Here is a 72089-nt window from a genome sequence, read left to right on the forward strand (position 1 = left end):
TTTACACTGGAACAGGCAATAAGAGATGCCACATAAAAGCTCACAACATCTTGATAAGCAAAGGAGAAAGAATCTGCTCAATTTTGCCTGCAATACTCTGTCTGACTGGTTGAAACAACCAGTGATTTTGTTCGCACAGGGAAAGTTACAGCCCTCAAATTAGAAGGGAAAAAACAGGTGTATGTTGCAACATTAGCAGAAGTAGTTCATACACAACACTGATCAGATGGACTGAAGAATACAATAACATCAATAAAATTATATATGACATGTTTCTTGCAAAGTATCAAGTACGTGCTGGCAATGTCTCGAGTACATGTAATGGTATGGACATGAGTCTAGCTGAAATTGTGACACATCGGCACATGTGACTGATGACTCTGATGATGACTATGAAGAAGTACTGTAGAGATGACCAATGTAATTGACACCGTATACGAAACAGACAGTGATTATGATGACTTAGGTGACTGAACCTAGCAACTTAGTTGTTTTTCAATCTTGATTTATGTGAATTTATCTGGTTAAACAGATAAGCGGTTGTAAGCGTGTATTTTTCAATTACTAAAATACACATTCAGTAACGTATCATAACGTAGGTTACAATGTCAAGGCTGTGCTATATGCATTTTTATATCGAACTTGATAAGATACTTGCATTATCTAAGTTTGAAATAATTATAAGGATTACATAAACAATCTATTGACTGAGAAAGGAAAATCTATATATCGTAAATTTTAGTAACGTATATAATAATGGTAACGTACTTATTCTTAAAACTGTTGAACAATAATTTTTTTAAATACTAATGTATTGTGAATCTGAAAATACTATACTTCTGACATATCTGATATTTTCTGACAATTAAACCTATTGAATTAATTGATACAAGTATTTTTTATAAATTATAATAGACTGACTGGACCAGTCCTCGCCCAGAAAAGGCATTAAAATTGCAATATTTTTATTGTAATACTATATATAAACTTCTTTGCCTCGTTAGTTCTACCCAGGCATTGCCCCATTAAGATGACTCAATTTATAGTAAACACTTACATCCGGGACTTTGAAAATCGGGCATAACACCACTATACTGTTTTCATCGTTTTTCCAGGTGGACAGGACCCATGCTCGCCCAGTGGTATATTTTTAAAAGAAAACCATTTATGTATTAAATGACATGATAAACATTTAGTCTAATCTATCAGTATTCTCAAAAACATATTCACTTCCACAAAAAGCATGATAGTTATACAATAGAAGTTATCAAAACGTATTTACTGTAAAAACTAATGATGCAGCATTCTTGCCTAGAATTTATAGGTAGGATGCAGACGAATCACAAAATTGCATCAACAACATATTTTTAATTACATTTAAATAAACTAGATGTGAAAGATGACGGTAAAATTGTCTGTAATTGTTTTTGCCATGGAAGCAGCATTTCGAAAACAATTTTGACAGCCCGGAGTCGACGAATATTTGCTGACATAAAATCATTATTTGGTCTGATAGTTTGAAAATAAACAGCATAAAAAGTTCATACTATGTGTAACCTTTAGTTTTGCGACAGCTTTTAACCAGTGTTTTTGAAAATATTTATTTTAAGTCATGTTTCTTTTTGGCCACTTTCACTTTTGGTTTCACTTTCACTTTTATTTTCGTCTGCTATCGACCTTGACCGGAACCGGAAACTCTTCAAAAGTGAGGACAGAAAGTGGGACACAATGGGTATAAAAAATAAACAACACATGTGATAAAAGTTTGCATCTTTATTACACAATCTGGCATCAAAATAAAAAGTGGGCGAGCATGTGCCTGGGCGAGCATAGGTCCAGTGACTCTAGTAACGTAAATTACAAAATGAATTGATCGATTTAGAGAACAAAACTAGGCAGGAACATTGACAACAGCATATTCTGCATATCACTGAACCCACTTGCTAATGATTCTGGTTGTTTCTACCATATAAATCACCACATTCCAGTTTTATCATTTATTAAATAACTGTTAAGGTAACGTAAATAACAGGCTGTAACTCATAGAGAACCCGCTTGCCAGATGGCAGAATTCAGAAATATGATCTACATACAATGGGCTTCAAAACAAATGGGGTCTACAAAAATCCCTAGAGGGGGGGAGGGTTTCACCTTTCAGCTCTAGGCCTATCTGATGAAGTATTAAGAAATGGCAAAGTTAAAGCCAACATTACGTATTCACGACAAACTCTCAGTACAAAAATGGGCATAACCATGTCACATGTGACTTCCATCTAAAGACTTTGGCAGCATCAAGACCCAGATGTCATAAGCAAAATAATTTGTAAGTTTGGTGAAGAAATGGCAACGTTATAGACAATTTTAAGCTTTTGTGATGGAAGGAGAACGCATAAGAATCTATGTATCATCTTTTCTTTGAAAGGGCAACACAAAAAGGACCTTCTACTTCCTAAGACAAATATTCTCAAGTTTTATGATTCTTGATTAAAATATTATTCAGGTGATAAGCCATTACTTACAACTCCTCCAGCTTGTCAGGCCTGGTCATTTAAAATGACATGCATTCTATGAACTGATTCAAAACAGTCAATATGCTGTGCATTACCTCCTAATTACTTATTGTCTGCATAACAGTTAATTTCATACAGCTCAGAGTTTTCAAGACTTAACTGAAGCCACTTCATGCTGAAGAAGTCAAACAGACAAACAAGAAACTCGGCAATGCCACGAAACCAGGTTTTCAACACTTTTCATAAGAATAACAAGAGTGCCAGAATGTCACAATATACGCCCGTCACAGCAAATTTCTTTACTCTAGCACCTGTATTTGCAAATGGAATTTTAATTTTGTGGTTGTTTAGTAATCACTGTAAGTCATTTGTTTTTCTAAGTCCACAAAAAAACTCCTTACCAGGTAGAGATACCTTAAAATACACCTAAAATTTGAAAGTAACATCCATGTTGTACCACAGAAAAGTGGTCTTGTTTTTTCCCTACGGTCAATTATAAAAAAGTTACAATATAAGTTATTTATAGTAACAACTAAGGGAAGATAATCTTAACAAAAAAAAAAATCCCAAAAAAAAAAAAAAAAAATCCCAAAAAAAATTGTAAGTCCACACAAAAATCTTTACCAGGTAGAGATTAGTCAAAATACACCTCATAATTGGATGTAGCATGCATGTTGTACTACAGAAAAGTGGTCTCGATTTTTCCCTACGACTAGTAATGAAAAAGTTACAATATAAGCTATTTATAGTAAAACAAAGGGAAGTAATTCTAAAGAAGGGAATTGCGCATGACACTTCGTCTCATGATGGTGTATAATTGTGCCAAGTTACATCAAAATCCCTCCATGCATGAAGAAGAAATGCTTCGGACAAAGTCATTATTGTATCTGACCTTTGGCCTCTAAGTGTGACCTTGACCTTTGACCTAGGGACCTGGTTCTTGCGCATGACACTCTGCCTTGTGGGGGTGAACATTTGTGCAAAGTTATATCAAAATCCCTCTATGCATGAAGAAGAAATGCTCCGGACAAGGTTTTCATTCTTGTATCCTTTGACCTCTAAGTGTGACCTTGACCTTAGACCTAGGGACCTGGTTCTTGCGCATGACACTCCGCCTCATGGTGATGAACATTTGTGCCAAGTTATATCAAAATCCCTCCATGCATGAAGAAGATATGCTCCGGACAAAGTTTTCTTTCTTGTATCCTTTGACCTCTAAGTGTGACCTTGACCTTAGAGCTAGGGACCTGGTTCTTGCGCATGACACTCCGTCTCATGATGATGAACAATTGTGCCAACTTTCATCAAAATCCCTCCATGCATGAAGAAGATATGCTCCGGACAAAGTCATTCTTGAATTTGACCTTTGACCTCTAAGTGTGACCTTGACCTTAGACCTAGGGACCTGGTTTTTGCGCATGACACTCCGTCTCATGATGGTGAACAACTGTGCCAAGTTTCATCAAAATCCCTTCATGCATGTAGAAGATATGCTCCGGACAAAGTCTGTGGACGCCGCCCGCCCGCCCGCCTGCCCGGGGCATTCCCATAATACGTCCCGTTTTTCAAACGGGCGTATAAAAAAGTATACTGAATTACAGTGCACCACTTTAAAGCACAACCCTAACCCTAACCCTAACCTAACCCTATTTTTAGTAACAATGACCTTGACCTTGATCCCAGAAACCCCAAAATCAATCCCAAGCTACAACTTTATATAAGTTTTCTATACACCAAGTTTCATCATGATAGCTCATTTCTAAGTTAAGTTATTGACCGGAAACCTTTTTCTATTTTAAGTAACAGTGACCTTGACCTTGACTCCAGAAACCCCAAAATCAATCCCAGCCTTTGTCTTGATATAAGCTACGTACATACCAAGTTTTATTCAAATATCTTTACCGAAACAAAAGTTATTGACCGAAAACACCAGTTTGACGCCGCCGCCCACCCGCCCGACCAACGACATACCCCAATCTAATAACTTCTTAGGTGAATTTAGCACGAATAAGTAAGAAGCAATGCTTGATTGGAGGAAATACATGTGCAAAAATCACAAGTTGGCATTTAGCAGTCCTAAATAGTAAACAAGAACTTATACAGATGTAATTATAATGTCTTACCATCTACAGCAAGTGCATCTAAACTGTGACCTCTATATCTTCCCACTTGTCCATCTTCTACTGCAAGTAGTAGCCTAGCCACTTTTGTTCGCTCCAAGACAGAGCTTTGAAGGCGATACACATCTGTGTGTATGTGTAACGAGTGGCCCATATGGTCTGCCAACATCTTTAATTCTTCAGGGTTCATGTCCATTATCTAATTTAAAAGAGCAATAAATAAGAAATCTTTCATATCACAAGAAATTTAATTGTTAACTGATTCAATCTGGTGACCTAGTTTTTGACCCATCATGATCTCAGTGTTGTCCCCAGAGCTTTTCAGCTGGGCAGTACGCCCGGCTATTTTTTGGAAATACCCAGTTCAAATTCTGTCAGAAATGTCTAAAAATCGTGTTTCAAAACCTAGTGCACTTCACTTTTAATTCACCAAAGATAAACTCCGCCCATGGGCAATGACGCGTGTCAATAATCGCCGCCAAAATGCATGATTAAAACTGATCGACTAACTTTATATAAACCCCGCCCACTGTTAAAGTTTCCATTGGCTATTTTTGTGACCGAAACAAAGTATCATTGTTAAATGACACCTTATTATTTTAATCCCCCTTCAAAGTTTATCCCCTCCCAATTAATTACACCCTGTCTGCACTCCATGGTAATTAATGAAACAGGTATCATTAATACCAGTTTGATGAATACTGTTAGTCATTAGATCTTACTAAATGATTGTTACAAAATGGTTTTTTACTTTAAAATAACCATTAAGTGTATCTTATTACATTAACCTCAGTAAGAATTTTAAGTCCGTCGGTCTTAGAAAAAACTTTGTAACTGCATCAAAAAGCAACATACTTGACCTAAAATCAGGTAAAAAAAAGTTTTGATTGTAAGAAAAACAATAACATTCTTTTATAATCAGTTATAAATTAAAGCTAAAAGATCGGGGTTTTTTTGCCAGTAAAAGAAATGTGAAAATACATGACAATCGGCGATGACGGAAGTAGTGTAGGGTTAAAATATCTGCAATAATAAATTATTTTTGCCTGAAATTATTCATTTTATGTCACTCTCATAATGTTCAATTTTTAAGTAATAAACAAGTACATAAACCAAAACCAACAGTTAGAAAATTCCCCACCCACATTCCATGGTTGATACAGAATATCAGAGACAAAATTAAAGTACTTTTCAAGGACTTTTTACAATTTTTCAAGCACTATTTTTTTTTCAAAACCACGATCTAATCTGAACAACTTTTATTATGTAATGCAAAAATAAAACAACCATCACTTGTCACACCTTTAAAAATGACGTAATTCGATTATTAGATTGATGTGATTCACTATTTTGCTGAGGTTTAATGCTTTTCTTGTGATTTTTTAGCGCACTCCTGCTAATGATATCTCAAAATTTTGTCACAAAACATACACATACACTTCTTTCTGTCTGCTCTATACCTCCTGGCTTCAGCCACTGTTTATATTCTTCTTTTGTTTCCCCGCTTACTTGAGTAAACATGTTTATTTTTCTTGCTCATTTTAATCCACTGGAAACACTCGCAAAGAGCTAAAAATTGCGACTTTATTCCCCGTATATTTTTAAACGGAAACAGAACAAGAGGGCCATGATGGCCCTGCGTCGCTCACCTGAGAACTATTGCACAAAATGATATGATCATTTCAAACCAATCTCATTACAAGCTGCTAAGGTGTATTCATTTAGATAAATAATAAAGGAGGTAATCTGTCATAAATTCAGTCAATATGTATCTTCACTGATTGTCCAAGTTCATCTGTCGACATAAATGAAATTTCAGATCAGTATCTTCATTAGTTACAGAGATATACACATTTTAATTTGAAATAAAGGGAGGTAATTTGACATAAAATCAGTCCATAGTTATCTACCCCGATTGTCTCAGTCCAACTAATGACAATAATGAAATTTCAAATAAGTTCTATAAGTACTTACTGATATAAATCCATTCTGATTACAATCAGGGGAGGTAATAAGCTATAAAATAACTCTGGAACCTATGATTGGATCTGACAGGTTCGTCATGGAATCCAAGATTTATTGTTGTTGAAGATATTTTGGAAGTTTGTATCAAATCAAACCATAAATGAAGTCTCTTTATGGCTGCAAAAGCCAAAATAGCCAATTTTGGACATTTAAGGGGCAATAACTCTGGAACCCATGATGGAATCTGGCTAGATGAAGAAAAAAGATATTCTGGTGATACAAGTTGTGTGCAAGTTTGGTTAAAATTCAATCATAAACTAGAAAATGCTTTTGTAAAAAAGCGCATGTCTCCCCCAATGCGAAGTCCTATAGGCAAGAAGTCAATAGGGTTCAGGAGCGAAAGTCAAAGAGACACTGATGGTTGGCTGCAATAGGGATCATCTACTTGGCATGTCCAGTCATCCCGCGTAATTTCAACACTCCTGGCCTAGTGGTTCTCAAGTTACTGTTCAGGCTTCTGTGACCTTGACCTCTGATCAAGTGACCTCAAAATAAATAGGGGTCATCTACCCTGCATGTCCAATCATCCTATTAAGTTTCAATATTGTAGGTCAAGTGGTTCTCAAGTTATTTCCGAAAAATGATTTTAAATGAACAGGCCACTGTGACCTTGACCTTTAATAGACTGACCCCAAAATCAATAGGGTCATCTACTTTGTATGTTCAATCATCCTATGAAGATTCAACATTCTGGGTCAAGTGGTTCTCAAGTTATTAATCGGAACTGGTTATCAATGTTCAGGCCACTGTGACCTTGACCTTTAACGGAGTGATCCCAAAAACAATAGGGGTTGCATGAACAATCATCCTATGAAGTTTCAACATTCTGGGTCGAGAGGTTCTCAAGTTATTGATTAGGAATGGTTTTCCATGTTAAGGCCCCTGTGACCTTGACCTTTAACAGAGTGACCCTAAAATCGTTAGGGGTAATCTACTCTGCATGACCAATCATCCTATGAAGTTACATCATTCTGGGTTAAGTGGTTCTCAAGTTACTGACCGGAAATGGTTTTTAATGTTCGGGCCCCTGTGTCCTTGATCTTTAACAAAGTGACCCTAAAAGCGTTAAGGGTCATCTACTCTGCATGACCAATCATCCTATGAAGTTTCAACATTCTGGGTCAAGAGGTTCTCAAGTTATTGATTAGGAATGGTTTTCCATGTTAAGGCCCCTGTGACCTTGACCTTTAACAGAGTGACCATAAAATCATCTAGGCTGCATGACCAATCATCCTATGAAGTTTCATCATTCTGGTTTAAGTGGTTCTCAAGTTACTGACCGGAAATGGTTTTTAATGTTCGGGCCCCTGTGACCTTGACCTTTAACAAAGTGACCCTAAAATCGTTAAGGGTCATCTACTCTGCATGGCCAATCATCCTATGAAGTTTCATCATTCTGGGTCAAGTGGTTCTCTAGTTATTGATTGGAAATGGTTTTCAATGTTCAGGCCCCTATGACCTTGACCTTTGAAGGAGTGACCCCAGAATCAATAGGGGTCATCTATTCTTCATGATCAATCATCCTATGAAGTTGTAACATTCTGGGTCAAGTGGTTCTCTAGTTATTGATCGGAAATGGTTTTCGGGACGCGGACGCGGACGCCGACGCATGGGTGAGTCCAATAGCTCTACTATTCTATGAATAGTCGAGCTAAAAAATGGTGTCAGAGTTATGCACCTTATGTCACATGGTATGGGTGATGAGGTGGAACATCTATTTTAAGTTTGAATCAAATCCATTTAGTAATAACTGAGATATAGTGAAAATACAACAAAATTAACCTTAAATTCTAAGTAAAAGGGGACATAATTCATGAAAACTTGGTGTCAAGAGTTATGCACCTTGTGTCACATGATGTGGGTGATAAGGCGGAACATGTATTTTAAGTTTGAATCAAATCCATTTGGTAATAACTGAGATAATAGATTTCAGGACGCGACAGGACGGGACGCGACAAAACTGACTCCTATATACCCCCCTCAAACATGTTTGTTGGGGGTATAAATACTAAACCAGATTCACTCAAATTGTATATAATGATAGATGACATCAAGAAGTGCACTGTTTAAGAGTCATAACTCTTTCTCTGTTTTTTTAATTATCTTCCTTTATTAAATTTTCTTGTCCGCACCAATACTCTACCAAATTCATTAAAATATTATACACTGATAGAAGACCTTAAGATGAACTGCACTGTCCAAGAACCATAACTACCTTGCCTGCTTTTGAATGGTCTACCTTTAGTGCCAATCTGACTAAAGTACATATCCTATTACGCTACGCATAGCATCTGACAACAAGCTATTGATAGCCTCATTCCGATGACCCTTCCACTAGCCAATCAAAAGCTAACTTACAAAATTCTGCAAGCTTTAAAAAGCCTTGGCTTTTGATATCTACAATTTTTATGTCGAGAGATGTCAGACAGCCAGTTAGCTCAGTCGGTAGGGCACTTGCTCTGTAAGCGTGAGGTCCCAGGTTCCAGCCCTGGATTTACTGCAAATTTTTCTTACTCTTTGACGTTCGAACAAGTTGTCTGATTGGTTAGAATAAAAATAGATTTGCGAAAATAAAAATAGCAATACTGGCAATCCAAAATACACAGAAGACGAATGAGAATGGGTCATTCTCAGATCTTCGTTTAGAAGATCAAGTACTTTAGTCAGATTGCCTTTAGTGTGGGCCATGTATCTCATTCATTCAAACTGCATACAATGGCTCTTGGTTCTCCTGTAAATGTTAAAGGTTTTGTTTTTAATGGCAAGCACTGAGCATAGTGGAGCACGTTTCCTCACGGACAGCTCTAATTAAGTTTAAGTGGGTCTCAAAACTGTTTGATCATCCCTTGTAGTTTCCAAACCTCAACATTATAATTATAGCTTTATATGGTGCACATACCTGACATGTTGTAGCCATATACTTTCGTAGTAACCTAGTTCTTATCAGCTCTGGTCTGACTAAACCTTCACAAGATTCAGTCACTTCTCTTAAGGCGGTACACCCATCCAACTTCGATGAATTGCTTCGTCCAAAAATAAACTTATTATCGGGCTTCACACCAGCATATATTCTTATGGAAAGTAAATGGTTGATAGCTCTCACCATATCCTCTGTTAGAAGGACAAATACCTTTCTCAGTGCACGAGTGCTCTTCCCTCTTACTTCGATTAAATCAATTCTGAAAAAAATACATGTTTATTGTAGACCAAGTGTCACTTTAATGAATTATTATAACAAATTTGTTAGTATATACATGTACAAAGGGTAGCATGCAGGACTCCTTGATTCAGACAAACAAGAGGGCCATGATGGCCCTAAATCGCTCACCTGTCTTAAGTTGGTTGCTTTGATAAAGGTTCAAAACAAAAAAAATATCATGTTTCTGATCATCATTCAAGATTAATGAAGATTAAGTCATAAATGTGGCCTCTAGAGTGTTAACAAGTTTTTCCTTTGATTCGACCTTGTGACTTAGTTTCTGACTGCACATGAACTAGATTTGAACACAAACTAAAATAATCAAGATATACATTGTGACCAAGTTTCATGGAGATACCATTATATATTTTTGACTGCATATAACCCAGATTCATATTTGATCTATAGATCATCAAGATAAATAATCTGACCAAGCTTCATAAAGATACGGTCATATATGACCTCTATAGTGTTAAGGCCACAATTTTTTTATTTTTTGGTTCTCGGGAGATTTTTGCCAGGAGCTTGGGTAGGAGGAGAAAATAAAAATAAAAGTGTTCAAATCCTCAAGTCGAGATGAAAAAGAAAATAAAAGCACCAAAATGGAATTTATTTTCTATTTTTTAAGTGCCCCAAATATCGGCACATTTCTTTAAGAAACATTCTTTTTTACAGTTTCTGCTCGCTTCTCTTCATATTTATTTTCTACAGTTTTATTTTTTCCTTTTTTGGATAAGTTTTAGAGCATTTCTAGTGATGACTTGGTTGGAGGTTTGTTACTCAATCTCCTGCTACTTCAAGAATATATTATGCACCTATGCACCCAAATACATGGGTATCGAGTTCAATTATCAAAATTATCCCTTGAAACCCGTCTGATTAGTACATGTTCATCTTCTAAAAAGATAAGGCCCTATCGAATAATGTAATGAAATCTTGCATATTTGGTTCTTTTCCAAACATTTTTAACAGACTTTACAGAGACTTTGAAGTATGCCGCTGAATCTATATTTGATCTCGATCATGCAGATGCACAACGAAAATTATCTACAGACTCTTTTAAACAGAAAGATTTGCATTTATAGGGATTTTTATAGATCTTTAAAAAGGGCAGGGTACTGCTAAAAAGGGGCAGGGTGCATTTTGCGCGTTGCACACCTTTGTCTACAAAAACCAAAAGGTAGATTTCCATGTTTTTTGGTTATAAATGTCTATTTTGTAAGTTACTACATTATATATTAGGGTGTGCAATATAATCTTATGCAGAACTTAACATTTTATGATATTTCTAATAAAAAAAACTTGCAAGACAAAAATAATGAATGCAATCATAAAACAAACAGTATGTATTTACTAAACAAACAGGAATAATGTTTCGTTGTTGTTGTTTGTTTTTTTTTTTCATTCGAATTCATTGCAAGTTTCATCATATTACTGAACATACCGTTGATACTCGTGTAAAATGTGCAGATTTATGACGCCCAGGACCATCCAAGAGTCGTGAGTGCATAGTATTCACGGGTATAGACGACTTTCCAACTTCAAAATAAGTTTATTTACGTACGATTTTCGCCATTTCGGTACAGGGAAACTACTCTCAGCGCTAACTGTCTACGCTAAAATCTAAGATTGCCGTTACATACCGTAAAAGATCAAGTGGTTTTTTTTTTTCTTAAACAATTTTAATTTCATATAAATTTAGTATTATTTTGATGAAAGAAATATAAAATATCATAGATATTATAATACTAATTAAAGAGCGAGTATTACCTCCAACCGAGATCAAACTGTGAACAACAAAACTGACACGAGGTGTCACGCTAATTACCGATAATTACTGGTCAGCAGACTGTGTTCTAAATTATGTTTTCCAGTTTGCTTTGATTGCAGACCTCTCTAATTGTTGTTTTTGTGCTTCAGTCAGTCATTGTCTCTTAATCGTTTTAATTACCGTTACTCTGCATACATGCCTCGGGCAAATACACAGCACCTGTGTGAAGTCGCCGAGTGTCATATCTGCATATCGAGTGACAGTTTTTTGGGACATCTCCTATTTTGACAAATGATTGGCGGGTAATTCAAAGGGGCGGTGCTGAAAGGGCAAAAGGGCGCTGAAGAAAGGCAAAAGGGCGACGATTCGGGCAGAAGGGCGGCGCTAAAACAGGGCAGGGCGCAGCGTTTTTAGCGAAACAAACGAAATGGCCGTTTCCAATTTTATTTTCGCTTGTATTCACTCCGGATTATCGACGGGGAAAATAAAAGTAAAACTAGAAAATGCTTTTGTAAAAAAGCGCATGTCTCCCCCAATGCAAAGTCCTATAGACAAGAAGTCAATAGGGGTCAGGAGCGAAAGTCAAAGAGACACTGATGGTTGGCTGCAATAGGGATCATCTACTTAGCATGTCCAGTCATCCCGCGTAATTTCAACACTCTTGGCCTAGTGGTTCTCAAGTCACTGTTCAGGCTCCTGTGACCTTGATCTTTGATCAAGTGACCTCAAAATAAATAGAGGTCATCTACTCTGCATGTCCAATCATCCTATTAAGTTTCAACATTGTAGGTCAAGTGGTTCTCAAGTTATTTCCAAAAAATGATTTTACATGAACAGGCCACTGTGACCTTGACCTTTAATAGACTGACCCCAAAATCAATAGGGGTCATCTACTCTGCATGTTCAATCATCCTATGAAGTTCCAACATTCTGGGTCAAGTGGTTCTTAAGTTATTGATCGGAATTGGTTATCAATGTTCAGGCCTCTGTGACCTTAACCTTTAAAGGAGTGACCCCAAAAACAATAGGGGTCATTTACTCTGCACGAACAATCATCCTATGAAGTTTCAACATTCTGGGTCGAGAGGTTCTCAAGTTATTAATTGGAAATGGTTTTCCATGTTCAGGCCCCTGTGGCCTTGACGTTTAACAGAGTGACCCTAAAATCGTTAGGGGTCATCTACTCTGCATGACCAATCATCCTATGAAGTTTCATCATTCTGGGTCAAGTGGTTCTCAAGTTACTGACCGGAAATGGTTTTCAATGTTCGGGCCCCTGTGACCTTGACCTTTCACAGAGTGACCCCAAAATAAATAGAGGTCATCTACTCTGCATGACCAATCATCCTATTAAGTTTCAACATTCTGGGTCAAGTGGTTCTCAAGTTATTGACCGTAAATGGTTTTCAATGTTCAGGCCCCTGTGACCTTGACCTTTAATGGAGTGACCCCAAAATCGATAGGGGTCATCAACTTTGCATGTACAATCATCCTATGAAGTTTCAACATTCTGGGTCAAGTGGTTCTCTAGTTATTGATCGGAAATGGTTTTCCATGTTCAGGCCCCTGTGACCTTGACCTTTGATGGAGTGACCCCAAAATCAATAGGGGTCAATTACTCTTTATGACCAATCATCCTATGAAGTTTCAACATTCTGGGTCAAGCGGTTCTCTAGTTATTGATTGGAAATGGTTTTCAATGTTCAGGCCCCTTTGACCTTGACCTTTGATGCAGTGACCCCAAAATCAATAGGGGTCATCTACTCTTCATGATCAATCATCCTATGAAGTTTCAACATTCGGGGTCAAGTGGTTCTCTAGTTATTGATCGGAAATGGTTTTCAATGTTCAGGCCCCTGTGACCTTGACCTTTGACAGAGTGACCCCAAAATCAATAGGGGTCATCTACTCTTCATGATCAATCATCCTATGAAGTTTCAACATTCTGGGTCAAGTGGTTCTCTAGTTATTGAACGGAAATGGTTTTCAATGTTCAGGCCCCTGTGACCTTGACCTTTGACGGAGTGACCCCAAAGTCAATAGGGGTCATCTACTCTTCATGACCAATCATCCTATGAAGTTTCAACATTCTGGGTCAAGTGGTTCTCTAGTTATTGATCGGAAATGGTTTTAAATGTTCAGGCCCCTGTGACCTTGACCTTTGACGGAGTGACCCCAAAAACAATAGGGGTCGTCTACTCCAGCAGCCCTACAACCCTATGAAGTTTGAAGGTTCTAGGTCAAATGGTTCTCCAGTTATTGCTCGGAAATGAAGTGTGACGTATGGACGGAAGGATGGACGGACGGACAGGGCAAAAACAATATGTCTCCTGGGGGAGACATAATTTGCGAAAATCACTTTTATTTTTATTTCAAAATCAAAAAAATCGGGTCGGCGTTCCCGAGAACCAGAAAAATAAAAAATTCTGGCCTTATTCTTTTGATTTAGCTGAAAAACTATTTTCAACCTAAAAGAACCATATATTTAATAAACCGGAATCATTTAAACAACTTTGGAAGAGTAATGTAAAACTTCATGAAAATTTATTCAATGGTTTTAGAAATGTTGTTTGACCTTTAGCCTGCTGCCGGCAAGTGATTCTGCCTTTGCGACCAGTTCAGACCATGATCAGCCTGAACATCCATGCAGTCTGATCATGGTCTGCACTGTTCGCTATTCAGTCAGTAAATTTTCTGTGAACTGCCCTTCGCAAACTGAATGATGGACCAGTCCATTTTAGAAACTTAGCAGTCTAAGGGTTAAAGAAATTGTTGCTGAAAAGTGACCACGCCCTCTGGCAGCCATGATTTTTGACAAATCACGAAAATTTGAACAATATTTGTAGAAGGTCTTGAAAACAAGGACCATTTTGTGTGAAATTATTTTAAAAAGGGCTAAACAGTATTATAAAAGATTTGATTAAGCTACCACTGTTTAAACATATAGGAAAAGATGACCATGCCCTCTAGCGGCCATGTGTTTGAATAATTTGAAGAGGGTCAAAAAAGGTCCATTTGTGTAAAAAAAATAATTTAAATCAGGCTGGCAGTTTCACATAAGTTTTTTTAAGTTTCCACTATATACATGTACATACAGGCAAAAGTGACCACGCCCTCTGGCATTCATGTTTTTTGACAAACTGGAATAATTTAAACAATCTTTGTAGGGTAGAGAGTTGCACAAGGACAATTTGCGTAAAATTGTTTTAAAGTCAGCCTGACCATTTCACACATTGTCAAGAAGATTTTTTTAAATTTCACAATGTATACGTATAGGAAAATTTGACCATGCCCTCTGGCTGCCATGTTTTTTGACAAATCAAAATTATTTGAATAATCTTGGTAGAAGACAACGTGACAAGTGAGCCAGGCCTCAATCTTGACGGTAGCCTGAGGCTACCAGTTTTTCAGACGGACTTCCGAATTTCCCAAGCTAGGTAGTCCGTCGGGCTACTAAGTTTTCAAACATGTTCATAATAAAAGCATGAAATTTCACTGATTTATCTGATGTTTCCTTTTAAATGACAACAATATTTTCGGTCCGCGTAACACCGGTCGGCCATTTTTCCGAAATTTATATCCCTTAATTTTCACAATAATTACAAAAAGAACTTCATGAATCTGAAATGAACATCCTAAATACTAGCCTCGTATTATGTAATAGTTATTGTTCGAGGAATAGGTCTGCATTGTGTTTATAAACCTGTGTGGGATTTGTGAACCGAGCGAGTGTAGCGAGCGAGGTTTTCAAATCTCCTCACAGGTCTATAAACACAATGCAGACCTATTCCGAGAATGGTAACTGGCTTACCTACATGCTTCCTTTGTTTTTCAAAGTCCAGATTTTTTCCGGATATGAAGATTGTTTGTAACGTGTATATATGATAAAAAGAAATAGTTACAAGAAAGAACAAGACAACATGTGTCCCAATTTATTTGATACTATTAATATAACAAAATGCCCAACTTGCTACGAACCTGTAAATTTTATGTCAGCAATTAGGACATTACATTTTGCATTACATGAAAGGTCTGTGCACATTTGGGAAATTGTCTCTCTCTGAAATCATCAATGTGTGTCTATTCAATTAGTCAGAATTTGACGCAAATGTTGTTTTTTTTTATAATTATTTAGAAAGGAATTAAGTTTATTTAGCTCTTTAAATTGACACTTAAATATACGTACATTGCCATATAAAAAGTATTGATATAGATTATCATTACATTATCACAAGAATGGCGTATCATAATATACCCTGATTTGACAAGAAGACACCCAAAATTATGTACTTGTACATAACAATATATGTGTACAGCATGCCAAATTTGTTACATGTATACTATATCTAACAAATAGTAAAAGTTATTTAGTAAAAACAACAATTAAAATTGTTTTACAGTATTCTTAACAATATGTCCTGGAATTACTTAAATTCCTAAAAATTTACTCAGTAGCAGAGTGCAATTCCACCAATTACTTACTTAGCGTGCTAAGAGTTAAAATATATCCTCCAACTTAAAGCTATTAAATATTTAAACAAAGAAATAAAGTCAATCTTCAAGAAAGTATTAGACTATAAAACTTCACCATGATGATAAAATATATGCAAATTTACCTTTTTCAAGTTAATTACAAAATGTACAAATTACATCAGATTAAGGCCTGTGCCTGAAATTTTTTATCCCAGTGACCGTTTTCCTGGCCTGTGTTTGGGACTTAGTAATATTCAGAATGCATAAATAAACTAAATATATAACATATCTGCAGCTTTGACTTGTGTTATAGGTACTTTTCTAACCTGAATACCCAAGTCCTGTGATGGATAATATGTTTCACATGTCAAACATTCACTTTGCAAGCCATGTTACTGCAAACATAAAATGGAAAGAATGAAATAAATATACAGATCAGGAGAAGAAAGCAATATAGTAGCAAGGAAATTTCATGAAAAGAAGGTTAACATGCTGCAGGGGGTGATTAGTAACCAAAGGGTACATAAAAAGCACCGGTATGTGCTGATACGCCATTGTTTCAAAAAAAAAAAAAAAAAAAAAATCCCTACCTACCTACCCTATTTCCCTATTTTTTTTTGGGCCATGTAACAGGAACCACATTTATTTTATTTTTTTGCCTAATTGTACAGACCAACAAGGAGGAAATTTATTCAGTTTGTATTTTTTCTTTGCAGTTATATCATTTTCATTATTTTTCTTTGTAAAATAAAATTTCCTGTTTCATAAAGCATTCTCGACTCTGACGGAAGAGTATGCCCGTATTAACTTTCAGACAAATATCAAGACCTGCTTAGAATCAAATGTTAAAGCTTTACAGTAAAGTAATGTTTAGATCAATTTTCAAGATATGTGAAACTGGTTGGAATTTTTTCACTTTCTTTTTTAAAACAATTGATACTATATTTACGAAGTCAATCACACGTTCACCTAAAATGCCATGCACAGACTTCTCATGATTCTACTGCATTGCTTCGGTCGCTTGCGCATAACTTTAAATTTAATCTCTGACAAGTGCGTAAGTGTGTCGACAATTTGGCTCAGTGGCTAGAGCATAGGACTAGCATCGGAGCAACTAGTTCGATTAAAGCAAGGTTCGATTCCCACTACAGGCTCTTGAGATTTTTGTGTAGACAGTAGAAATAGGACAAGTCTGAAATTCTTATATAGACCTCATAAGCGGTCTATAAGATGTTTATAGACCTCTTAGGAACAAACAAGCAGTTAGGTAATTATGCATGAATTGAAGACTTTAGATTTGCAATATATAAAGTAACTTTACAAAATTCAGAAACTACATCCATAAAAATTACCTGGATTGACTGGAATTTACCCGCGAATTGTAAAGATATCAAAACGTCATGCCAGGAATTTTCCATTCCACGAGCACGTGCGACCTATCGTATCATCGTTACTTAAATGTTTATCGACACGTACACAAAAAACGCTTGTAGTGCATTCATTTTTTAATATTATAATTGCTTCAAATTTTCAGCACCGCTTTAGAAGTTGAATTCTATAACGATTTTAATAAGATGTCGACAGAAATGTAGCAAAATTCTATAAAAACGATCAAAGTTCCATTACAATTATTTGTAAAATTTCAATTAGTGCGATCTTAATTATTTATTTATTTCTAAAAGTAAATAAATAATACATACTATAGTCTTAAAATTCAGACTTTTGACAAGTACAATAAACAGAATTAAAAAATCTTAAATAAATAAAAAGCGGCAGCAACTTAAATACATCGAGTAAAACGATTTTTGTCAAACAGATTTCTGCAAGTGCGGATGAATAGGTTACGGGACCTCGTGAACGAAAATAAAAACAATAATTGTTTTAAAATAAAGCAGTATGATGTCGCTGTGGTTTTTAATAAGTTTAATAAGTAGATGTATCTTTGTAGATGTCTTTTTTGACTCAACACTATGTCGAATACTCTTTTCAAACAATAACGTAAATTCATTGAGGGCAAATAGGTCACAGAGGTAGGATATCTACTATTATCGTTTGACACATTTACCTGTCAGTTTATACGGGATTTAAAAAAATAAATAAAGAAGATACTTTTTTAATGATTTCTTCTCAGCAATTAAAAGAACCAAGGCCATACAATCAGACAGTGATGTGTCACATAGTGTGAAAACATGACGTAATGCCATGACAATCCCGGGCAACTAAACCGCTTTGATGTCCACTTCAGATGCCATGATACCGACACACTTTTAGCTCCTTGAGGGGGTTTTAATTGATGATGAGAACAAGGCCAATTACTTGTTTATCAACAGAATAATTACCAATAATTGTAAATTTTTTATTTTTTTTTCGCTTTAAACATGGGTGGGTTGATGATGATTATTGTCTCCATGTCGTCCCGGACTGTGATAATAGGCTACATTTACTTGATAATAATGCTTAAAAAAAATACCGACCTACCAACCCTACTTTTTTTGGCCATGCCACCAGAAACACAACATTATTTGGGGGTTGAGGGGGCTAACCAGGCTGATACATTATTGCAGTTAAATTTGAACAGCTACATTATATTTTAAAGGCCCTGGCTAAAAAAGTAAGTTTTAGAAGGGTAGTGCAAATTTAAACCTCACGCCTGGCATATAACTAGATACTGATATAGGTCTTACTTTTTTTCTACATTTTTCTCCCATAATTTCTGTCTGCTAGTTACTTGAATATTGCAACATGGTTATCCACTTAGGTTGGCTTAGCCTGCCCAAAGATAGTGTGGGTAGGTTAGTTGCCTACCATTTAAATAACTGAATGTTGAATCAAGCATAAACTAAAATACATCATATTTATAAACAAAATGATTTCGGGCAATTAAACATGTTTTCGGGCAAGTGGTTTTCTTAACGTCTTACTTGCCCAAAAGGACAAGTGCTGAAAAAAAATTAAGGCGAAAACTGTAATATATTTTTCTCTTTTCCAAAGTGGGACTACCAGAAACCTGGTCGGGCTACTTGAATTTACAAGTTGGTAGCCTGCTGGCTACCAGAAAAAGTACGTTAAGATCGAGGCCTGTGAGCTAAAAATTAAGGCGCTACTGTGCACAAAAGTCCATTTGTAGACGACGGCCGTACAGACGGATACTAAAAGCTCACCCTGAGCATTTGCCAAAATGAGTTTAAAATCTAAGCTCTAAGCCTTACAGTTCTAGACAAGATCTTTAAAGGCTTTCGAAAAAAAAAAAAAAGTGACTCCTCTGGTAAGGTAAATGGGCATAATATGAACAATCCTAATACTAGTAAATATCAAAGCTTTAAGCTGAAGTTTTTGACAAGAAGATTGAAATATTTATTCCTTTTGGTTACAATGTGGGATGGCAAACACAGTTTAAAACAGAAATGAATTGTTTGAATAACTTTGACAGAGGACCATCCAAGGAACATTTCGTTTAACTTTGGTTGACACTGGCTTAGTAGATTCATCAGTGATAGTGTTTCTAACAAATGTTGCCAGATGAACAATGGACAAAAAGAGATCACAATAGATCTGAGCATTTTCTCAAGTGAGCTAAAAAATCTGTCCGCTAAACAGCTACTATTTAACACTTGTTTGTATACAAATGCATTTCTACTACTTAAGAAATACAACCGTCAGGGTTCGAATTAAAGCTCGCATACTCGCGAAATGTGAGTGCAAATGCGCGGTGAGATTTCAGACACCAGCATTTTTTTTAGAGAAAATTTTTGGCTGAATAATGTGCATTTCTAACGGTCGTCTTGTCTCTTACACTGTTCTTTCTTTAACAACTCGCGGTCATTGCAGTGCATTGTCATTTGCAGAACAAATTTCGGAGCACTCTTTCATCTTTCGTCGTAAACGAAGTTTACACTTGATACATGTCCCGTGCGCTTCAACTGCTGACAAGTATCTGCACCAATTTTGATGACGTTTACCACATCCGGTGGGTTTTTTGGTAATCTATAATAAGCTACTATTTATATAGCGCAAATACGATTGGCTGGACTCGTCACATGGATGTTTGTGTTAATGTTCTAATAATTTTTTTCATTTAGCAAATTCAAAAAATACCACTTGCGAAAAAATGCAAGTAGAAAATCTGGCTAAATTCGAACCATGTGCCATTTGAGAACATATGTGATCAAATCTCAGAAGAAATAAATGATCCTGTGAAGCTTCAACCCTTATGCTTATACAAATAAAATGTAGCCTGAATTGCAAAAGGCAAATTTTGTTTGCATGGATATCTAAGTAGCAATAGTGATTATAAAATTATGCACCAAGCCGGAATAAATACAGATATGTACAAATTCTTGAAACAAAGGACAATTTGGGATACAGAAAGTTTTGCAATTTTACTTTGTATTTTTTTAATTTTGAGGATTAAAATTTGTAACATAGTTATTATTTTCAAATGGGAATGGGTCCTTATACAGAATCAAAACACAGGAGGAAATAAATCTCCAAGATAGATCTTTTAAATGCATTCATTATTAAGAGGCCAATGGAGATTACTCTATATTTTTTAAATACCAACAGGAAAACAAATAAGATGAAGACGTTTCCCTCAAGACTATTTTTGTCCCCCCACCCCCATTGCCTATTATTTTTCCCCTTCAAAAACGCGACAGGCTACCTCCTTGATTCATAAAACAAGAGGGCCATGATTGCCCTGTATCGCTTACCTCAGTTTAGTTCTAACAAAATTCTTTGCTACAGCTTGAACTAGAGATCACCAAGATAAACATTCTGTTCAAGTTTCTATCAAATGGACGGACGACGGATAAAACACGATCAAAAAAGCTTTGTAGTGATAAGTGAGCTAAAAGGCCTGACGGTACATCATAAGCAGATATAACACAAAAGACTATACCTTTTGTAGAGCAATTTCTCGGAAATGTCAAGGGATTCAATTATCTCAGAGTTGCCATCTGTATCCTCCCCATGGATCCTGTTTTTAAAATCATCCACAGTAAGCTCATCCACCTCTGAAATCCTTCTTTTTGTGAACATAGCAATCCGAGCTATCAGCAGCCATGCAAACCTCACATACTCTTTGTAAGTCATTTTGTGATGATCAGAGCATTTACTTATTGCATCTTTCGTGTAATTCCGAAGCCTTACGTGGTCAGCTGTCAAAGGGATGTCCTGTTTCTTGTTTAAAGCTCTTAACTTCATGGTTCGGTTGGCTACACTGGCCACTCTGGAAGACCAGTGGGCATTGAAATGGTCTCTGAAATCAGTAGCTTCTTGCCTCTTTCTTGGATCCTCTTCATCAACAGCCAAACTTCCTTTTAAAATACTGATCTGCTTTATGTAATTGCCCAAATTCAAAGCCAACTTTGGTGAATCTACTTGCCTGGAAAGTTCTTTCACTGCTTTGACAACTTTTTGGAACTGCCTTGGGTGTATGAAAAAGGAGAGAGATTGATCAGTCATTTGTCCCTCATTAAGTGTTTGAAGCAGTCTTCCAACGCTTCTCAGTTTTGTGCGAATATTGTCATGGTCTTTGGTCCTTTGCTCTTCCGGAAGCCCAAGCCTTTCCAGTAAGGATAAACCAAATTCCCTGATTAACTGGTCTTCACTACATATGTTTTTAACACCTGGATTTCGAGCAGTTTCTTTCATTTTACTGAGTAACTTATCCAGTTCATTGTTCAGATCATCCATTTCTTTTACACTATGTGTTATAAACTTTTGAATCAACAGCTTTCCATTTCTTAGGTAATTTTTCTCCGACTCTATCTCACATGCTCTAAAGAGACAACTCCAAGCATGCTGCCACAAGAGGTTTTCGCTGACAAAGGCTAAACAGTATTCACAGGGAATGTATTTGCTCGCATCTGTTTCTGTTTTGGGTCTTCTGCTTACAACTAATCTCCCACTGCCTTTTTTAAGTACCTGTTTATAAAGAAATAAAGGTCAAGATGTACAGGTTAATTGTTTTTAAAATGATAGATCAAGATGTGTTTCACTGAGTGAGCAAAATCATAGAAAAGATTATTATTATTAAACATTATTTAATGTTAGTTCAGTTTTCACCCATTGCCTCCTTTTTCTATCCAGGCAGCTACATGAATAATTTACTGCACTTTTTAATGAGTGCCTAGTAATGATCGATAGTTAGCTATACAGCAAAAATTAATACATATGTGGATGAAAAACAAAGCAAGGCGTATCGTAGTTTCAAGTGGAATCTTTTATGAGTGATTCTTTAATAAAAGATAATACTTTATGGCCAAGGTGCATAACATCGGTGCATTTTTCTAATCAGGTTTAATTTATTTTCCAGATCTTGCATCTGATCTAATTTGGTTAACATTTCAAAAAAGGCACTAGAGAGAATACAGCAATAAAAAATCAGATACTTTTGAAATTCAATCAATTACCTGATCCTGCTGGTTTAAGAAAGGAACTGAAATCTTTCATCCATTTAAAGCGACTGAATTTAGATTTTGAGTAAACTTTTACCAGGCCCCCTAGCAGGCCTGAACAAAAATAAAGGTTTTTATAAAGGCTCCAATCTATGGAAAAAAAGGCCTTTTAGTGTAAAATATTAAAAAATAAAGAGTAAATAAAGGCTATTTTTGTCGGAGTTCTCGTTGAAAACACATAATATATATAGGTATTTACTAAAAAAAAGTTAATTCACATATTATGGAAACCCACACTCTAAAACCAGATATCAGAAATAGGCATGTTTGATATTACCTCATATTGTTTGAATTATACATTATGATTGATATACATACCTAACTTAATGGGTATACCTACTTACACTGCACATTTGTATCACCTTTTTTGTATATGGTTCCTGTTTTATACATTGTACAGGCTTTCAAGCACAATTTGACAAAAAATTAGGGCTATTTTTGCAAAAAAATAAGGGCTAAATTAGGACTAAATGCCCACAGGTCAACATGTCAAGCCCGTCCTTTTATATATTGTTGCTTTTTGCAGGGGCACCATTCTAGAACAAATGTGTCTCCAACATAAGTTTTTGATATACAGGTATGAAATGGTGGACACTGGTGCCTTTATTTGTTTACATACTGAGGTGTACTGGAGGGGTACTTCTCTCAACTGGGGGGAGGGGGTAATTTTCCCCTGGAAAATTTTAAAATACAGGTATGAAATAGTGGGTGCTTGTGTATTTTTTGTTCTAAATTTTGAGGAGGGTGTAGCCCCCTAATTTTAGGGAGGTAAGGATGCTGCCCCCCACTCTGAAAAAAATTAAAATACAGGTATAAAATGCTTGATTGTAGTGCATGTTTTTGTCTAAATATTGATGTGTGGTAGAGGGTATCCCTGTAGTTTTAGGAGGGTCAGGGGACTCTTCCTCTGGAAATGTTTTGAAATGTAGATATCAATGGTGGCCTCTGGGGAACTTATATAAATCTGAGGTACTGAAGAGGCAATCCCCTCATTGGAAGAGGGGTCAGGGGGTCCTCCCCCTGGACAATTTTGTAATAGAGAAATGGAATGGTGGCCTCTGGTGCGTTTTTGGGCCTAATTTTGAGAAAATATTTATTCTTTGCCAAAATAGTTGAGTGCAACTTTGATGAGCCAAATGGGGGCACAGGCCTCCTGGGCTCAGCCATGGATCTAGGCCTGATCACTCAATGAAGTAAATCTATGTTTCATGAAGATGTAGCCTAGGAACTCATGGAAACTGACAGAAGCAACCTCTGAAAATGAATCTTAAAGAAAATAAACTTCAAGAAATTATTTGGATGATTATATGCATGACTTTGTGCAAAAACAAATTTAAGTTCAGACAGATATTACAAAAAATTAGGGACAACTGAAAAAATAAGGGCTTTTTTAGGAATCTGTCCCTTTTTGAGCATTGTTTTTGGAATTCTAGGGAGACCTAAAAAAATTAGGAATTTTTAGGAATTTTAGGGCCACTTGAAAGCCTGAATTTGTAGTGTCTACATCAACTTTGCTCAGAATGCTGTATCTTCACCAGACCTTGTCCAGTGTTACCATAGTGTAAACATCATGTCACCAGACCATTTCAAGCATTCAGCTCCATGGTACCTTATGCTGAATACATGGAACACCTATGGTCTGGTGAACACTACTGCAAACATCTACATGTATGTGGTCTGGTGAACACAACAGCATTCTGAAAAACTCAAGATGAAAGATACACAAGAAGTATCCTAATAACAACACTTTAAAGGGAGGGAAATACAGCAGTATAACCATTACTTGCTTTAAACTGGCACGGCAAGCAGTCTGAACAAAAATATAGGTTTTGAGTGAAAATTACAGGCTATTTGGCCGTTTTAAAGGTTTTTTCAGAAGATTTAAAGGTTTTAAAGGTTTGCTCTGAAATTAAAGGTTTTTAAAGGTTTTAAAGGTTTCACTAGGAGGCCTGTTTTACTTTTGACAAAATCAATGATTAGACATTCTGTGAACATAAAAACATCACTTTTGTGTCTCAGCCAATTATAAGAAGAAGAAAAAAAAAGGCTTGTCCCTGACCGGGATTCAGACCTGGAACCTCGTGGTAACAAAATTTAGGCCGATTGCTCTACCTACTGCACTACGCTGGCAGGTACACATGACTTTGTATTAATAAAACTTTATACCAGTGTAGTTACTCCGCGACATACGGGGTAAAATTTTCGACAGAAAAAGCAGCAAAAACAATGATTTCTAGCCTTTCTCTTCTTCGGTATTCTGCATGCGATCATAATTCAATGCCCAAGACACAATCGTAACACTGAATTTCTAGGAATTGAAATTTTTTCCCCCCGTCATTTTGACAATCTGGAGTTCAGTTGCTTTAACATCTGACCCAGTAAGATGAACATCCAGAAATAAATAATGGCCTCAGAGTGCACAAAACTTAACAACAACTATTTTTGCTATTTCAAGAGTGCAGAACTTCATTGGCAATTGTACGATCTGGCAAGCTGAAGAAAGTAACAAGATATTTTGTCCATCTAACAAGTGACCCTGTAAGGTGTAAATCAAGTAATCAACTAACAGATAAGAGCTGCACAAACTTAAAATCAACTATTTTTGCTATTTCTAGGGTGTTTAAATCTGGCAAAAATTGTTTGAAACTTGCTGTTTTTCAGAAGAAACATGAAACTTTTGCCTATCTGACAGTATACAAAATTTGGTAAACTTCCAAAAATAAATGAAAACTACGGCTGCAGCGATACATTCGAATATTCAATATAAATTTGCGTACCAACCAAATTCCTTGCGTATTTAGATACTTTAACGCCGTAAACGCGAACACCCTTGAGAAATGTGAAAGTAGATAATAGGTAAAAATCAATGTCATATTTCAATTCAGAACACAAACATATGCACTCAGTCCAAATTTGAAGGCTGTGGCTTGAGAAATGTGAAAGTAGGTCACTAGGCCAAAAATCAAGGTCAAATTTTATTTCGGAACACAAAAATATGCAAGTGGTCAAAATTTGAAGCCTGTACCTTCAGAAATGTGAAAGTAGTTCACTAGGTCAATCTCAAGATCAAAGTTCATTTCAGTACATAAAACTATGCTTTTGGTTCAAATTTGAAGGCTGTAGCTTGAGAAATATGAAAGTAGATTACTAGGTCAAAATCAAGGTTAAATTTTATTTTGGAACAAAAAACTATGTCCGTGGTCCAAATTTGAAGCCTGTACCTTCAAAAATGTTGAAGTAGGTCACTAGGTCAATAACAAGGTCAAAGTTTTTTTCGGTACACAAACTTGTGCATGTGGTCCAAATTTGAAGGCTGTAGCTACAGAAATATGAAAGTAGGTCACTAGGTCAAGATCAAGGTCAACTCATGTCAAGGTTCATCTTGCCACTCAAAACTAAACATGTGGTCAAAATTTGAATGATGTTTATGGACATGAAGATTCTAGGTTTTTCCCTTTATAAGTCTATATGAACCAGATGACCCCTGGGGCCGTGCCATATTTGACCCTAGAGGGATAATTTGAACAAACTTGGTAGAGAACCACTAAATGATGCTACATTACAAAATATCAAAGCCATGGTCTTTGTGGTTTGGACAAGAAGATTTTCAAAGTTTTTCCCTATGTAAGTCTATGTAAACCATGTGACCCCCAGGGCGGAGTCATACTTGACCCTAGGGGAATAATTTGAACAATCTTAGTAGAGGACCACCAGATGATGTCATATACAAAATACCAAAGCCCTAGGCCCTGTGGTTTTGGACAAGAGGTGTTCAAAGTTTTTTTTATTATATATAAGTTTATATAAACCATGTGACCCCCAGAGTGGGGCCATATTTGACCCCAGGGAAATAATCTTAACAATCTTGATAGGGATCACTAGATTTTGCTACATACCAAATATCAAAGCCCTACACCCTATGGTTTTGGATAAGATCAGGAACAGTTTAACTGTTCCTAACCAATGCGACCTCGACCTTTGACCTAATGACATCAAAATCAATAGGGGTCATCTGCTGGTCATGGCCAACCTAACTATCAATTTCCTGACACTAGGCCCAAGTGTTCGTGAGTTATTGCCTGGATTTTCATGACCCTAGCCTTAAGCATTCTTGAGTTATCATCCGGAAATTGTTTCACTGTTCAGGGTCACTGTGACCTTGACCTCTAACATAATGACCTCAAAATCAATAGGGCTCATCTGCTGGTCATTACCAACCTGCCTATCAACTTTCATGATCCTAGGCCCAACTGATCTCGAGTTACCATCCGGAAACCATTTTACTATTCAGGGTCACTGTGACCTTGACCTTTGATATACAGACCTCAAAATCAATAGGGGTCATCACCAGCACTCCCTCTCAACTTTCATGATCCTAGGCCCAAGCGTTCTTGAGTTATCATCCGGAAACGGATTGGTCTACATTCCGACTGACCGACATCTGCAAAACAATATACCCCTCCTTCGAAGGGGGGCATAATAATTCTGTCATAAAGAAATATTTCATTTCATAGAACTTACCTCAATATTATGAACATAGTTTCCTTCATTCTGCAGTTTGGTGAGGGCTTTTCTCCTTTCTAATGACTTCAATGGCAGTGTCATTGCCTCTTTAACTAGTGGCTGATCAGAATGCATGGCAAAAAGATGATTTCGTATTTTAGATTCAATTTCTTTTTTGCAGAAAAGACAAAAATCTGATTTCGCATAATTTCTTTTTCCACCTTTACTTTCATACACTTGGACAGAAACTGAAATCAAAATAAGAGCTACAATGTTAGTGAAGAATGCCCTCAACAGGTAAATTTTCCGAAGTTGTATTCAAAGTATGATGGAAAGCACAATAGAGGCAGGGAAGCATTGAATGCGACACGCTGCCAATGTGATGTTTGACACCATTTTACAATTGTTATTGTTGCCCTGATGACTGAACATGAAAGAAACCAGTTGTCATTCAAACCAATTTTTGTTATTTTCTTCTTTAATGTTATTTACTTTTTTCGGCACTTATTGGACATACTTAAGAACTGTCACTAATATGTGACACATGTCCCCCAAGTGGTGTTAGCAATATATTTTACAAGTATGCTTTGAAAGATGAAAACACCGTATATTTTTATACCTTCTGAGCTTTATTTACTGTCAATATGATACATAAATTGGACCGTGTCCAATGAGTTCAACCTAGGAATAATGTCACCAAAGGCCACTACTAAATTTCGTTTGCAAAACTGCATAATATTATATGGTCTGAGCTGCATTAATTTAGGCCATATCAAATTGATTAATAGTTCTTCGGAAAATTATCTTTTTTGTCGTTTTATTTTGTTACCTCGTTATGGCGCCCCCCCCCCCCCCCCCCACCCCAAACGATATAATGAAGAATGCAACGCGGCAGAACGAAAGAACGACACTTATAAACGGCGCCCTAAAAAACGTCCTCTTGGCGTTCTTTCGTTCTGGCGGCCCCACCACACAACGACGGAACAAAACAACGCCAAATGTGAAAATATCGTTCTGGCGTGTTCTGGTAGAGCATGCGCAGTATTGTTATGTTTTGGCAGAGTAACTCGAAGTTACTTCCTAATAGTGGAGACCGCCTTTTGGGTTGTTCCTAATTTCCATATCGTACCCGTACCGAACATTCATATTTGGCAACTTTGGATTTGCACGGAGTGTGGTGGAAGCAAATGATGAAAGAAAATTCAAGGAGATGTACTGTAAAATCAAGCAATTTTCATGCAGTCTGCAAGGCAAAAAAAAAATTTAAGGAGCTTTAAGGAGGTTTTATGCAAATTCAAGCACTTTTCATCCAGCAGTAGATTCTGCAAGCTTCTGACATGGAATCTTAAAATATGTTTTAAAATGTTGTTTGTGATATTTATGCATTGTATTGTGTTCTTTTACATGTATGCTGTGTCCTAAATGTAAATAAACAATAAATTCCCCTTAAGATGAGTAGGTATTATTATTTTATTTTAATAATAAACAAGAGCTGTCTCCATAGGACGACACATGCCCCCGATGGCACTTTGAATGAATAGTTATGACTGATGTTTAGAGTTTAGGACCTTTGACCTACGGAGCTGGGTCTTGCGCGTGACATGTCATCTTACTGTGCCACATATTCATGCGTAGTTATTTTAAAATCCATGCATGAACGACAAAAGATATGGACCGGACACGCCCATCAATGCACTATCATGAAATATGACCTTTAACGTCTAAGTGTGACCTTGACCTTTGACCTACGGAGCTGGGTCTTGTGCACGACACGTGGTCTTACTGTGCTACACATTAATGCGTAGTTACTTGAAAATCCATCCATGGATGACAAAGATATAGACCGGACACGCCCATTAATGCACTATCCTTTAACGTCTAAGTGTGACCTTGACCTTTGAGCTACGGACCTGGGTCTTGCCGAGACATGTCGTCTTACTGTGGTGCACATTCATGCCGAGTTATTTGAAAATCCATCCATGGATGACAAAGATATGGACCGGACACGCTCATCAATGCACTATCCTTTAACGTCTAAGTGTGACCTTGACCTTTGAGCTACGGACCTGGGTCTTGCGTGCGACATGTTGTCTTATTGTGGTTCACATTCATGCCTAGTTATTTGAAAATCCATCCATGGATGACAAAGATATGGACCGGACACGCCCATAAATGCACTATCCTTTAACGTCTAAGTGTGACATTGACCTTTGAGCTACGGACCTGGGTCTTGCACGCGACACGTTGTCTTACTGTGGTACACATTCATGCCAAGTTATTTGAAAATCCATCCATGGATGACAAAGATATGGACACGACACGCCCATAAATGCACTATCCTTTAATGTCTAAGTGTGACCTTGACCTTTGAGCTACGGATCTGGGTCTTGCGTGCGACACATCATCTTACTGTTTTACACATTCATGCCAAGTTATTTGAAAATCCATCCATGGATGACAAAGATATGGACCGGACACGAAAATTGCAGACAGACCGACAGACGGTTCAGAAACTTAATATGCCTCCCTTTGGGGGCATAAAAAAATATTGTCTATTTCACCATTTTGTCTCTGGATAGTTCTGGTTCTGGAAATTATTTTATTTTTTGAAATATATTTAATTACATATATACACCGTAAGTAGTTTCCGGTAGAAATACTAGTAACTTGATACGCCCCTCATCTGAACTCTTCAGTGAGCAGCCTGGATCCATAGTTAGCAATAATTAAAATACTGTAGGAAAATGCAAGTATCCATGAAGAACTGCACATTTTGAGCTACCAACTTAATCTTAACTAGGGGTATATGATATAACAACTGAAGATTTATAACTTGGTCAATATGTACATGTAGTTTTGTGGCCTCTGTACATGATATGACTTTGGACTAGGTGCTTGATTAACTTTACTTCAGACATGTCCATGAAATTACATACTGGCATAGTCTGATCGTTTACTATAAGCCACAGCTTATTTTATATGCCTTGTAAAATGAAGACTGTTCTGCACCTATGAAATAAAAGTAGCTAAGCTTCTTCGTTCATTTTCAGGTACTGTATTTTGGGGTGTATTGGTCGCATTTTTTTTACTCATTTTGGTGCCAGAAAAAGTTCAGGCAACTTATACAACAGAACATTGCCAGCCAAATTTTTTTCAGGCCAATTTTCTGGCCATTGCAAAATTATGTGCATTTGTTACCAACAAACAATATGGTAAAAAAGATCAATTTCAGCAGCGTTTCAAGGAATAGTGGTTATTTTCAATAAAGAATACCCTAAATATCCCACACAGGCCATTAAAGTTACGAAGTGCCAAGCTTGCAGTTTGAATTACGTTTGTATCTACTTTTGTTTTACTGGACGCCACTGACTGGTATTTGCATGTACACCAGGTTGGATAAAATCCGGACAGGTCTGCCCTCAATTCCAAAACAAGTTAGCAGTTTTTTGTTTATAATAATTCTGTGCGTAATAAAAACTTGAAAAGATAAAATTTGTATTTTTTCTTCATAAAACCCCCCCCCCCCCCCACCCCACCGAAGAATAAGATAAATATTTTGCAGGAATGCGTTTAATTACTTAAGGCATCGCCACAGTCACAATTCGGTATCAGTTCATATTTTCAGGCTGAGTATTTTTCTCTTGAAAATTGCACTAAATCCTAAACAGCTGGTCAAATTATCATCAACATAAGAAGCATATGATGATTTATAGTACATATGATGCTTGTAAAATAAATATTTGAGTCTGGTTTAGACCGAAAATTTACCCCAAAATATTGAAATTTTATGTGCAGTAGAACTCCAATATAAAAAATATTACAAAGACAAAATTTAGTTAATTTCATAGTACAATATGTATACTGCAAACTCCTACGGATTTTTGTCGAAATTGTTCCTGGTTATTGCATTAGACATAAAAAGACAACCCCATGTAAATTTAATTTAAAATGTTGTTTGTACATGCATTACTGACCACAGGTAGCCAGGTAAACCTATACATAATCCTATAATATCACCTGTTTATATACATGTATATTATGTGTAAACAGATAACACAAATTGGATAAATTGATGGTGTTGGGATTTTTGTGTATAATTCAGTAATCAGGTAAAATTTCAAAATAATTTCTGAAGACTTTATTCTTCAAGGTCTAAAGCACAATTGGCTGTAATTATCTTTGAAATGTATTGAATACATATTGAGTTTGACTGCAGATAAAATTCCAAATTTTGTCATAGAAAAATATCGAATAAAGGCATAATACAGGTAGTGAAATGCACATCCTTCTACTTGCATATGTTCACATAGATATTTAAAACATAATTATAACAAATTTATTGACTTTATTGTTACCACTTAGTCATCTTTTATTTTTATGAAAATTTCCATGTAAAATTTTGAGTCAAATGGCTGCCACTGTAGGCGATGCCTTAATGCGACAAAATGTTACAACTGCTGTGCAAAAAATTCACACTTTAACTTGCATAATTACAGAATGTCAACACAAGCCAACTGCTGCTCAATTAATGTCAAAAAGCTGCTTTTTTTTCATTTGAGAAGTTTTGGTGTCAAATTTATAAGGCTGTATCCTTTCCACCAATCCGGTTCTGTTAAAAATTCAGTCCGAAGCATAAACTTGGCCACCACCATTACAGGAAAATCCAAAATTTAACAGTGACTTATACACTGGAACTTAAATTTTCTGACCATTTCCAGAGCAGAAATTGGGTGCGAACATTACCACAACCAATACACCTCAAAATACGGTAGGCAATAAAAAAGGCTATTTTGAACATTTTAACTTACTGTTTTTAAAGTAAAATTTCAAGTCGAAACTACCCTCTGCTGCACTACTGCCTGCTGAGGATACTGATGCTCTGTCCCTCTGTTCCACAGATGCTGTGTCAACCCTTCCAAAGCCCCCCTCTTCAGTATGAAGCTTAATATGAGAGCTAGCTTCACCTAAAAAAAAGGCATTTTGTTTAAGTCATTAGATATTGTTTCTCAAGAAAACAACAACATATATCTGCCACTGAACACTGCAAAATAGACATATTAGAAGTTGTTTATGAAATGAAGAGAAAAAACATAAGGGTTTTTCTTGTGGATTGTCTGGTACAAAGAAAGCATGATACCTTTCATAATGTGTAGCCTACAATTCATGTGAAAGTAGTTGCCAAAACATTATAAGTTTTGATGCATCAAGGGCCATAACTCTGCTCAGGTGAACTAAAACACTCTTATGTCACTGATGTAAACCTGCTATAAAAAAATAGTTCACAACTTTGTTGTTGAATTTTTATATGCCTGTCTTTAGACTGTCATATAAAGGGAACACACATGTTCAGGCTGTTGGTGTCCAGGGAGGTGTTGTTATAAAAATTGAAATACATGTTAATGAGCATAATGTCTCAACTGAATTCGATAACCTGCAAATTCTACCCAGGTACTTCAAATAAAATACTTGAAATAAATGTTAATGGGCACAGTATCTCAGCCAAGTTTGATAACCAGCAAAATCCATCCAGACACTTCAGATTTATGCTCCTTAAAGTATCAGTAAATGCGATATTCTGCCTTGTCCACTAACTCAAACAGTTCTCAAGCAATTGTTACCAAACTTTAAATAAACACTAATGACACAATATCTCAGCAAAGTTCCTTAACCAGCAAAGTCAGCCCAGATACTTCAGAGTAAGGCCCCTTGACTCATAAAAAATGGTAAAATCTGCCTTGAAAACTGCTAAATGTATTGACTTCAAATTTGAAATGCACATTTAAAATGAGGTGGACAGCATTGCAAAGAACTATAACTCAAGCTTGCCCCATTATTTCCCTTTATTTACTTTGATGAATGCTTGTCCAGTGTAATAACTCAAACACTATAGAATGGATTTGCTTCAATTCACATATAGGTAGCTGGCAATGTACACAAGTAAACTTGTATTTTATTGCCTCATTTTTTAATTACCACCTTTTTTTCCCTCCTACTTCTCACTGGCATATTTTGTGACATTTTGGTACTCTTATTTTTACATATCATTTTCGGCTATACTGCATGTTTATGTAAAAGTGAGGGTTTCCTGATTTTTGAGAGGGACATCTGCTTATTACAAAAGTAAAGTCAACATAACTGGCTAGTGCTAGATACCAGGCACAGGTCTGCTTGCTTTGTTTGCAGAATTTTCCCTTGGATGGGGATTTACTTACCTTTGTTAACAAAGGCCATTGATGATGAAACTGAGGTATGTTCCTGAGAAGGTGCTACTGACTGTGATTTGGATTCTCTTATATCTTTTTTGGAAGACTCTAAAACTGGCCTCTTTTTCTGATACGGAACAATATCACTTAATTCACCGTCAGATATATCTGATTCATACGAGTCACTTTCAGAGCTTGCACTGCAATCTGTGGGAAACAAATGTAAAGTAAATGCAAAACACAACAGTCTATTTTGCAGTGCTTTCACTCACTCAAATGAAATAGCAATACTTTAGTTAACTCTTCCCTGGGGAACCTTAACCACCTCAAGTAGTTCTTCAAAGTTGTGCCACTTCCTTTTGCTGAGATTTCAAGAGTATAAGAAGAAAAGAAATGTGGTGGCCACAGCAACCAGATTTCTGCATGGTATCCTTTTCATTTTTTTCTTTTTTGTTAAGGGCCAACCAAGAATCATTTCTGTACAGTTTCATCCAAATGGCACAGTGATTTAAGAGCAAATTTCTAAGATTGTCTTATTTTGTTACCACAGTAAAAAGCATCCTGCAAGTATCCATTTCATTAGCGTTTTTGTATACAACTTACAAGCAACGTTCGAAATAAAACTCATAAACTGGCACTCACTATCTGAGTTACTTTGTCTCAAACCTACGAAAACTTTCCTAGCCCAAAATTTTGTGTGCATATTCAATTTTAGATTATAAATTGGCAATGTAATCATGTTATGAACACTTATTTCTGTTCCTTCACAACATAACATGAACTAGTTTAGCTTATAAGCTTAATAACTACCGGTATTCAGTTTAAAACTTGAATCAGGTATGAACATTATCGAGGATTTATTTTCATGTGTGATTTTAGACAGTCTTCTCTAAAATGACACATGCACCTACCAAATACGTAGTAAACAGTTAACCTTTTAAAAAACATGTAATAACTATTGAACATATGGTTCAAATTTCATTGCTGTTGTATCAAAAACAGGAGAGTAGATCAGTAAGTCAAGATCAAGGTCAGTCAAGGTTGAAATCTGCATCCAAAACTTTACAAAAAGATTTTCAATTAAACAAAACATTCATACTTTACAAGAAAAAAGGACACCCCTTCTAGGGAGTCAAAAGTTCAAATTTTCCGACTGGCTTCTGAAGAAACAATTAAGGATCTCACAAGGCAGTCTGAAAGACAGCAATATCCCCTGCCTCTGTTATGCATAGTGAAAGGGTTGATGGTACCAAGTTGAAGCATAGACATTGCTAGTTATATTTTATAGTCAATGTATGACATCAATGAATTTGTTAACCGATCCCTGCATTTTGACCTTGATCTTGAGCCAGCATTTGACTGAAGATTTGTAAAGTTTACACTTTTTTCTGCCCCTGCATAGAATTTTGTAGAGAATTATACAAGGAACATTTTTATGTTAATGCAAACGCAAAATACTGTTAAGGTTTTTGCGTTTATAAGGCTGCTTGTCTAGTACAGATTTGTTTTGTAAGATCTGAAAAACTTATTCAATTGTAAATGTAGCAAGGTCTCACATTCAAAGTCTGCATCACCATCATCATCAAATTCATCAATGTCCTCTGAATCTTCATCTTCTTCAGTAGTTTTTACAAACTGCATTATCCTTGGTTCGACGACAGCTATTTTGGATTTTTCTGAAAAAAAATTTATAAAAATTAACAGGCTACTGATGCTTTTGTTTATGGTTGCCCAGCAGGCTAACATCAGGATTTTTTGGTACCCCAACCTAAATTTGTTTGACACTGACACAGGCAGTTTACCTCACCATCATTTCTAGGAAGTACCAGTACTAGACCCTAACCCTCGGTAAGAAACTGCCAACTTTCTCAAATAAAGGGACTTGATAGGTAGCAGGGCTCTAACCCCCAACCCTCAATGAGAGGTTACAGTGACTTAAAGTCAGTGGCTCTAACCACCTGACTAAGGAGGCGGTCTGTGGATCATAAACAGAGACAGACAGACAAAACATGATACTAAAAACTCACCCCGAGCTATATCACAAACTGGTTATATTGCGATTATGAACCCTCACCTCTAACGTTGTGATGTAATAAATCTACAGTGTGCCCAATTTCAAGGGTCAAATGAACCCCTTTTAGTTGAGAAAATGTAATACTTAAAATGTTTAAAAGAAAGAAATACCTTCTGTATCCTCAATGATGACTTTATAAGCTGCATCTGTTTCCTTTATTGCGGAAGCAACGTTGTCAAACGGGGCTGTATCATCAGAACATTTGTTGATGTTAAGACTGTCCAAAGGGTCCGCCGGAGTAGCGCTGTCTGTGTCCATAGAACATTCGTTGATGTTAGGACTATCCAAAGGGTCTGCAGGAGTAGCTCTGTACAGCTGAACTGTGTCCACAGAACATTCGTTGATGTTATGACTGTCCAAAGGGTCTGCAGGAGTAGCGCTGTACAGCTGGACTGTATCCACAGAATATTTGTTGAGGTTACGACTATCCAAAGGGTCTGCAGGAGTAGCGCTATCTGTGTCCATAGAACATTCGCTGATGTTAGGACTGTCCAAAGGGTCCGCAGGAGTAGCGCTGTCAAGCTGGACTGTGTCCACAGAACATTCGTTGATGTTACGACTATCCAAAGGGTCTGCAAGAGTAGTGCTGTCAAGCTGGACTGTGTCCACAGAACATTCATTGATGTTATGACTATCCAAAGGGTCTGCAGGAGAATTTCTGTCAAGATGAACTGTGTCCACAGAACATTTGTTGATGTTATGACTGTCCAAAGGGTCTGCAAGAGTAGAGCTCCCAAGCTGGACTGTGTCCACAGAACATTCGTTGATGTTATGACTGTCCAAAGGGTCTGCAGGAGTAGCGCTGTACAGCTGGACTGTATCCACAGAATATTTGTTGAGGTTACGACTATCCAAAGGGTCTGCAGGAGTAGCGCTATCTGTGTCCATAGAACATTCGCTGATGTTAGGACTGTCCAAAGGGTCCGCAGGAGTAGTGCTGTCAAGCTGGACTGTGTCCACAGAACATTCGTTGATGTTACGACTATCCAAAGGGTCTGCAGGAGTATTTCTGTCAAGATGAACTGTATCCACAGAACATTCTTTGATGTTATGACTGTCCAAAGGGTCTGCAAGAGTAGAGCTCCCAAGCTGGACTGTGTCCACAGAACATTCGTTGATGTTAAGACTGTCCAAAGGGTCTGCAGGAGTAGTGCTGTCAAGCTGGACTGTGTCCACAGAACATTCGTTGATGTTACGACTGTCCAAAGGGTCTGCAGGAGTAGCGCTGTACAGCTGGACTGTATCCACAGAACATTTGAGGTTACGACTATCCAAAGGGTCTGCAGGAGTAGCGCTGTCAAGCTGGACTGTGTCCACAGAACATTCGTTGATGTTACGACTGTCCAAAGGGTCCACAGGAGTAGTGCTGTACAGCTGGACTGTATCCACAGAACATTTGTTGAGGTTACGACTATCCAAAGGGTCTGCAGGAGTAGTTCTGTCAAGCTGGACTGTGTCCACAGAACATTTACAAATAATAGTTGTCTCTTTAGCCTGAAAAATACATACGTTTTGTGTATTATATTGTCAAATAAGCGCTACTATCAAGACCTTTGAAATAAAACTTAAAGGAAAGTGCAGTAAATCAAGTCAAGTTATAGCCGTAACTGTAATAGGTATTATTTAGAGGTTAGTTAATACATGACAGAGCCTGGCCGGGGGTGATAATCAGCCCAGAAAATGAATAATGGCCCGAGGGCTTTAGCCCCAGGGCCATTATGAATTTCGGGCCGATTATCAACTCCAGACCAGGTTCTTGCGTGTCTTAACGTCTTTAATACATATGATTTGTTGCACTACTCAAGTGTGTGGGGGGTGGGGTTGGGGAGGGGGTAGAATTACAACTCCTGTCGTTACATTTCAATAGCTAAATAGTTTTGAATACTTTTGTCGCAAAATTTGTGCTTAATCATAGCCGGAAGCAATTAAGCAATTTGGGGTCATAAGTGAGTGTACTACAGTAAACTTATTCTTGCACATTTAGAAAATATAGATCTAGATTTGCAGATTTTCTTGTAGGTCAGAAGCTAAGTAAATTCATAACGTATGATAGATCTACTATCTATCAAACCCGTCAATGGTTCTAAAAATGTGTAACAACACATAATTTGAGCCAGTTCATAAAAGAAAAACTGCAATTTTATTAACAATAGCTAGAGTCTAGATATCTAGCTCTATGTTTATGAAAAGCAGTCATAACATTTTCACTGAGAAGAAACTCGCAACTTGTCGAAATTGGTGTGAATCATGCTGTTTTACAACGCATACTCAAACACTGTTGAAATTCGGAACTCTGGCTCCAAAGCAAATATATGCATGTCCTGTTTTATTACTAATTTTAAGCAAAGCATAGTACTTAGATCTAACAGATCTGCAATAAATAACGGTTTAACGTGTAGACCTGTGACAGACCATTATGACGTCTATGATGACGTTTTATGTAGTTACTGGTTTCACGCGCACATGTTCACCGGGCGGATTATGATTATGAGTTTTTAGCCCGGGCCGATAAGTAATAATCAGTGCGTGAAAGCAATAACCTACTGAAAACGCATTAATTTTTGTTACTATATATAGTAACATATATATTAATTGTAAAAAATTGCGTTGATTGCACTCTTGTTAGATGACTCACATCATAATAGTATCAACTAAAGCTATGCAGGGACAGTTTACAATCAAAATATGAATGACTATCTATTTTTAATATCATTTTCACTTCATATAATTATAGAGATGCAATTGATTCATCTCCTTTTTTTCACTGCATACACAGGATTTATTTAGTTTCAGTAGCCTACCAAACTTGAATTATCATGTACCTAGTATTAAAAGGAAATCATCTGTATATGGTATTACCATATTGTCGCCAGAGAATCATAATGTTCTATGTGTATTTTTCTTGTTTTCGAGAAAATCAAGCTTGAAGTTTCAGGTGTTTATAACTTTTTTGTTTGTTGGGCCTTTTATTTTTGATCTTTCGGATTACGGAACCGCCGCTCAAAAAAACGTGTTTTCAGAAAAAAATAAAATTGAAAAAACGCGATTTTTTTATTTCCTCCGCTATGACATGAAAGCTTGCAGAAGAAAAAATGCATCGCGTATTCCAAAAAGAAAAAAAAGTCTCGTTCTTCGAATATCCGTCACGTCGAACGAGTCAAATCAACATTAGGAATTCCTATAATTCTATTTTTAAACTTCATATCTTATGCATGATGTAAACGTCCAATTAAAATTTCCGATATATACCGCGCCCAATCAACATGCTTGTTACACAATTTACGAAACGTTTAAAAATGGCTGCGCCCAGGCTGTATTATTTCCAAAGTTTTGAAGTAATTTTAATGAAAATGCAAGAACATTCAAAGTTGCGACGTAGTGCTTTCCTGAAAAAATGGCCAATTGTCGGTGATATGCAGTCTGTATTTAGTATACAACTACGTTTATGGTAACTGTCGTTCCAATAGCGCAATGCTTATTACGGTGATTATATGCACCGCTTATTACGCGAACTTGAAAGCATTTTTTCCCGAAAAATATCATTTAAATACACAATGAAGACAGTACTTTTGTTTGGTGATATAAACTGGTACAGGGGACATTAAAACTGCATAAGTCCCGGTAAGCAAACGTTTAGCCTGTACAGCTTTTTGGCGTCCAGTAACCTATTTTGTTTATAAGTTATGAATTACGTATTTTTAATGAAATTATTGTACGTTATATATTAACATCAGATTAATGTTGATTATAGATGTAATTACTGTCTTTTCCAATGTAGCTGTGCAGTAGATGTGGCAAGACAAATATTGACTGACTAACAGAATTTTCAAAGATCATTGCAAAGATGAACTGTTGTGTTACATTAGGCCTATTCATAAAATAAATTAACAAATACCAAGAAAACCATATGAGGAAAGGCAAGGCTTCCAGTTAACAGACATAGGCTAGGTGTCTGTTTACCAGATGGCTAGACACTTCCTATTCCTAACACTTAAAAAAAAAATTGCTTGTTAGGCACAGTGCAGTGTATGCTGTACCCCTAAGTTTCAGACTGGGTCCATAAACAGGCAAGATGCTTGAAAGCTGCTGAGTGTAAAATCAGTTATCCATGGTGACAGTGTTGTTCTAAATGTGGGGAATATTAGATTCTTCCATTCTGTTGTTTTAACAGAAGGTATTAATTTCAGTCAGTGTTTAACATATGACTTCTATGTCTCTAATCATTTAGTTTGTGAGAATATAAGCAGTTTTTATGTATAGTACAGTCCTTTCAAGAAAAATGTTACAGCTACCTGCCCAGCTGTATATTAATGTAATTTCACAGAAATACCAAGACAAAATATTTTCTCAAGCTGCTATGACAAGCCCCAAGGCTCATTTTTAATCAAATATAACCAAGGTCACAGGTATATTTGCAGGAAAAAGCATCAAAAGTGGGAAAGAAGATTATAACATGCAGCCTGTGTGATGTTATGTAGAATTTACCCATATTCCTTTCAAAGGTTCGTTTCCTACGGAAAAAAAAAATTCTGATTCTGTTTTTTAATTTTATTTTTTTTCCCTCCTCCTACGACCATGTGTCATCCTGGCGGTTCGTAAACCAAAAAATAAAAAAATAATGGCCTTGGTAAAGTTTAACAGAAATTGGCATGTGTTTTATTTATGCAGTTCTAAGACAGCTGTGAAATATTATAAAAAATCGTTGATTCAAATACTGCACTAGAAATCTGTCTAGTGCAGATAGAACATTTTGTTAAATGTAATCACCATTCCACTCAGAACAAAATGTTCTGGCGCTACTGAGTATGGACATTTTCCGTTCCTCCTATGAGCAAATTCAATGAAACCGAGGTTGCAGTTCACTGTCCGACTGGTCTCTCCAAGAGCTTTTGAAACACTGAAGTTTTACATCAAAAGGAATTATTTTTGTCCAAACACGTTCTCATCCAAATTATTACAGCACTCACTCAAACATGCCATTCCTAGAGCAGAACAATTGGACAAGTATGTACGAGCCTGGAATTAACAAGAGCTGTCACAGGAGACAGCACGCTTGACTATTTCAATGCTGGATAGTGAAACTGGGAACATTTAAGGAAGCTGGAGCTGTCACTGGAGTGTTTATCTAAAGACTCCAATTTGGATGAAGCTGGAGTCTGTGTCAAAAGCATTAATGAGAGATTAAGTGCATCAAACCTTGAATAAATAAAAAGGGGGATAATTCATGAAATACTTGTGCATGAGTTATGGTCCCTGTGTCATAATTTGTAAGTGATGATGTTTTACAACTATTTTAAGTGTGAATAAAATCCTCTCAGTAATAACAGAGATATAGTGAAAATGCATCAAAATTGAACTTAAATTCTAATTAAAAAGGGGCTTAATTCATGAAATGTTGCCAGAGTTATGGACCTTGTGTCATATGATGTGGGTAATAATACGGAACAAGGTCCATTCAGTAACAAGTGAGATAGAGTAAAAGTGCACCAAAACTTTAACCTGAAATTCTAAGTTAAAAGTGGGGATGATACACAAAATATTGAAACAAAAGTTATGGCCCTTGTGTAATATGATGTGAGTGATGATGTGGAACAATTACTTTAAGGTATTAGGCCCCTAATAGTAATGTTTAAAAAATGGCAGTTGCTTGGTATATTCTTACAGTTGACCATACTTCGCACTTTGTTGCACACTTTTACCGTGCCGTTTTTTATAAATTTTGTGTAACTTATGGTATTTCCTCAAGCTCAAGTAGAGACATATTTCAAGGACTTGAAGGTGGCAGCCTGTATCCAAAATGTTTGCAGAGATTTCATTATACAGTTATTTTTTATGAAAGAATCATTAAAGGTCCATTACTAAGGGAAAGTGAGTTGGCAATTTTTTTCATAGCCAGTGCATAGACTTCTGCAAGACACTAAATAATGAAGATTGGCAGGTCAAAATTTGCAGAAGGTCTTTGGAACTCAAAGAAATGTATGTGTATTATGTTGAAATTTCAATGAATCGACAGAATGACCCCCCAGGTCTTTTTAACTTTCTTCATACTTCATAGAAAAATAATTGTACATATACTGCGATTTATTTCGAATTTCTACATACCAACTTTCATTTTCCAATAAAATGAAATAGTTTCTGTGCTTTTTAAAAGAAATTAAAATGTTCACTTTCCTTCGTATTGGACCTTTAAACTATTGGTAAACAATTATAAAACTAAAAAATAAGTGTCAGTAACATTTTTTCTAGGGTGCCTCAAGTAAACGGATTTAATGAGACAGAACTCTATCTCCAACATTGAAAAATTAAGGTCGAATCCTACGGGTCTGTTTTCAATTTTGCTCACTTCATTTAAAAATAACCTTGGGGCAGAAGTAAAACTTAACTAAATTTCTTCCACAATATGTAATCTAAAGAATGAAGGCAAAATAGAGAACTTTTACCACACGTAACTCAGTATTTTTAAAGATGTCTAACTCTATATAGACCCTTCTATTTCAGAAGTCAGGGCCCTCTCTACATTTTGGGGGATTGGGGCCGGGGCCCTTGGAGGGGGGAATTTCGCGTCATTTTCAAGGGAGGGGGGAATTCATTCTGGAGATATGACATCTGATCATAACCCCTTAAATTAAGGTCAATTGAGTATTACAGATATCAAACTAATGTGAATATATAAGAAGTATTGTACAGAACATATTAATCTATTGAAAACAGGCAACTTTTATTTTCTTTTATTAAATCAGTTAGGTGACATCCAATCGAGGTTCACATGTCGTCATTAACGGAAGCACAAGCAGTATCCACGGACATTGTCTCAGCAGCAGCCAGAGCAGGGCTTCCCTTCATCGTATCTACCTGATTGTGCTTGTCTGGCCCTGATGAAACAGCGGTGTCCGTGACAGTAGTTTGTTTTTTGAGAGCATGCTGCTTAAAAAGCAAATCTGTTTTTGCGCATTTCGCCCCAGTTGCATCCGTGATCATTTTACTGTATGATGTGGATTATGCAACATTTTTTTTCAAAGGGAAGTAACTTTGCATACACGCATCCGGGGAACTGAAAAACGAGCGTATTATACGGATCAGTAAAACCAGGTGTTCCACTAGACCTGAAAACCCAGGAGTCCCGGGACCCTTGGGTCCAAATTTTGAAGGGTCCTTTTTCAAAATACAGGAGTCCTGCCCCAACACATCGATACAATTGACTATATTTTCTTATAAAGTAATACTAGGTAATTAATAGCTACTACAACCAAGAACATGTTACAGCATAATAACAATTTCTGTTTCAGGTCATATAATCTCATATTGTATATAAATTTTTATCAAAATTCATTTTAATTTGATGAGGTTTTTCTTCAATATTTTTGTTTGTTAGCAGAAAAGTGCTAAAACACTGTAAAAATGTATCCAAAAACGTACTATCCGGATACTGGTACACTTTTGGAATGTCGTCTGAAATGTTGTTTTTTGCCAGTTACTTGGTCCACTAAGGTAAACCAGAGATAGTTCCTCAAATAATGATGCTACTTTTCATTAAAAATTGCATTGAAAGTCAAGTTTTTTTTTTAGTGAATTTTGGAAAAATTGCATATGTCATCGGGTGTAATTAGAATCGTGAATGGACATTCTAAACTTATTTTTACTTTCCAAATTCATTTAAATTTGTGGATTTTCTCGTTGAAGTTAAGGTACAATCATTAAACAATGATCTAATTTAAAGTTTGCATGAAGAAATCTTGCAGGACACTTTTCACATGCTCGGTATTCAGCTGGTCGCTTAATTACGATAATTTAATAATTGGCGCCTTTTTGACAGTATGCAGGCTCAATACGTGTAACGCTTTATCAATTAATGTTAACACTTCATTGATTCTCATTACCTATGTGCACTTGCCGTGACGTAACTTGCTGATAAAGAAAAATCAGCGTGGCATGTCCACAGGATAAAGGGCGGGAATTTAGCAGAAGATCAAATGCAGGAGAGCATGACCGCGAGTGTTTATTTTGAATACACGTGTTTATCGTGGACATAGTTTTACTTTAGGAAATGACTGATAAGAGGAAGGATTATCAAAGGAAAATGTCTCCGGGTCCCGAGTGACGCACAGGCAATTATCATGCCGGGTCCTTTGAGCGTCTTTTGAAAATCTCCCGGACCCGGGCTCCTAAGACTATGGGGTATCGATTTTTTTCTTGATTTTTTTTTTTTTCGAGTGGGAATTTTTCTGTACTTGGGGGGAAAAAAACATACTATTTCGAGGGGGGAATGGGGCCGAATTTCGGCCCCAAAAATTGGCAAACGAGGGCCCTGGAAGTAAATTCACTTTGAACAGCAAGACATTGCTTATCAAATAAATATTTTCCATTTTTGTAGAATAAATCAGTAACAAGTCGTGAAAGAAGTAAAAACTTAATAGAAAAAAAAGAAAAATAAGGGAAAAAAAAAGTAGGTTTATGGCAGAAATTGAATACTCTTCGCAGAGTAGATACTCTAATATGGGCCTAATACCTTAAGTTTGAACCAAATCCTCTCTGTAATAATAGAGATATAGTGAAAATGCATCACAATTAACCTTAAATTCTAAGTAAAAGGGGGCATAATTCATGAAAAGATGGTGAAAGAGTTATAAACCTTGTGTCATATTATGTGACTGATGATGTGAAACAACTATTATTAGTCTTAATCAAATCAACTTAGTAATAATTAAAGTAGAGTGAAAGTGCATCAAAACTTGAACCAGAAATTCTAAGTAAAAAGGGGGCATAGTTAATGAAATATTGGTGCAAGCATTATGAAACTTGTGCCATATGATGTGGGTGATGTTGAGGAATACTATTTAAAGTTTAAGACATATCTATCAAGACGGGAAAGTGCATCAAAACTTTAACCAACCTGTGGATGCATCGGACACCAATGCCGGGTTGAGGAAAGCTCTCCATACTTTGTATAGTCTAGCTAAAAGTGATTACTTTTATCTAGACTTCTGTTATGTGGACACTTGAGCATTTATTTGCAAATTTACTTGTTGACTGCTAAATCCTCATCCATTTCATATAATGTCATGTGACCTGACAGGAGCAATCCATTAGTTTTAGCAATCCATTGGTTTTATATAATATCACGTGACTTGATAGGAGCAATCCATTGGTTATATAATATCATGTGACTTGATAGGAGCAATCCATTGGTTATATATTATCACGTGACTTGATAGGAGCAATCCATTGGTTATATAAAATCACGTGACTTGATAGGAGCAATCCATTGGTTATATAATATCACGTGACTTGATGGCAGCAATCCATTGGTTATATAATATCACGTGACTTGATAGGAGCAATCCATTGGTTATATAATATCACGTGACTTGATAGCAGCAATTCATTGGTTATATATCATGTGACTTGATAGCAGCAATCTATTTGTTACCATGCAGATAGAACATTTTGTTTCACAGGAAAACATGAAAATTGCAGTTAGAACAAAAAGGCTCTGTTGATACTTAAAAAATAGAAATGCTCCCGAAAAAGGACATGGTCACTGTAACCTAGATCTCACCGAGATCTTTCCAATGGTATATAATATTTATTTTGGCCAAAATGAGAGATAGAACATTAGGGTTCTTGGGCGACATTAACTTATTTCTAATGATGAAATAAATTATTACTTTTACGAAAGGCAACATTTAGTGAAAGTATAAACCACATGTCTCTCTTTGTAATTATAAACACTCTCTAAGAATTAATCACTTTATTTAGTCATGCTGTCTGCATGCAATTCCTTTGAACTGGAATAATTTAATTCTGTGTAATTTTTAAAGCTTTTTAGACCATGGACTGAACAGTTGTGCCAAGTTGTTTTAAAATCCTTCAATGCATTAGAGAACTACAGTCCAGATACAAATGGGTGCATATATATATATATATATATATTTATTTATATATACAGGGCTGATTCTTTTAAACTATTTGACCTTGACCTTTGAGATAGAGACGGGGTTCTTTCACGCAGCATGCTGTCTTCATATGCCACAAAAAATATGAATTTAGTCTTATTGTCCGGAAACAAGATTTGAAGGTTACTTGAGCTAAAGCATCAACATGCAAATTACCTTTTCCCATGGGAGATTCTTTATGCCATAATTGTACAAAATCTCTTCTCCTTCATCAATGTCTCTGTAATGGAAAAGATAACAAGATAAATACTGGCTGTCAACAGATTATTACTACCAAATCCATTTGCTCAATCTGAGGACAATAACGGTTCTGTGCATAAAAATAACAATGATCACAACTTTAAAGCAACTACATGCATGCTTCTGGACTTCACAAGAGATATAACAAAACCAAAACTATGTCAATGACTAATAATAAACTTTAAAATAATTTCCAGACCTTTGCGATATAGATAATGCCAGTAAAAATAACAGCTATGTACAAGTTGAATGTTTGAAGGAAGCAGCGTGATAGGTCTTGCATTTTTGGTACAGGTCACTGTTACTAATTTAGATTTCCTTCAAAGCATGACTTCAATAAAACAGAAACCTTTTGTGTCATGTGAAAACTTGCATGATTTTTACTTTGCTTACACTCTGTCAGCCTCATTGTATTTCAAATTTTGTTGCTGAGGTCAATCCATAATAAACAAGGTGTCACTGTCACAAGTGAAAGCCTGCCAGAATTTGGTGGAGAGAGAGGTAATATTTAGATGATTGAAGTCTAGTTACACTGGGGTTTCAGACAAATGAAACACACCCCGTCCACCTGCCATGGGTGTTCCCATAAACAGTCTAAACACGGGCATGTTCAAAAAGCAAAGTAGGTCAGGAAGTCATGATCAAGGTCATTCAAGGCCAAGTTCATTTATTCAGGGCTTTTTTCCCCTATAAATCTACCTCCCGTAAAAGGAGGTAATCCAAATGCAAAAAAGTATGGTTTTTTCCCAAAGTTGAATTTAAAATTCCCAAATGATTATACCTTTTAGGGTTTTTGCTGTTTGAAGATAGTTTTGCTAATTTATATGTATATTTAGGTAAATTATAATACTGCTGAACAATTACTGAAATGCAATTCATTAATTTTTTACACAAAAACACATTCATGCAGATTTTGGTAATTTGAATATTGTCCCAATTAAGACAATTTCCGAGAGCATTTTCCCAATTCCACTGGTGTCGGTGGCATTCCCAAATTGATGAAAAAACAAGAGGACCATGATGGTCCTGAATTGCTCAACTCTTCCCACATGACCCAGTTTTGAGTATGACGTCGTTTTTTCTATTATTTGACATAGTGACCTAGTTTTTGAGCTCATGTGACCCAGTTTTGAACTTGACCTAGATATTATAAAGATAAAAATTCTGACCAATTTTCATGAAGATCCATTGAAAAATATGGTCTCTAGAGAGGTCACAAGGTTTTTCTATTATTTGACCTATTGACCTAGTTTTCGAAGGTACATGACCCTGTTTTGAAATTTACCTAGATATCATCAAGGTGAACATTCTCACTAATTTTCATGAAGATCTCATGAAAAATATGGCCTCTAGAGAGGTCACAAGGTATTTCTATTTTTATACCTACTGGCCTAGTTTTTGATGGCACATGACCCTGTTTCCAACTTGACCTAGATATCACCAAGATGAACATTCAGACCAACTTTCATACAGATCCCATGAAAAATATGACCTTTAGAGAGGTCACAAGGTTTTTCTATTATTTGACATACTGACCTAGTTTTTGAAGGCACGTGACCCATATTCAAACCTGATCTAGATATCATCAAGATGAACATTAAGACCAACTTTCATACAGATCCCATGAAAAATATGGCCTCTAGAGAGGTCACAAGGTTTTTCTATTATTTGACCTACTGACCTAGTTTTTGAAGGCACGTGATCCACTTTCGAACTTGACCTAGATATCATCAAGGTGAACATTCTGACCAATTTTCATGAAGATCTCATGAAATATATGGCCTCTAGAGAGGTCACAAGGTTTTCCTATTTTTAGACCTACTGACCTAGTTTTTGACCGCACGTAACCCAGTTTCGAACTTGACCTAGATATCATCAAGATGAACATTCAGACCAACTTTCATACAGATCCCATGAAAAATATGGCCTTTAGAGAGGTCACAAGGTTTTTCTATTATTTGACCTACTGACCTAGTTTTTGAAGGCATGTGACCCAGTTTCAAACTTGACCTAGATATCATCAAGATGAATGTTCTGGCCAATTTTCATGAAGATCTTGTGAAATATATGGCCTCTAGAGAGGTCACAAGGTTTTTCTATTTTTAGGCCTACTGACCTAGTTTTTTATGGCACTTAACCCAGTTTCGAATTTGACGTAGATATCATCAAGGTGAACATTCTGACCAATTTTCATGAAGATCCATTGAAAAATATGGCCTCTAGAGAGGTCACAAGGTTTTTCTATTTTTAGACCTACTGACCTAGTTTTTGATGGCACGTGACCCAGTTTCGAACTTGAACTAGATATCATCAAGATGAACATTCTGACCAACTTTCATGAAGATCCCACAAAAAATGTGACCTCTAGAGTGGTCACAAGCAAAAGTTTACGGACGCACGCAGGCACGGACGACGGACACCGCGCAATCACAAAAGCTCACCTTGTCACTTTGTGACAGGTGAGCTAAAAAGGCCTGTTATTTATCTCCAAAAACAAGTTTCATTAAGGTATCTTTACAAATTAGAAAGTAGGTCAAAAGGTCATGACAAAGGTCATCCAAGGTCACCACTGAATTTGATTTGCAAAACTACACACATGGTCCAAGTTTCAATAATTTATCTTCAAAAATAGAAAGTAGTTCAAAAGGTTATAACCTTGACCTACTGAACCCAAAATCAATAGAGGTCATGTCTTCATAGAGACCAATAACCTTGTGAAATATGAAGCCTCTGAGCTGAATGGTTCTCAACATACTGAGCCAAAGATTTTCCCTATTTATGCCTATGTGAGGAAAGAAACCCCTTAGGGTGTGGCCAATACTGACCCTGGGGGCATTTTATGAACAAACTCCTCCTGGAATGTACATTTTAAACCTGCAGCCATAACATTTAGTAATTTTCAATATTAGACAGAGGACAGGGAAAAATTTTGATGAAGGGGCTGGGTGGAATTTGCCGGTTATCGAACTTGGCCGAGATATTGTGCCCATTAATAATTATTTTAAGTTTGGTAACAATTGCTTGAGAACTATTTGAGTTAGAGAAAAGTAAAAATATAAGAACAAGAGGGCCATGATGACCCAATATTGCTTAAAAATTTCTTCTTAATAAATACAGGCTCTGCAAATTTTCTTTTTTCTTTTTTTTTTTCATTTTGTTTCCGTAATGTCCTCAAGTTTTGTTTCTCAAGGAAACTATGAATCATTTACTTGTCTAGCATGTTGTGAAGAATTAATCAACTCCTTCATAATAACTACACCTCTGGTGCCACCTACATTACTTATATAATCTTTGATACACTTCCAGGAATTAAATTATTTTCAGTCAAATTGATGTTTGATCACTGAATTTAAGCGTGTCACTAATCACGATTTTCACATTTGTTCTCGAAAAATAATCAGAATTTCACAGGGCTTCTTAAAAATTGACACAAAAATGACCGAAAGCCTAAAATTACTGTTTAAAAATTCAAGCATAGCTACCTATATAGGCCCATCAACAACAAAAACATCGGTATTTTCAAAAAAGGAAATTGAAATGACATCCATGTCCGCCATTTTGAATCATGAATTACTTCCCTTAGCAAAATTGGGTAATTCCTGGTATTTTCCCATACCTTTACCGTTTTCTCGCCAAATTCCCGGTATTTTCACGGCCGGGTGTCAATTTTTGAAATTCACAGACTTTTCCCATTTTCCCGGTAGCGTGGCAACCCTGATTTGAGTTAGAGAGCGTACACTGCCCTGGCCACTGCCCGCCACAGTGGTGTTCACATAATATGTCCCGTCTAAAGACGAGCGTATAAAAACTGATTCCAAACAATTTCATAGTATCTGAAGAAAGAACTGGTGCCTTATCAATCCCAAGATAAAATAACTGGTTGACAAAGGCAATCATTTTGAACAAAAACAAAGCTTATTACCTTAAAGCATACAAAACTAGATGTCTTTCAGCACTCCTCATAACACTATTGATTTCCTTTTTCGTCCCATGGTTGACCAATCTCCCGAGACGATTGCTTTCCTCTGTTGCATCAACACTGGAAAATATTATGAATGAGTTAAGTTTGTATGGATGCCAAACTTTCACAAATGTGTGACAATTAATTCATGCTAATAGTTTCCAACGAATCTGGAACCAACAACAATGGGACTCTAGTTTCGTTGAATCTAGAAAGTGGTTGCTGAGAAATATTGCATATAGAAATTGTACAACAATATGCTATATATGAGCACTGTTGTTTTTTTTTCACAGATTTTGGAACCGCGGCCCCAGTCCCAATTAAACTGAATGTTTTTTCCAATTGAGAAGAAAAATTCTCAAACTCCATGCTGAAAAAAAAATCATCAAAAATGGTTGAAAAATGATAATGGCAATTTTTGTGCTCCAATGCTGGTGTACAAACCTGGCTTTTAGGCATCAATAATGGTTACCAGTGGGCTTGTTCTGAATTGAATATTGTTATTTTAAGTGATAGATTATTCCCAATTGGATACAAAATAATACGATTTTCCCAACTGGAAGTCCAAAAGCCACGAAAAAAAAACACTGGAGCATTATCAAAGTTCTTTAACTGCAAGAACAAGCTGATTAAATTATTGAAGATTCGCATAAAGTTTTATTGAATGACAACTGGAGCTTGCCTAGAAAAGGTACTACTGTATGCTACAATATGTGCATCTACTCTTGTTAGTGAAGCTTCCCATAATTTCAATTGAATACAAGCCAACAGTTCCTGAGAAATAGCTAAGACATAAATAGTCCTATATCACACTATACAGTAATTTGAAGGGTCATAACTCTGTGAAAAATTATCAAACCAGAATATGCCTATAACATGCACATCTCTTGTTAGTGAAGCTTCAATTAGAGTGTCAATACATTCTAATTGGTGGTTGCTGAGAAAAAAAGCCTGGACATGTCACAAGGTAAAAATGTGCACTTTTTAGTATTTCAGGGGCAATAACTTTGGAAACAAGGTTCAGAGGTCGCGAAAGCCGTTGGACATTTCCAGTAAATTTTGATCCAGTCCGGCCTGATATATCAAGTTCACAAGACCGAGTGTCCGATAAAAATTGCAGCTCAATATGATAAAATAAGAAGAAAGTCCTGGACAATTTTGTGAAAGTTTTACTTTCATTATTAAATTGTAACATGGAATCCCGAGAAAATGACGTCACAACAATTCTAAGAACACGCGTTAACACTGGATGCTTACTAATCGTGGATGATTCTCGATTTTAATATGTACGCCGGAACCAGATGGGAATTTTCAGAAAATTCTGAGGTCATCTTTCTCTTTATATGTCAACAGCAACATGACTCGATGCAAACAACATATTGTCCGTAAGTATTGACCTGGCACTCATTAATCTTCGCCAATATTTTCGGGCGTTTTCGTTATTTCACGTGATATTCGTGTCCTGAAAAATCTAGATTTATCAAAATAATCAATTTAGAGAACCAACGGCACAGTGGTGTAGTGGTAGGCTCTCCGACTTGAAAACACGTTACCATGGGTTCGAATTCTTTTCTAACCATTTTTAAAATATAATTCCTTGTGTTTGTATTTGTATCTATGATTATATATTTTTTATGAAACATTGCATTTTGTATCGCTAACAATAGTTCTTTGAATTGTCCGTTGAATGAATGAATGCTTGTCCGGTCCTGAAGATTTTAAACGACATTTTGTAGAACGGTTTTATGTACGTAGAAGAATGGTAATCGATAGTAGAGCATTTCGTTGATAAAACATAAGTGTGACAAGTTTCCGTCTTTTACAGATAAAATCATAAAAAAACAAACAATTTGGTCAGACAGAGGACTCAAACACTCAACCCTGAGATTAGTGGCAAAACGCTTTGTTCGCACAGCTATATCTGCACATGATACGTGATGGTATATAATTGGCTTTTCAATAGCTATATCATTGTTTGGGTTCGTACACCGAAAATTAATTTACGGAAACATACGGAATATTCATGAGTGCCAGGTCAATACTTACGGACAATACTTGTGGGGGAAAAGACAGCGATGATATAGCAAAAGAATATAAGTAAAATCTGTAAAATGATCCTTTGGAAGCAAAGAATGCAACCAAGAAGAATAACAGCAGACTCGTTTTGATAGAGTCTGTTTGCGAGAGGTAATGGAATGTGCAACATCTCTCATGCCCCCTAGCAACGGCTTAAGCGGGACTCTAAATCTATTACACATATATATGTTGAATGGACTCCATGGTACAAAAGGACCAGAAAATATAACAACACTGAATCAAGTACAGGGAGACTTTTTACAGCCTGAAAACTTAATGTCTGAAATCTGTTTCAATCTAACACATGTATACATGTGGAAATAAACTAAAAGGATGTAGATTCTAATTTGTGAAATGCTATATAGACTACATATAAATACCAGTTTTAAAGATCAGACATCAAATTTATTTAAAAGAATTTGGTCTGGTAAAATATTATCTGGTCCTGTAAAAAAATCATGTTTACCAGACTGATTGTACTGTCAATATTCAGGGTCTTTCGTGAACACTGAAGGCTTGAAGCCAGATTCAAAATAAAAGATGTACAAGTTCATATCATGATAAAGACTAATGCAAGGTTCCATCGGTTTATATCAAATATCTTTTGAGCTAGGAGCATGACAAGGTAAAACAAAATGTGCATTGTTGTCTATTTCAGGAGCCATAGCTCTAAAAATAAGGGGGGGGGGGGGGGGGGGGGAACCACCAGAACTAGAATGTGTAGCACAGGGTGTCAGGGCTAGACACTAACTTTTTTCCAGTTTCCAGCTTTTGAAAACTGATGGTCCGACAGAATTTCAGGTGGTCCTACCTAGATGTGGATGTTTTTTTTTTAAGTTAACGCAACCAGTAACATATGAGACCCCCTCTTCTTTCATGGAGTACTTGTTACAAACACTGCAAAACATGTGATTTTTATATTATTATTTTGATAAACATCTGCCATTTAATTATTAAAAATAATTTTGAAAATCAAATTTAAAATAAAGATGTCAATAAAGATGATTTTTTCAGCAATTCATATTTTAAGTGGGTGGGGTTTGGTGCCTCTTCTCGAAAAATGCTTCAAAATAAGAGCTTTTTTTGCAACAGTTGTCATTTTTTCTTAAATACAGACTTTTTATTGACTTTTCATTAAGATTGCACTAGAAAATCTCGTTAAAAATGTCCGAAAATCACGGCCGTGAAAACGGGTGACAAATATGAAAAACAAAAGTAACATTAAATTCTTGATAAAATACGTGTTATAAATTTCTTTTTTTTTTCTTTATACCTATTGAATACTTATAATTTCTGCTTATTAAAAGCATTTTTATTTGTTTTTGCCCAAACAAAGCCTCGGTAATGATAATAAATTAAATAAAATGCTATAGATCGTAACGGCCGATCGGCTTATATAAACGTGTCAAGCACATAAAATAAATGAAATTCGTTATCCAATTTGTTGTTCAGTAATAATCGGCAAGACAACAATACAGCAGAAGCTGTATACTGCTAATTAACAAGTTGTACAAACACGATAATAGGCTGCTTTTTGCATTGTTTATCAATTAACTTTTAACTTTTTGATCAATAAACACTTTTGATAATGACGGGCACTAAATACAAACCGGGAGATGGCAACGTGTCAGTCGGCGCGTGGCGTAATTGACATATGTCAGTAGCTAATTAATATACGACGCTCCGCCTACTGCCATACTTCCGCTTATGGCGGCAAACAATATTTAAATTCACCGGGATTTTGATTGGTACAGGGGCAGAACTTTCGAACTCGAGACGAATCAAAGAAAATTTCCGCGGGTCACGCCGACGCATGGGGCATTTTCTGTGCAAGTCAGATACGAGTTTTTCTCGATTTTCGCGGGTCAAAATCTGGAACCTCGGCTCTACCGAACGCTGGATACTGTACTGATACCTCAATAGTTCGTAAATGATACTTCAAGCAGATAGATAAGTTATCGTGTTCCGTTCCCGGGTTTTAGTACCAGCGTTACATCCGGGCATTCCAAATTTCAAGAAAATATACACGGGGAAAACCAAATTCTATTTTTAAACTGCAGTACCGTGAACAATTCAATGTTTATTAATTTATTTTAAAAATGACTTGCTTGTAATTTTCGGTGGTCCGTCGGAACACACAGGTTCGAGAAGTTAGTCGTCCTCCCTGAAAATCACTGGTCTCGGACCAGCGGACCAGCGTTAGTGTCGAGCCCTGGGTGTGCCCCCAATGGTAAATTTATCACACATAAGGGGCAGTAATTCAAATGTTTGCGGTCTTAAGGGGGTATAGACTCAACAAACATTTTATATAAAGGATTAATTTAGGCAATATACTTTTTGAGCTATGAGCATCTCAAACAAAAAATTCACTGTTCTATTTCAACAGCCTCTGTAATTAGTGACTAAATCTGCCAAGTTTGCGAGGTCACACCATAATAAAGACTCATGCAAGGTTTCATGAATTGACATCAAATTCTTTTGCGCTAGGTAAGTCATTAAGTTTAAATGTGCATTTGCGACTATTTCAGGGGCTACAATTTTGGATATGGGGGCAGACTAAAAATAGAAGGTGTGCAAGTTCATATCATGATGAATACTAAGGCATGGTTTCATCAATCCATATCCAATTTTTTTTAGGTAGACTCATCACAAGGTGAAAATATTCATTTTTCACTATTTCAGGGGTCATAACTCTAGAAAGAGGGAACAGAGCCCGACGATAAATAGGAGGTGCACAAGTTCACATCATGATAAAGATTAGTTAAAGGTTTCATCAATTTATATCAAAACCTTTTTGAGCAAGGGGTGTCACAAGGTGAAAATCAATCTGACGTAAAGTACTTATCTTCTAAACGAAGATCTGAGAACGACCTATTCACATTCGTCTTCTGTATATTTTGGATTTCCATTATTGCTATTTTTATGTTATCCAATCAGACGACTTGTTCGGTTGTCAAAGGATAAGAAAAATATGCGGTTATTCCAGGACTTGAACCCGGAACCCCTCGCTTACAAAGCAAGTGGCCTACCGACTGAGCTAACCGGCTATCTGATACATTACGACATAAGAACTGTAAATATCAAAAGTCAATGCTACATGTAGATTTGCAAGATGTTGTAAGCTGGGCTCTGATTGGCTAGCGAAAGAGCCATCAGAACGAGGCAATGAATAGGTCGTTTTCAGATCCTATGCGTAGCGTAATATAGGAGATGTACTTTAGTCAGATTGGGTGGAAATGTGCATTTTCACTATTTCAGGGATCATAACTCTTTAAATAGGAGGCACAGCCAAACAAAAAACAGGTGGTGCACAAGTTCATTTCATGATTAAGACTTATGCAAGGTTTCATCAATTTATATCAAACACTTTTTAGTTAGGGGCGTCACAAGGTGAAAATGCACATTTTTTACTATTTCTGGGGCCATTACTCTGCAAATAAGGTGCAGAGTCAGACGAAAATTAGGAGGTGCGCAACTTCACATCATGATAAAGACTCATGCAAGGTTTTATCATTTTATATCAAATACTGTTTGAGCTAAGAGTGTCAAAAGGTGAAAATGTGCATTCTTTACTATTTCAAGGGACCATTACTCTGAAAATAGGGGATAAAGCCAGACCAAAAATAGGAGGTGTGCAAGTTCTCATCATGATAAAGACTCATACTTGGTTTCAACAATTTATAAATATCAAATACTTTTTTAGCTAGGGGCGTCGTAAACTTTGGAGGGGCAGGCTGACAAGAGTAAATTATCTATATTATGACTTTCACAAATTGATCCTTTGAAAATGCTGATTTTTTTGTTCTTATCAAATTCAGTCCACTGGTTTAAAGGGAAATGCATTAAGAGACTATGGGGGTCAGGTCGTAGTAACAGCAGAACTACAAATTTATCAAATTTACCATAATTCTTTCCCCTTCCAAGAGTAGAAAAATCTAAATCCACTGCTTCCTCTTTCTTCTCTGACTTCTCCTTCTTCTCCACTTATCTGCTCACCACAATAATGGAGCAGAAAGTCTCCTTTTGATCTACTGATGGTTGTTATAATGCCTCTGCCTATGAAATAAGTTGAGTGTTTTATTGCTTGGTTATGCAGTCAAATTAAAAATATATATACAAAATTAACCTGGGCTGTTTTTGCTGGAGTGCATTTTCATTGAGGAAAATTGTTTTCATGAAAAATCATGATATATTTCACAGAGTGAGCACCAGAAGTGGTATTTTAATGAGGTATACTGCCATGTTAGAGAGGGTCAGGCTCTATTAACCCATTATTCCATGGATACCCATTTAATCACATGTGCGACCAATGAATTTAAAAGTGGACAGTGCAGATCCTGATCAGACTGCACATGTGATTAACATGTATCCATGGAGTAATGGGTTAAGATACATTATATTATTAAAATTAATCATTCATTTTCATTGTTTTGGGTTTAATAGCCATTATCCTCAAATATATCCTAGATTAGAAAATTTGTATTGATCAGGGCAATAGTTTACACAGACAATAAACACATTCATATTTATACAAGCATGTAGGCAGCATTACTACCTTTGTTCTGGAACTGTTTTACTCTGAAGCCTGGTGGGTCTTTATCCATCCCTATCCAGTCCAATGCCTCTTCCTGGGGCTTCTTTCTTGCGTAACTACTTCTTGTCCTCCGCATCCTAAATAAAGAAGTATACTTTGTAATAGGATTTGACGGTAATGGCACAGTAAAATCTGCCCTTTAAAATAAATACAAGGAATTAGTGATATAGAGTACAGCTGTAAAGAAATTTTCAAAAGCATTATCTCCTGATTACTCTCTTAGGTGGCCTGATGGTCTAGTGGTAATGTGCTTGATTGTCAATCCAGAGGTACGGGGTTCGAATCCCAGTCAAGGCACTGTAAATTTCTGCGATGCTCTCGAGAGTCTCCCACCTAACTAGAAGCCTGCAATTATGGTTCTTCCAAGGAAAGACGGCTTCGCGTGTATCGGTGTTATCCACCGGGCACATTAAAGAACCAGATTGTCTATTTGAAAAGAGCTAGGCTAAGTTAGCCGGACAAGCCTGTATCTAAAAAGAGATTTCTCTCTCTCTGTTCTGGGAGCTTTGTCTCACTCTGTCCCTCAGTTCAGATCGCTCAGTGTCTACTCTAGTAGAGGATAAATTTGGCGCCCAGAGTGGCTGCATTTGTGCTATGTAAAGCGCCTTCCAACTTGTTTAAATGAAAAGAGTGAGCACTATAAATCTGGTATAATATAGTATGAAATAAGGCAATGGGCATTTGACGTCATAATGACGTTGATAAGACGTCGGATACGGATGTCGATTCGACATTGTGTTTTGGTTGAAAATGTTTTTTAGACATCGTAACCCAGACATTAAAACGTCGACACCTGACGTCGATTCAACGTCCGGTTTCCAAAGTGTAAACAACCTATTTTTCATAATGGTTTTCTTCTAGAAGCTATAATTAAAAGTCAATATCGAAGTTTTCTAAATCAAGACTTTTATGTGAAACTTCCTTTGATTCCAATTTCTCTAGTGAAAACTTTGTTGGATTTAGGAAGTATATTTGTTGACTCGTTTCTCATTGTTTACAACTGGAAATGAATATAGCACGTCGGTTTTTGGCGCTTTAAGTAAAAAAAAAATTTTTTTATATAAGTTTCTGTGAATCATTTAAGTTTAATTCATGATAAAAAGGAGTTTAAAAAATATCTAATTTAAAAAAGATGAAAAAAGTACAATGTTTACTTCAGAAAAATACTTTATCAAGGGAGGTAAACTAGTGAATGCAGTTCTTGGAGAAATCGCGATGCATCTTTTATCCATTTCCGATTAATTTATTAATTTAGAAAATGACTGAACTTTGTTGCAAAACGTTGACCAGGTCCACTTGCAACAATTACAATTTTGACCAAAATTCAACGTCGATACAATGTCGAAACCTGACGTCGTACCGATATTGAACTTTCGACGTCTAGAAGACGTTGTATTTTGGTTGTCGACGTCGCGACCTAATAACAACTCAGAACCGACGTCTTTCAACGTCGCATGCCCTCTGGGCTTCATTGGGAAGTGATCTGACTTCAACTCATCCTGTGAGATATTTAATGACAGCACAGAAGGAGGCATCACCGCGATTTTAAATCAGGGTGTCCGCCCGAAATTGATCACCGCGGAGAGAGTTCAGTCACCAATCACCGTGACCAACCGCAGAGTAGCGTGTCTGTTTAGAGTGTCCAGGAACACCACAAATCACCTCGATTCACGGTGTCCATTTCCCATTTCATGTCACTATTATTTTTAATGTATATACAATGTACATGCAGATATACTACTCTGTCTTCTACGAACGTACGTGTATTTTCTGTAGACAGTATCGTCTATTTCAAGATCTATAATATATTTAACACTTATGCCAAAACATCCAGACTTATCCGTTCCAGTATCATAAAACAAATATTTTAGTGCAACATGATAAGGCCTAAAAAAAAAAATTCTTTGTTTCCGGTAACATGCTAAAAAAAATTAGGGTAGGTAGGTCGGAATTTTTTTTTATTAAGGGAGACTTTTCGGAAATTATTTTTTTGTCAAAAAATGATTACAAATAAAGGGAGTTATGCCTTTAGAGCATCAGTAAGTTGATTTCTAACATCACTGGCCATGTTTAAAGCATAAAAAGTGCAGTTCTGCATCTTTTTGTTAAAAAGTTGAAAAAAATATTCTCCAAGATCATAAAAACATTTAGGGTCGGGTAGGGCTGTCATCGATAGAAACGATATCGATGTATCAACGATATTTTTTGGTCGATCGATTATCGATTCCCATTTTCAAAAATCGATATTTTACAGAGAGAAAAAACAACTGTCTAGATAAACACTCAGACCCTCTAAAACAACTTTTTCTGCCTGCAAAAATGTGCCGAAAGTAACGGAAGTTGTCAAAAAAGGTCATGTCTAAACTTGTACCGTAGCAGTCTTTTCCCACTAGCCGGCACTACCTATATGGGTAGAAGTAAAAAGGGCTCAACTTCAGAATCTATTTGCAAAAAGTTACGTTGTCCTGTCTTGAAAGGTCGCTTCGTTGTTTGTGCATGTAAAAACATAGAGTATATATACTGTTTCTACGTCAATCTCGGCTTTTTACTTGTTCGCGTATAGCTGATCACTCGGTAAAAGGTACAGAATTTAGCTAGTGCCCGTAACAATAACAGTCAAAGATGGCCGAAGAGGAAGCCGTCGCCGGCTTAAATAGTGGAAAAACAGTCAAAAGACGGAAGGAAAAGCTTTGTTTGGGTTCGTAGAAACACAGGGTGTTGCTTAAACATGCCTTTCAGTACAACAAACAAACAGTCAAACACTACAAATTTGAGACCCATTGAAAACTTGGGCAGAAGTTAAAAAAGAAAACAAAAAAAACAAAAAACAACAAAAAAAAAAAAAAAACAAAACACACGGTGCCAGTACCTAATCCGAATGTAAACTTGTGCAAGGTAAAAATTAAGACAGGGTATGAAACAGGCTAAAAATAAATAAAAACATTGTAAATAAATAAATTAATTAATTTAATAAATAAATAGATATCTGTGGAAGAGAAATGCAGAATTTTAGCTGTTTGAGCCCCAACTCCAGTGCCTGGTATTATAGTTTACTAGGTTGTAAAGTAGGATAAATGCAAAAGAGGAGTGAAGGCACAATGAAGATCTATAAAAGATTTCATTAATTTTCATTTATTTTATTCATTTCATAGATACAAATACAACACAATCAAACAGTAATATAAAAAGTAGGCAAAAAAAAAGAAGACATAACATTAACAAGAAGGTATATAGCATGCCCATAAACAAAGATATTGTTAATCTAACTTAATAATCTATATATCGATGTATCGTCGATATTTGTCTTCTGATATATCGGTATCGTCGATATGCAAAAGACCCAATCAATGACAGCCCTAGGGTCGGGCCAAAAATTTAGGGTAGGTCGGGATACCGGAAACAAACAATTTTTTTTGCTACGCCTAATAACACCTAATTTCTATTTTTCAGCCGGTGTAAAACAGTAAATTTGTTTGCTATTCGAAGTTTTTGTAACATGGTGACACTGAGCTGACCGAGTAATAAACATGTGGATTTATTCGATAATAACTGTCAATCTGCGTAATTGCTAAAAGCTTAGGACACTTTCAATGCTAAATATAATTTTTGTTGTCGAGCAAAAAGTCACGTACGCATAGTGGCGGCAACAGTTCTGACAAGACCGCCTTCTAAACATTAGCAACATTTGACTGAATCACCCCGTCAATCAAATTGTATTTTGGAAAGGCGCGAGTTTTTGTAAACTACACACGCAATACACACTTTACATGTCCAACAATGATTTATTTGAGTTTGCCAAGTACTGCTGGAATACTTTTGATTTAACAAAGTTACTTACTAAATATTGAGGTACAACGATAAAAAATGTTTCTCCTGTTCTTGTTTGTTTTTACAGGAAAAATTCATTTTTCCGTAATTCGCCAAGGCATTTGATACACGAGTCCGACAGCCTGTGGCTACCAAATTACAGCTTGGGCTACCGTTTTTATGCTGGTACAAGCCAGGCTACCGAATTTTCCTAATTTGTTTTAAAAAATCATGCTAATTAAACGATTTATAAGCATTGTGATTTCATATGATCTCCATTAATAAACACTGAGAAGGCATCACGCATCGTCCAGACTGAGGAACACATATTGAATTATTGTTGTTGTTTTTTTGCACTCTCACGTGTTGACAATCAAACTCAAAGTATCAAAGATGTAACCGCAGCGGTAATTGGCTGAATACAATCACCTCTAGTGTAACGGATTATTTGATTAGCTTTCAAACTTCTCGCGAAAATCTCACAAGTACCTGCAGTAGGCGGAGCATAAATTATGCTATCAGCGTGTGTGTAAAATTTAATGTGTATTCAGCACTCGTTATTACATCTTGCAAATTGTCAACAGTCCGAGTAGCAGTAATTGGCGAGTGGGAATCCTAAAAAATCTGGCGTTACAGTTTAGATTTCTTTTGGCAAGGACTGTCATGTCTGATGCTTTTGGACTCCAGACGATGCTGATCTGGACTGGAGTATTTAGAGTTACATTTTTTGAAAAACGTGGCAAACATGTACTGTATCATTGTATGTCTTTTTTATATCTTCAAACATCGTAACATGAGATGTCTGTAAAACACAAGAGCTGACTGATGACAGCGCGCTCGACTATTCGAAGAACTGATTGAAGAATGGAGTCAAAATATTTCCACGGATATTCAGACAAAAGTAATAAATAGATCAGACAAACAATGTTCCTGTATTACTATGATTTCGATAAGTCTTGCACTAAATGGCAATATATGAGGCAATTTCAAAGTCCAAAAGGGCTATAATTCTGTCAAAATTGTTATGTACTCTTGCCTACAGATGGAAATCATAATGATAAACAAGTGTTCAAAGTTTAAAAGCCATATGTCAAATAGTTTTGACAAAACATGGACTTGTATGAAAACAGAACCAATTTCAAAGTCCAAAAGGGGCCATTATTCAGCCAAAATAGATGACAGAGTTATTTTCTCTTTCCTACAGATAGAGACCATTATACTAAACACAGGGCTCCAGATAATTTTTTTGGCCTATGAGTATTTACTCATCATAATTCTTGCGAATGAGTAAAATGGTAAAATCTGAAATTGACAAGGGGTAATTTTACTCCTGAATATTTGTAAATGAGAAAAAAAAAACAGAAATAAGTTGTATATCATATTTATTGGGTGTAACACCCATGAATTTGTTTGCAGTTCAGTTTCAATTCAGCATTCAAGTTTTTGCTTCTTTTTCTCCATTGGCTTGCTTTGGCTTCACACTCACTACCCCAATATATTATTCAATATACCTTTAACGATGTTTTGGGTATCATTTTTGTTGGTTTAAAGAATGCGTAGCACATCTGTTCACTTCATACATTCTTAGAAAGAGACATGTTGTTGTTTACTCCACACCGGAAGTTGATATTTTAAATCGACACCGCTTTAAAATACCCTACCTTACCATCAATATTAATTCCCAACAGGTTTATTTACACACGCATTGAGTGTATATGGTTTAACCGAGGTTTATAGAGTACCATTCAATGCCTATATACGTTCAATGTGGCACAATGAATGCCGATCGTGCACCGTTATGTAAAGCATCCAGACGATTCAGATTTTGTTTACGCTTGTAAAACGTCATTGCATGCGTTTCTGTAATTTCATGTATGTTTTTATACGCTAAAAAATTAGCAGGCATGCGTATATGCATTATTTCAAAGCGTAATTTACGCTAATACGCATCTTATCTGGAGCCCTGTAAACAAGTGATAAAAGTTTCAAAGCCATATGTCAAACACTTCACAAAAAATATAAACTGGTACGAAAAACTTAACCAAGATTTCTAAGTCAAAAGGGGCCATAACTCAGCCAAAATCCTTGATGAAGTTATGTGCTCTTGCCTATAACTGGCCATGATGATGGTAAACAAGACTTAGTGTTGAAAGTTTCAAAGCTTTATCTCAAAAGAGTTTGTCAAAATGTGGACTGGTACGAAAAACTTAACCAAGGTGTGACGCCGACGCCAACGCCGATGCCGTGGTGAGTAGGATAGCTCTACTCATTCTTCGAATAGTCAAGCTAAAAATGTTATATGGTGCAAAAATTAAGTATTTTAAGGTGTTAAAGTTCGTGCTAGTGAAATTTGTGTCAGGCTTGGAAAATTTCATATCTGGTAGCCCGAATGGGCTAGTGGATTCAAATCTGAATTTCATACACTGGATACGCATTGCAGCAATTCATTTACAATAATAAATGTTAGACAAAGCTAAAGTATAAGTTTAAATTGATTTAATTAATTACTCTTAACAAAATATTGTTTTTCAAAGTACAAATAAATGCATAAAAGCACTGACAATGGCAGAATGAACATTCACCCGAAGTCACAGCGACGGACACCGTGAATCGCAGTGGACATCGATTTTTTCAAGTGTCCACCGTGTCTGTTCAGGGGGCCAAAATAATTTTGTGATGTCCGTGTCACCGTGATCAATTTATTTTTTGTTATGGTGTCCGACTGTTCATAGCAAAGAACACGTTGGCTGTACTGTATTTTATAAAGCAAATGACCTTTTGATTTTATTTTTTGTTGGGTATTTACATTTTGATCCATAATCAAAATGACAAAGTAGACCTTTAAAATAATTTAATTATATACACCCAAGAAAAAATTAAAGGTTCATTAATAGTTTGTTTTATAAAAATTTTATTGTGGGGTCTATTAGATATATATATATATATATATATATATAATTTTTTTGATATATATATCTAATAGACCCCACAATGAAGTTTTTATAAAACATATTTTAATGAATTAATAATTTTTGGTTGTCAGACAATATATATATTTAATAGACCCCGCAATGTATTTCTGCAAGACAACACACATCTTTGAGAAAAAATAACGCTTGTATAGAACATGTCAATATTATTCATGGAAGAAGATAACAAAAGGGACACATGAAACAACTGACTGAAATTAAAAAGTTGCTTATTTCTGACAAATAACGATATCGCTATCGCTATAACAAAATCAATATTTGCAAAACAATTATTTTTATAAATAACTAAATGTTCTGAATTATTAAAAGTCCTGTCAATGTGAGTAGCAGTGTCATTTTCTTGCATTCATTTTCTTGCATGACAAACAATTGTTATGTAAGAAGAATAGTGTGTGCAAAGCCATGAACAGTCTTTGCAATAAGGATTTTCTATTACTTGTCCAAACCATAAAAATGCAAAGTTTTCCTATCATTACCAATACAATGTCTAGAAAATTCTACTTGTCAGACACTGAAATCACTTGTTCCTGACAATAGGACAACCTCTTACGGCGAAGACTGTATTAATTAGTGGGTGGGGTAATGGAGTTATGAGCGGTTTTTTTTGTCATTTTTATAGCCGTTATTCGGCTATATTCCCAATGCCCAAAAGTATGTATTTTTCCCAAAATTTATGCAAAAATTCTCAATCAACATTCTGAAAAAAAATTCATCAAAATTGCACAGAAATTGACCAAGTTATGGACAATTTCGTAATGGAGTATGTTAAAGATGTAGGGTATAGGCTATGCTCCCAAATTAGCAAGAAAAAACCCTGGTTATAGAATAATTGCATGTCAATTCAGGCCCAACTGCACTAATAAACGATATAACCATTTTTCTTTCATATTTTGACTCTGTAATGCTTCATCTGTAAAAAAACAAAAAACAAGAGGGCCAAGTGGCCCTGGGTCGCTCACCTGACAAGCCAATGAGGCACTATGGTTGTAGGAGAACAAGTTAATGACTGAAAATGTTATTTGAACAATTTTGGTAGAGGACCACCCAAGGACCATTCCTGTAGAGTTTCCTTAAATTTAGCTCAACAGTTTCACAGGAGATAATGGTGCAATATAGGCTCGGCCAACCTGGTTGGGCCCACACCCTCAACATCTCGACCAAAGCAATCCTTGATGAAAATCATAATACGTATTTTTTTTCTCCAGGTTCAAATATCATGTCTTCTATTTTTTATGAATTTTTTAAATCAAGAGTTTTTCCTATACAAGTCTATGTAAAAAGTATCCCTGGGGCGGGGCCAATTTTGACCCTGGGGCCATAATTTGAACAAATTTTCTAGAAATTCAGTGAGGTGAGTTAAACACGTTTGGTGAACAAAAAAAAATAAATAAAAGCGCTATTGTGAACACAAGGCTAAAATCTGCAATTTTAGCCATTTCAGGGGGCATAACTCCAAGACCCATCGTGCAATATGGCTGATTTTCGAAAGGAACCGAGATCTAATAGAGATACAAGTTATGTGCAAGTTTGGTTCAAATCAAATAAGAAATGAAAGCGCTATCGTGAACACAAGCTCAATTGTGCAGATTTTAGCCATTTCAGGGGGCATAACTCCAAGACCCATCGTGCAATAAGGCTGGTTTTCGAAAGGAACTGAGATCTAATAGAGATACAAGTTATGTGCAAGTTTGGTTCAAATCAAATAAGAAATATTAGTGCTATCGTGAACACAAGCTCAATTGTAGGGCTGGGTACCGCCTTGAAAAAAATACCACGGTTTTTTCCTAATTACCGCGGTATATACCACGGTATACCACCATATTTATCGTAAGAATTTACGGCTATGGTAGTGGTCATCAGTGATTCATTTTGCTGTGCGTCCTGCGTCAAAGACGCGTATTTTTCGTGGGGGACGCGTTAATTTAAAATGTGTGCAGCCGCGGGACGCAAACAAAATTTACTTTATCACCGTTCGATTTGTAAAGCATAGGGCTTGAGCTAGGGAGAGACTTGAGCGAAATAGTCGCTTTGTAGCTCCCCACTTCGCTCTAATCTAACATCAAAGCAAAATTCAAGTCGCCCGATTTTTTTTATCCACACTCCACCAGTTATCCGCTATCAGCCTGTTGACACTTGACTGGAATATACGATGGCATAATTTAAGCTCCGCCTACTTCAGATTACCGAGAAGTGCGAAGGTGACACTTATTTTGTAAACTGACTGTTGATAAACAAAGTATATTACAGGTACATTAGCTTACACATGCTTTTTTGACCTTTAGAAAGTATCTTACCTTGACTGGCTGGAATAATTTCCTTAAATCCACTTATTTTTACTCGTATTTTTCAAAACCAAGACTTTAGAAACATAATTTTTATCAATGACACTTTCTGAGATTAAAATAACAACTGAAATTTACCCAAATTTTTGACACTTGCATCAAATTTAGAAATTGGGTTACACATGTTTGACAACTGTTTGTTTTGATGTGAGCCGACACCAGCAGATCAAAGAAGACAGTATTCGAGTGATGTCATTGTGATGTCACTGCTATTGACATGTATTTAATTCAAATACTTGTTATTTAAAGTGACTGACTTTTGAGTGCATTAGCACTGGGAGCTTGATTTATTTTCTGCTGATATGGAATTAACATTTTTAATTAATTGTATTCATATTTAAAGGGTTTTCTTGGTTTGGGCAATCATTGCAAGAGTGAAAAAAAACTTTAATTTGCAGTTTAATCACATTAGATTCAAAAGGTTTACAAAGATTAGAAAACAGAATCACTGACATTTTCAGTGAATTTATTTACTTTAAATTAATAGACTTAAACAAAGACAGGAAATAATAAAATTAGTTACGTTATATTATTATATATTAAGCATATTTAGTTCCTTTTTCAACTTGCATGACTCATTACTCACTGGCTGGGACTCATTGTTTCAAAATATGCGAGTCCCATGGACTCGTATCTTCAGATTTCAAAATGAATCACTGGGTCATTAAATTAAGAAAAACTCGCAGAAATACTTTATTTATTATGAGCAACAACAAAGAATAGTTGCTTGACTAAAATAAAAGAAAAAAATAATCTGGAATATTAACTTGACTAATGACTAGTTAGATTAATGACCCTTAGTATTTTTTACTAGTGTGTATTCGTCGGAAGACGCCATATTGTCTCTAGGGAAGCACTGGGTCACATGTATATAGGTCGCTCTTGTTTGAAGTTCGATTCGTGCACCCGTTTGATAAACGTTTATGAAGGCTTCATCAGATCGTTTTCAAGCAAAAAATAACATACGGAATAATCTGGAGGTTTTCGAAGGTTTTGATTGGGGATCACGCGGTCGGTCATACATGTTCAATTGCACCATAGGGTAGTTATTTTTGGAAACTAGTAATAGTAGCATGGGAATTCCAGAGATATAAATCGGAAAATCATGCATGGTGTCAACTGCTGTTACGGAAGGCTACATAGACAATGTAAATTAAAAATAAACAGAAGTAGGGATAATGTTGATAAAATACCGGTATTCCCCGATGGTACCACAGTATCGTACCACAGGAAGATGATACCACGGTTACCAGTATACCGGTAATACCGTGCACCTCTACTCAATTGTGCAGATTTTAGCCATTTCAGGGGGCATAACTCCAAGACCCATCGTGCAATATGGCTGGATTTCGAAAGGAACCGAGATCTAATAGAGATACAAGTTATGTGCAAGTTTGATTCAAATCAAATAAGAAATGAAAGCGCTAGCCTATCGTGAACACAAGCTCAATTATGCAGATTTAAGCAATTTCAGGGGGCATAACTCCAAGACCCATCGTGCAATATGGCTGGTTTTCGAAAGGAACCGAGATCTAATAGAGATACAAGTTATGTGCAAGTTTGGTTCAAATCAAACTAGAACTGTCACAGGAGTGACTCATACCCCCACCATACGGTCTTGTCACAGAAGAATGGCAACCATAAGAAATCTTAAAACTACTTAGTCTTTGGAGTACTTCATCCTGGGCTTCCACATTTAAGTAATACTAGTATAATACTAGTATAGTAATACTAGTAAATATATTAAATCTCTAATATTAGAGATACACTAAAAGTGAATACAAAAAAGTGTCTTACCGACCCATGTTATCACAGAAAAATGTATTTACTTTTTACATAGGACTTATAATAAAAAAGTTAGAAAAATACCTAAAATATTGAAAATCTAAAAATAGGATTTCTAAAAATAGACTAATTCCTGGAATTTAAGGGGAAGAAACTCCATACAAAAGTTAAAAAAGGTTACTTCCCTTTGGCTCTAAGCCAATCAGAATGAGATATAGTGAAAATACATCAAAATTAACCTTAAATTCTAGGTAAAAGGGGACACAATTCAAGAAAAATTAGTGTCAGAGTTATGCACCTTGTGTCACATGATGTGGGTGATGAGGTGGAACATCTATTTTAAGTCTGAATCAAATCCATTCAGTAGTAACTGAGATATAGTGAAAATACATAAAAATTAACCTTAAATTCTAAGTAAAAAGGGGCATAATTCATGAAAAATTGGTGTCAGAGTTATGCACCTTGTGTCACATGATGTGGGTGATGAGGTGGAACATCTATTTTAAGTTTGAATCAAATCCATTTTGTAATAACTGAGATATAGTGAAAATACATCAAAATCAACCTTAAATTTAAAGTAAAAGGGGACATAATTCATAAAAAATTTATGTCAAAGTTAAGCACCTTATGTCACATGATGTAGGTGATGAGGTGGAACAACTATTTTAAGTTTGAATCAAATCCATTTAGTAATAACTGAGATATAGTGAAAATACAACAAAATTAACCTTAAATTCTAAGTAAAAGGGGACATAATTCATGAAAACTTGGTGTCAGTGTTATGCACCTTGTGTCACATGATGTGGGTGATGAGGTGGAACATCTATTTTAAGTTTGAATCAAATCCATTCAGTAGTAACTGAGATATAGTGAAAATACATCAAAATCAACCTTAAATTCTAAGTAAAAAGGGGCATAATTCATAAAAAAAATTGGTGTCAGAGTTATGCACCTTGTGTCACATGATGTGGGTGATGAGGTGGAACATCTATTTTAAGTTTGAATCAAATCCATTTAGTAATAACTGAGATAGAGTGAAAATACAGCAAAATTAACCCTAAATTCTAAGTAAAAGGGGAGATAATTCATGAAAACTTGGTGTCAAGAGTTATGCACCTTGTGTCACATGATGTGGGTGATAAGGTGGAACATGTATTTTAAGTTTGAATCAAATCCATTTGGTAATAACTGAGATAATAGATTTCGGGACGCGACGGGACGGGACGCGACGGGACGCGACAAAACTGACTCCTATATACCCCCCTCAAACATGTTTGGTGGGGGTATAATAAGAAATAATAGCGCTATCGTAAACACAAGCTCAATTGTGCAGATTTAAGCCATTTCAGGGGGCATAACTCCAAGACCCATCGTGCAATATGGCTGGTTTTCGAAAGGAACCGAGATCTAATAAAGATACAAGTTATGTGCAAGTTTGGTTCAAATCAAATAAGAAATGAAAGCGCTATCGTGAGCACAAGCTCAATTGTGGATGGACGGAGGATGGACAAAAGACCATACTAAGAGCTAATTAAAGGGCTCAGGAAGGGGACACCCCTTCCAAGCCCACTATGTGACTTCCGACATCCCTTCAGAAATTTCTGGTGGTAACCCTGCTGGGTGTTGTCAATATTCTAACCCAGGGGCATGATTTGAACAAACTTCAGCTCAGGTGAGCTAAAAACAGTTGGTGCTTCATCGCTCATAATAGTTTTCTGCATGGACATAATGAAGAATTCTACTGTATTTAATCCAAGCTAGACTGAAATTTCAATTTTCACTGAACTGTTATGTAGTCAAAAATTATCACGTTCAAAGTACCAGCTCTAACTCCAAATATGCATTTCAATAACTCATAAGTTTGATTTACCTTTCTAGAATCCTTGCTATTATTAATGTGCTTATGAATGCAAGTAGTTCAAAATCTTTATTCCTTCAAGAATTTTCCATACAAACACGAGTATTATGATTAATAACAATAAACACATAACAACAAAACCAAGCACTACTTCCAAAATGGCTGCCATTTTTATGTATATATATAGACCCCTTTCCCAGTAACTAATGTGGATTCTATATTAATTTATATATACATATATATATATATACCCCTCAAGTCCAACAAATATGAGTAACATGACATTGTATACCACCTAAATTTCACAAATTAAAGTGGTGATTTCTATATCAAAATTTTTTTTGTCTTTGGTGAAGAAAATTCATAATATATCCCGCTTTTCTGTATTTTTGATACTCTTAACAGTTTATACCGAGCATCTGCACAAAAAACTCCACCACATAATTACAAAAAAAAGGTTTTATATAACTTATCTTCTTATGCTTTCAAACCTCCCGGAAGTAAAATATGAAAAACAAAGTTTACGTAAATTTACATTTAAATATCACAACCTCCATTTTTCCCGATCATCAGATTCTTTCTCATTATTCCGCGCCCTGTCATTTTACTGATACCACAACGGCTAAATTTAAATCATTTATAATTTTCTGTATCAAGGGAGTTAAATATGGGTAAAATGGCTGCCGGGGATAGATCTGCACTTTGAAATTTTATGTGTTTAGGGGATTTTGGTAGAAAATCGATAAATTTTTAATATTATTTCTGTAAAATAGGAGGATTGATAATAAAAATTATTTTATACGCAAAATCATTGCTAAATGTGTCAAATGCTGAAGAAAAATGTCAGGATTGTAAAACTTGCATAGTTTCGGATACAGCACGCGCTTTAATTCTTTCATTTGATGATGTCACGAGTTATTGACAGGGCTCGGAATTACAAGAAAGGAGGACAACTCCACATTCTGAAACATTACTTTTGACAATATGCTTACAGTGGAAACATTAAAACAAGAATTCAAACCAGATCAACAGCATCTGACTTATTATTTAAAAAGGTTGTTAACACATGACATGCTTACAAAGGAACTGTCTACCATACTTGACTATTCCTCAGAACACTCATTGGCCATTTTTAAGAAATTCGGTCCTAATTGTTTTTTCCCCTTATTTCTGAAAAACTTCCCCTCAAAAATTATTTTTATTTTCATTTCCCCACTGGCACCAGATCAGAAAGAAAATACCTCCGTACACGTGTTATATCCTACCCCTAGGTATTCTATAAGAACCATGGTCATGAACGGGAAAATATACTAACCCATTTCAATCGCGAATTTCATACCTAAAACATGCAGTTCAGTAAATGTGTACTATTGATATTAAACAAGCGATAATTTATCTTCCATTGTGCACCAGTCACACTGTCTCAATATTCCATATTGCAGAGATGCTCCATATATTTTATGCTTTAGTCAACATTACAGAAAAAACTTGCGTGAACTCCCCTAATGAACATCCGGTCTAGAGGTCACGGCTGTGTGCAGATAAACGAAATGTAAACAAACAAAAACAGAATGCAATATATTCACAGTTTTACGGTAAGACTCGATATGAATGAAATTCATCTTGTATATGATTTTGAATTTGAAATCATACATTGGTATACATCTATTCTGTTTATTTAATTCATTTTGCACATTTATGCTGCATATAAACATTTTAGCGTACCGGTGTACAGCCCTTTTTTGTAAATTTGGGGAAGGGTACCAGGTCCCTTTTGGAGGGGAAATTTACGTCGGGAAATCATTGTTTGGAGGAATAAATTTCCCTTTTGGAGGGGAAATTTACGTCGCGAAATCATTGTTTGGAGGAATATATTTGCTGAAAAGTTGTTAAAATCAGGACTGAAAATCAAAACTAATTTCATTTTTTTTTGCATGGGGAATTTTTGGCCAAGGTGGGGAAAAAAGTATACTTTTTAGATTGGGGAATGGGGCCGAATTTCGGCCCTAAAATCAGCATAAAGAAAGGCCTGGTGTAGTAAAATGACGACTGACATACATTTCCACATCAGCCAATCAGAGTGTGTCTGTAATCTAGAAGACTAGAACGGAACTTCACCAGGGAAGTTCAAGCAAGTTTTTTGTGTACCTTTGAAAAAACTAAACTACACGTTGTTTTTCTAATATAAGAAGTATTGAAGAAATGTGACCGGTACACAACGGAAGATAAATTACAGCTTGTTTAATATCAATAGTACACATTTACTGAACTGCGTGTTTTAGGTATGAAATACGCAATTGTAATGGGTTAGTATATTTTAAAATAGAGAGTAAATAAAGGCTATTTTTGTCGGAATTCTTGTTGAAAACACATAATATATATAGGTATTTACTAAAAAAAAAGTTAATTTATATGTGGAAACCCACACTCTAAAACCAGATAGCAGAAATAGGCATATTTGATATTATCTCATATTGTTTGAATTATACATTATGATTGATATACATACCTAACTTAATGGGTATACCTACTTTCACTGCACATTTATATCACCTTTTTTGTATATGGTTCCTGTTTTACACATTGTACAGGCTTTTAAGCACTATCTGACAAAAATTAGGGCTGTTTTTGCCAAAAATTAGGGCTACTTTGGAAAAAAATAAGGGCTAAATTAAGACTAAATGCCCACAGGTCAACATGTCAAGCCCATCCTTTTATATATTGTTGCTTTTTGCAGGGGCACCATTCTAGAACAACTGTGTCTCCAACATAAGTTTTTGATATACAAGTATGAAATGGTGTGCACTGGTGCCTTTATTTGTTTACATATTGAGGTGTACTGGAGGGGTACTTCACTCAATTGGGGGGAGGGGGTTATTTTCCCCTGGAATATTTTAAAATACAGGTATGAAATTAGTGGGTGCTTGTGTATTTTTTGTTCTAAATTTTGAGGCATAGGAGGGTGTAGCCCCCTAATTTTTAGGGAGGTAAGGATGCTGCCCCCCCCCCCCTTCTGAAAAAAATTAAAATACAGGTATAAAATGCTGGATTGTAGTGCATGTTTTGGTCTAAATTTTGATGTGTGGTAGAGGGTATCCCTGCAGTTTTAGGAGGGTCAGGGGACTCTTCTTTCTCTGGAAATGTTTT

At 36.1% G+C, this 72089-nt stretch overlaps 2 protein-coding genes across 2 annotated transcripts; both read right to left on the minus strand.

Moving 5' to 3' along the window:
• Nucleotides 1-4619: 4619 nt before the first annotated feature.
• LOC128548751 (uncharacterized) lies at nt 4620-34990 on the minus strand. Its single transcript, XM_053524160.1, has 7 exons — nt 34819-34990; nt 33272-33469; nt 31868-32023; nt 27078-27307; nt 20996-22023; nt 9555-9834; nt 4620-4829 (listed from the first exon to the last, which is right to left on the minus strand). The coding sequence occupies exons 1-7, from the start codon at nt 34901-34903 to the stop codon at nt 4620-4622; spliced, it is 2187 nt and encodes a 728-aa protein (XP_053380135.1). The 5' UTR covers nt 34904-34990.
• A 439-nt stretch (nt 34991-35429) lies between these two features.
• Nucleotides 35430-56236, minus strand: LOC128548752 (extracellular matrix protein A-like). The gene is made up of 5 exons (XM_053524161.1): nt 56122-56236; nt 55469-55622; nt 49452-49568; nt 45446-45509; nt 35430-36830 (listed from the first exon to the last, which is right to left on the minus strand). The coding sequence occupies exons 1-5, from the start codon at nt 56234-56236 to the stop codon at nt 35430-35432; spliced, it is 1851 nt and encodes a 616-aa protein (XP_053380136.1).
• Between the last annotated feature and the right edge of the window lie 15853 nt (nt 56237-72089).

This window comes from Mercenaria mercenaria, chromosome 15 (genome assembly GCF_021730395.1).
Source record: "Mercenaria mercenaria strain notata chromosome 15, MADL_Memer_1, whole genome shotgun sequence".
In the NCBI taxonomy this organism is placed as follows: Eukaryota; Metazoa; Mollusca; class Bivalvia; order Venerida; family Veneridae; genus Mercenaria; species Mercenaria mercenaria.

Excerpts from the sequence above, each read along its gene's own strand:
- LOC128548752 (XM_053524161.1), bottom strand. The coding sequence starts at position 56,236 with ATGCGGAGGACAAGAAGTAGTTACGCAAGAAAGAAGCCCCAGGAAGAG. Across the intron at positions 49,569-55,468 it reads TGGAAGGGGAAAGAATTATG|TGTTGATGCAACAGAGGAAA; the intron begins GTAAATTTGATA and ends AATATTTTCCAG. Across the intron at positions 36,831-45,445 it reads AGAATCTCCCATGGGAAAAG|GCTAAAGAGACAACTATTAT; the intron begins GTAATTTGCATG and ends TGTATTTTTCAG.
- LOC128548751 (XM_053524160.1), bottom strand. The coding sequence starts at position 34,903 with ATGCAGTTTGTAAAAACTACTGAAGAAGATGAAGATTCAGAGGACATT. Across the intron at positions 32,024-33,271 it reads AATGGCCTTTGTTAACAAAG|GTGAAGCTAGCTCTCATATT; the intron begins GTAAGTAAATCC and ends CCTTTTTTTTAG. Across the intron at positions 4,830-9,554 it reads ATATGGCTACAACATGTCAG|ATAATGGACATGAACCCTGA; the intron begins GTATGTGCACCA and ends CTTTTAAATTAG.